This window comes from Salvelinus alpinus, chromosome 9 (genome assembly GCF_045679555.1).
Source record: "Salvelinus alpinus chromosome 9, SLU_Salpinus.1, whole genome shotgun sequence".
Lineage (NCBI taxonomy): Eukaryota > Metazoa > Chordata > Actinopteri > Salmoniformes > Salmonidae > Salvelinus > Salvelinus alpinus.
In genome coordinates, this window is record NC_092094.1 from 6,759,961 (window position 1) to 6,832,049 (window position 72,089).

The following is a 72,089-nucleotide window of genomic DNA, read 5'->3' on the forward strand; positions in this document are numbered from 1 at the left end:
ATGGTAACACGTTATAATATACTGTAACTACATGACAACACGTTATAATATACTGTAACTACATGGTAACATGACAACACGTTATAATATACTGTAACTACATGACAACACGTTATAATATACTGTAACTTCATGACAACACGTTATAATATACTGTAACTACATGACAACACATTATAATATACTGTAACTACATGACAACACATTATAATATACTGTAACTACATGGTAACACATTATAATATACTGTAACTACATGACAACACGTTATAATATACTGTAACTACATGGTAACATGACAACACGTTATAATATACTGTAACTACATGACAACACGTTATATAATACTGTAACTACATGACAACACATTATAATATACTGTAACTACATGACAACACATTATAATATACTGTAACTACATGGTAACACATTATAATATACTGTAACTTCATGACAACACATTATAATATACTGTAACTACATGACAACACATTATAATATACTGTAACTACATGACAACACATTATAATATACTGTAACTACATGACAACACATTATAATATACTGTAACTACATGACAACACATTATAATATACTGTAACTTCATGACAACACATTATAATATACTGTAACTTCATGACAACACGTTATAATATACTGTAACTACATGACAACACATTATAATATACTGTAACTACATGACAACACGTTATAATATACTGTAACTACATGACAACACATTATAATATACTGTAACTACATGACAACACGTTATAATATACTGTAACTACATGGTAACATGACAACACGTTATAATATACTGTAACTACATGACAACACATTATAATATACTGTAACTACATGACAACACGTTATAATATACTGTAACTACATGGTAACATGACAACACGTTATAATATACTGTAACTACATGACAACACGTTATAATATACTGTAACTACATGACAACACGTTATAATATACTGTAACTACATGCCAACACGTTATAATATACTGTAACTACATGACAACACATTATAATATACTGTAACTACATGGTAACACGTTATAATATACTGTAACTACATGACAACACGTTATAATATACTGTAACTACATGACAACACGTTATATTATACTGTAACTACATGACAACACATTATAATATACTGTAACTTCATGACAACACGTTATAATATACTGTAACTACATGGTAACACGTTATAATATACTGTAACTACATGACAACACGTTATAATATACTGTAACTAAATGGTAACATGACAACACGTTATAATATACTGTAACTAAATGGTAACGCAGAAATAGATCTGGCTACCAAGCTATCTGAACTTTGGACAGTCAAACCTGTTGAATGGATATGATCTAGTATACAGGACTGTTATTCACTGGCTGAAGCTTTTGGTGTCTAACAGCAGAACATGGGAAACAAACAGTTAAGGATCTTTGCTAGATGACCTTTTGGGAAGTGGTGTCGCTCATATCTGGCTTCCTGTTTTGTGCTGTTTGGCGTTGAGAGAGAGAGAGCATTATGGAGTTGAAGGCTGTTGGGTGGAATTTCAAGGCAAGTGGAAAATATAATGGGTCGGGGCTATTAAGCGAACAGTAAAACTATTTGTCGTAGATACCAATTGTACCTCTCTGTAATCATATAGTGAACTATCGAGATTAGGTTTAGCTCATTGATCAGCATGAAAGTTGGGGATTTTAGTCGGTCACAACTAGCCTGGCGCCAGATCTGTTTGTGCTCTCTTCCCAACTCCTATGGTCACTGTGTTATAGGAGTTGGCAAGACAGCACAAACAGATCTGGCGCCAGGCTAGGTCACCACATGGACTACGTCCCATACAGAACCTTTTTATTTATTTAACCTTTATTTAACTAGGCAAGTCAGTTAGGAACAAATTCTTAGTTACAATGACGGCCTACCAAAAGGCAAAAGGCCTCCTGCGGTGACGGGGGGCCTGGGATGAACAATAAAGACTACACAACACTACATAAAGAGAGACCTAAGACAACAACATAGCAAGGCAGCAACACATGACAACACAGCATGGTAGCAACACAACATGGTAGCAGCCCAAAACATGGTACAAACACCATTGGGCACAGACAACAGCACAAAGGACAAGAAGGTAGAGACAACAATACATCACACAAAGCAGCCTGTCACGACTTCCACCGAAGTCCTTGTGTGGAATTGTTTGTTTGTAAGTGCTTGTGCACTATGTTACTGGTTATTTTTATTTGCCGTTGGTTTTGAAATTAAACTGCTCCGGCTATGACCTATTTCTGCTCTCCTGCGTCTGACTTCACTGCCACCAGTTCCGCAACCCTTACACAGCCACAACTGTCAGTAAGAGTGTCCATGATTGAGTCTTTGAATGAAGAGATTGAGATAAAACTGTCCAGTTTGAGTGTTTGTTGCAGCTCTTTCCAGTCGCTAGCTGCAGCGAACTGAAAAGAGGAGCGACCCAGGGATGTGTGTGCTTTGGGGACCTTTAACAGAATGTGACTGGCAGAACGGGTGTTGTATGTGGAGGATGAGGGCTGCAGTAGGTATCTCAGATAGGGGGGAGTGAGGCCTAAGAGGGTTTTATAAATAAGCATCAACCAGTGGGTCTTGTGACGGGTATACAGAGATGACCAGTTTACAGAGGAGTATAGAGTGTAGTGATGTGTCCTATAAGGAGCATTGGTGGCAAATCTGATGGCCGAATGGTAAAGAACATCTAGCTGCTCGAGAGCACCCTTACCTGCCGATCTATAAATGACGTCTCTGTAATCTAGCATGGATAGGATGGTCATCTGAATCAGGGTTCGTTTGGCAGCTGGGGTGAAAGAGGAGCGATTACGATAGAGGAAACCAAGTCTAGATTTAATTTTAACCTGCAGCTTTGATATGTGCCGAGAGATGGACAGTGTACCGTCTAGCCATACTCCCAAATACTTGTATGAGGTGACTACCTCAAGCTCTAAACCCTCAGAGGTAGTAATCACAGCTGTGGGAGGAGGGGCATTCTTCTTACCAAACCACATGACCTTTGTTTTGGAAGTGTTCAGAACAAGGTTAAGGGTAGAGAAAGCTAGTTGGACACATGTAGACTCTTTTGTTTTCTTCTAATTAAAGCATCCATCAACTGGCAAGACACCGTGGTCATCCATCACAGACTGTCCAAACACACACACATGCACACACACACAGGCCTATTTCCTGTAACTAGAGAGCGAGTGCTCTGGACACTGTGTTGAAACGGCAAACTCTGGAGCAGCAATAGCCAGGCTACTGCTTCCTGTCTACAATCTGAAGCAAATCCATTATTGTCTTATTTTTGTTAAGTTTAGTTCACTTCTCTTCGATGAAAATCCATCTGATTCATTCTGCCTTATTAGACCATTACCGTGGTGAACTTTGAGAAAATAGACTGGAGAGAGGAGAAAAGAGTTGATGGTTTGACAAGCTCCTGCTGATAAGGTCAGAGGTCAGAGCTTTAGCCAGGGTTGTGTTCATTGTGCATAAAATTGAAGAAAGCATCCTGAAACAGGAGGGGACTACCTGGACTTGTCCAATAAGACATTGTATTTTCTTCTTTATTGCTTATTGAACATTACCCCTGGCCTCTTTACAGTAGTTTAGAAAATGGAGGACAAAACAGGACAGCCCTGCTGTCTAACTGGAACACAGCAGGTTGCCATGGAGAGGAAATGAGTCACTCGTTGAAAGGGAGCTTCGCTTCCCTTAGGGAACTTCCCATAATCAGTATTATCACAAAAAAAAACAGCCTTTCAATGGGCCAGTGCAATCAAAGAGCAGCTCGGCCATGTTAACTGCTTCCTGAATAAGCCAAACAAAACCTCACGAAGGCTGATTCCACATTCTTATGGCCTCTGGTTAGTTTGCTCTGTTGGAGAGTTTGACGTTAAATACATGCTCTAACTTGAAGAAACAACATCCGAATGTATTTCAGAGGGACGTTAATTTTCATGGGAATAGAGAACACCCCATAGACAGTGAGATAGTTTTATTTCCAAAAAAAAATGTCAAAATGGAGGGGAATTGTTTGTGTAGCTAACTGTCATGTTTCCAAATTGTGGAAATGCCAATAATTATGTCTGTTACGGTTGGGTTCTGCTGCCAATGACTGGAACGAATTGCAAAAATCGCTGAAGCTGGAGACTTATATTTCCCTCACTAACTTTAAACATCAGCTATCTGAGCAGCTAACCGTATCACTGCAGTATCACTGCAGCTGTACATATAGCCCATCTGTAAATAGCCCACCCAATCTACCTACCTCATCCCCATATTGTTTTTATTTACTTCTCTGCTCTTTTGCACACCAGTATTTCTACTTGCACATCACCATCTGATCATCTATCACTCCAGTGTTAATTTGCTAAATTGTAATTACTTCGCAACTATGGTCTATTTATTGCCTTACCTCCTCACGCCATTTGCACACACTGTATATAGACTTTCTTTTTTTTATTTTGTGTTATTGACTGTACGCTTGTTTATTCCATGTGTAACTCTGTGTTGTTGTTTGTGTCACACTGCTTTGCTTTATCTTGGCCAGGTCGCAGTTGTAAATGAGAACTTGTTCTCAACTAGCTTACCTGGTTAAATAAAGGTGAAAGAAAAATACAAATAAAATGTAAAAGCCGAGGCATAATGTTCAATTCATCCACCCCTTTAAATCAACAAACCAATAGAAGAAAAGCCTGATAATCCAAATAGGACTTGTGACCAAATAAGCTTGATATCACATTTAGTAAGTGGTGTATGGCCATGATTTTTTATTTTTTTATGTTTTATTTAACTAGACAGTAGTAATAGCAGTAGTAGTATACATAAGGTTCAAGAACTCCACAATACTTTTGAGCTAATATTCTATAATAGGTGCAGGAACTCAAAGAGTAGAACATTTGAGGTGCCGGGTCCTCAGTTCCGATGAACCATGGTGCACAATTTAAAAGCAAAAACAGGTCAGGAATCTTGGTCACCAATCTGACAGTCATAGGCCTACAGTATACAGTACAGTTACTTACCACGGCAAGTGTTGGGGAAGCTACTCTGAAAATATAGTTTACCAAACTACCAATTACTTCACATTGGAATAAGTTAAGTTACACTAAAGCTAACCTTAATAAAAAATATAGTTTACTAAACTAAAGTTACTTTGAAAAAGTAGTTTACTACATCCAAAGTACTTCGTGAAAAAGCATCATATCTAAATCTGAAACGTCATAGAATACAAATTGCAAAAACAGATCTGGAGTCAGATGTTAACATAATGTGTAATTTAGCCTATTTAAACACAAATACTAAGTTTCAAGTGAGAATTAGGCAGGTCTAATGCTGAAAAAGAAAGGAAATTCTTGCCTATTTTCCCCATAATTTCTCTTCTTTTTTTGCAATAAAAGTAGTGTGTAGTTCCAGTAGTTAGCCACCGCGTGGCCAAAAAAATAGTAATTGACTTCTGAAACACTACCAACATTTTTATTTAGTTTGTTCAACTACCACCAAGCTACTGCAAAAAGTCAAATAAATGATATGTTGTTCAGGACTCCCAACACTGCCCATGGCACATTACTGCCCCCTGCTGATCTACAGTAAATACATCGATCTCATCACCAAACATCTTAACATTCCAAACTATCGACTCAACAATGTCACAATGTCATGTAGCTAGCAATAGGCTATATTAATCAGAAAAACTTCAACCTAAATCACTGCATTGATTACAGACAACTATAGCAGCATTGTACAGTGCAAGAGCGCACACACCACTTAGCTTGAACAAATCAATACAAGTTATTTTGCAGATTTGGCTATTTTTTGGGGGTGAAGATGTGCAATACACATTTTTTGGCCGTATTAGAAACTTACAATCTGTTATGTACATTTGAATATTGAATCAACATTGCAATTCAGTCTTTCACAAGCGGTCTCTATATTGTGTTTCATCCCCAGTTGATTTGTTTAGATCAGATCAGTCTGGTTCGTTCAGTCTGGCATATTTTGGGCAGCCGAAAAGGGACCTTCTTTATAATGAGTCCCTGAACCAATCAAACCGTCTCAGTTGTCGGTGAGGCCGGCTGGGCGGATCCTCAGTATTGAAAGAGAAAATAAAGTAACACAATAAAAAAAGGAAATTACCTTGGCTATTGCATTTCTCTCGTGAATAAGTTCCCCCCGTGGATACATAGAGCATAAAGGTAAGCAAATATAAAGCTAGCCAAATGAACCTATGAGACAAGAAGGCATAGCTATTCTAGCTAATGATATGCTAACTTTAGCTAGCTGAGTTATCGCATTGGCCAGTGGCTGCATCACAGCTAAAGTTGGCTAACGGTCCTTGTTACGCGATGATTATAACTAGCTAATGAGCCACAATTGCTAAATCGTTTAGTTAACTAGCTAACGTTACATCTACATTGGATAATCTAATACATTTTCTCCTTTGATCATAAGTGTGATTTTAGCCTAGATTTAGCTAATATCAGTTAGCTGGGCAATCTGCATGGTTGAACATATGCTAGCTACCATCAGGTAGCTAACGGTACGGGCCAGATAGACGATAAGGCTCTTGGTACGGGCTTTATGCGATGAAAGGCTATTTAAAGTTAGCTAGCTAGCTTATCATCTCGGTGACGTTGAGCTGAACGTGTTAGCGAGCTAGGTCAACTAATACTCTTGAAACTGGTTAACAAGTTCATGAGTTATTTTTTTTAATGATCCGGCGGAGCTGGCTGGCTGGCAACACTTGATCTGTTCAATCAAGTGGACTGTGTACGTAACGATCTACTTGTTGCCTTTATATTTATATTCCACCATGACGCCCATTGTGCACCAATCAAACGCTATATTAAAACTTTCATACTTATTCCTCCCTCCTGGGCAAGTGAAATGGCAGAAATTATGTGAACATAGATGGGCTTTCTTATGCCCAACCACAATTGAAAGTTGGCTAAACCGGCAGTTATTTTGTTAGACGAGTGGGGTGGTTTCCTGGACACAGATTGAAGTCTAGACCTAGACTAAAAAGCAAACTCTGAGTGTCTGGGGAAACTTTAAAATCCATCCATTGTTACTCGTCTCCACCTCCATAACTAACTTATTGATGTACCTCTTGCTTTGTCTATTCAGATGCCCTCAGCAATGAATGGTAACAGGACAGTGCAGTCGGCCAGCCCAGATGTGGGATCTGCTCCTGGACAGATCACCCTGGGCGGAGGGCAGTCCTCTGGGGCCCAGACCGAGGCAATGAAGCAAGTCCTGGGCGTCGTCGACAAGAAAGTCCGGAACATGGAGAAGAAAAAGGCAAGTCTCCTTTTATTTTTGGGGAATGAAACTTCCACAATTGTAATGAGGGTGAAAAGTGCCTCTGCCTTTTGATACCTCAATTTTTTTTAAATATTTGATTTAGCTAGGCAAGTCAGTTATGAACAAATTCTTAATTACATTGATAACCCACTGTTCCCCGGTAGGTTAACTGCCTTGTTCAGGGGCAGAAAGACATTTTCACCTTGTCAGCTCGGGGATTCGATCTAGCAACCTTTCGGTTACTGACCCAACGCTCTAACCACTAGGCTACCTCCTGCCATTGAGCAACACACCTAGCTTGGGGTGCAATCATTAGTTCAAAATGTTTTGCAACGGAAATGAGAGTGCAAGCCTTGAATTTTGTGGTCCTAATGCCCCCTAAAAAAAATATATTCCTTGTGGCCGTTGTGCCCTTGGGCTGAATATAATAATTAGTATTCCCTTTAGAGGTCGACCGATTAATTAGGGTAATTTTGGATGCCGATTTTGCCGAATGTTATTATTATTATTTTTTTTACACCTTTATTTAACTAGGCAAGTCAGTTAGGAACACATTCTTATTTTCAATGACGGCCTAGGAACGGTGGGTTAACTGCCTTGTTCAGGGGCAGAACGACAGATTTTTACCTTGTCAGCTCAGGGATTCAATCTTGCAACCTTACGGTTAACTAGTCCAACGCTCTAACCACCTGCCTCACGAGGAGACCGCCTGTTACGCGAATGCAGTAAGAAGCCACGGTAAGTTGCTAGCTAGCATTAAACTTATCTTATAAAAAAAACAATCAATCAATCATAATCACTAGTTATAACTACACATGGTTGATGATATTACTAGTTTATCTAGCGTGTCCTGCGTTGCATATAATCGATGCAGTGCGCATTCGGGAAAAAGGACTGACGTTGCTCCAATGTGTACCTAACCATAAACATCAATGCCTTTCTTAAAATCAATACACAGAAGTATATATTTTTAAACTTGCATATTTAGCTAAAGAAATCCAGGTTAGCAGGCAACATTAATCAGGTGAAATTGTCTCACTTCTCTTGCGTTCATTGCACGCAGAGTCAGGGTATATTCAACAGTTTGGTCCACCTGGCTCATTGCGAACTCATTTGCCAGAATTTTACGTAATTATGACATAACATTGAAGGTTGTGCAATGTAACAGGAATATTTAGACTGGTGGATGCCACCCGTTAGATAAAATACGGAACGGTTCCGTATTTCACTGAAAGAATAAATGTTTTGTTTTCGAGATGATAGTTTCTGGATTCTACCATATTAATGACCTAAGGCTCGTATTTATGTGTGTTATTATGTTATAATTAAGTTTATGATTTGATAGAGCAGTCTGACTAAGCGATGGTAGGCACCAGCAGGCTCGTAAGCATTCATTCAAGCAGCACTTTCGTGCGTTTTGCCAGCAGCTCTGCTGTTTATGAATTCAAGCCTATCAACTACCGAGATTAGGCTGGTGTAACCGATGTGAAATGGCTAGCTAGTTAGCGGGGTGCACGCTAATAGCGTTTCAAATGTCACTCGCTCTGAGACTTGGAGTAGTTGTTCCCCTTGCTCTGCATGGGTAACGCTGCTTCGAGGGTAGCTGTTGTCGATGTGTTCCTGGTTCGAGCCCAGGTAGGGGCGAGGAAAGGGACGGAAGCTATACTGTTACACTGGCAATACTAAAGTGCCAATAAGAACATCCAATAGTCAAAGGTATATGAAATACAAATGGTATAGAGAGAAATAGTCCTATAATTCCTATAATAACTACAACCTAAAACTTCTTACCTGGGAATATTGAAGACTCGTGTTAAAAGGAACCACCAGCTTTCATATGTTCTCATGTTCTGAGCAAGGAACTTAAACGTTAGCTTTCTTACATGGCACATATTGCACTTTTACTTTCTTCTCCAACACTTTGTTTTTGCATTATTTAAACCAAATTGAACATGTTTCTTTATTTATTTGAGGCTAAATTGATTTTAATGATGTATTATATTAAGTTAAAATAAGTGTTCATTCATTATTGTTGTAATTGTCATTATTACAAATTTAAATTAAAAAAAAAAAAATCTGCCAATTAATCGGTATCGGCTTTTTTTTGGTCCTCCAATAATCGGTATCGGCGTTGAAAAATCCTAATCGGTCGATCTCTAATTCCCTTCTCCCGGCTGACGATCGTAGTGTTCTGAAGCACCTCACTCACATGGCTTTCTCAGATATCTCAATTCTTATTGGCTAATGCCATCACGTGATTGGGTTCTCTGATTGGGTGCCATCACGTGATTGGGTTCCATCACGTGATTGGGTTCCATCACGTGATTGGGTTCTTTTCACACCCATTGCAGCTCCGACTTAGGCAACAAGCGAAGATTGGCACGTCGGCCGGGATGCAACTTATCGAATTCCGAGGCGCATATTGAAGATATATGAACTGTCCACATGTACTTTTTGTCAGCCAACAAGATGAGTAACGAACAGCAAAAGCACAAGCCTGTGTCAATCTACTATTCCCCCATAGTACAAAACTTGACCTATTCTGTTGGTCAACTCGTCGTTCTGTGCGAGAAATAAATATTCCAAACAAACTCTGAGACAGTTGTGGGACGATAGATCCCCAATTACGGTAATACAACCCCTATAAAAAATATAACTTTTTAAAGCAATGAGGCTGATGCAACAGATCAGAACGTTTAAACTTAAAATGTTGATAAACTATTAGGCTATTTTTTCACATTAGAAAAGCAGCAAATAATAGGCGATGAGCACAAATGTTCCAAAATGCAGTTGGCTCAAAACACCAGTCTCAAACCGCGCGTTGCAAATGCGAGCGGTTTCATATGACCGATGAAAAATGTCCTTTTTAAGAAAGAAAGATTTTTAAAGATGCAACAACTAGCATGGGTTAATGACTAGGATTGTGTCTTTGGTTGCTGGACAACTAAAGAAAGTTGAGAACATGACATACTGGTTTCAATGGCATATGAGGAAGTGTTTTAAAAATAATAATAATAATCCACTTAACATTCCTATGGTCGGAACACGGTAAGACGAGCCTCAAAATGATAAAGAAATGTCCAGGTTTTAAACAATTACGTTTATGGTTAAATCATTTTCAAAATGTTGACTGCCTCTGCTCAGATTGCAAGGTGAGTGAGTTTGCAGTGCGCAACAGTGACCTTTCTCTCCTATATGAACGATCAGGGTGCAACAGGCAGTGACCTTTCTCTCCTATATGAACGATCAGGGTGCAACAGGCAGTGACCTTTCTCTCCTTTATGAACGATCAGGGTGCAACAGGCAGTGAGTGACCTTTCTCTCCTATATGAACGATCAGGGTGCAACAGGCAGTGACCTTTCTCTCCTATATGAACGATCAGGGTGCAACAGGCAGTGAGTGACCTTTCTCTCCTATATGAACGATCAGGGTGCAACAGGCAGTGAGTGACCTTTCTCTCCTATATGAACGATCAGGGTGCAACAGGCAGTGAGTGACCTTTCTCTCCTATATGAACGATCAGGGTGCAACAGGCACCTTTCTCTCCTATATGAACGATCAAGGTGCAACAGGCACCTTTCTCTCCTATATGAACGATCAGGGTGCAACAGGCACCTTTCTCTCCTATATGAACGATCAAGGTGCAACAGGCACCTTTCTCCTATATGAACGATCAAGGTGCAACAGGCACCTTTCTCTCCTATATGAACGATCAGGGTGCAACAGGCACCTTTCTCTCCTATATGAACGATCAGGGTGCAACAGGCAGTGACCTTTCTCTCCTATATGAACGATCAGGGTGCAACAGGCAGTGACCTTTCTCTCCTATATGAACGATCAGGGTGCAACAGGCAGTGAGTGACCTTTCTCTCCTATATGAACGATCAGGGTGCAACAGGCAGTGAGTGACCTTTCTCTCCTATATGAACGATCAGGGTGCAACAGGCAGTGAGTGACCTTTCTCTCCTATATGAACGATCAGGGTGCAACAGGCAGTGACCTTTCTCTCCTATATGAACGATCAGGGTGCAACAGGCACCTTTCTCTCCTATATGAACGATCAGGGTGCAACAGGCACCTTTCTCTCCTATATGAACGATCAGGGTGCAACAGGCAGTGACCTTTCTCTCCTATATGAACGATCAGGGTGCAACAGGCAGTGACCTTTCTCTCCTATATGAACGATCAGGGTGCAACAGGCAGTGACCTTTCTCTCCTATATGAACGATCAGGGTGCAACAGGCAGTGAGTGACCTTTCTCTCCTATATGAACGATCAGGGTGCAACAGGCAGTGAGTGACCTTTCTCTCCTATATGAACGATCAGGGTGCAACAGGCAGTGAGTGACCTTTCTCTCCTATATGAACGATCAGGGTGCAACAGGCAGTGAGTGACCTTTCTCTCCTATATGAACGATCAGGGTGCAACAGGCAGTGAGTGACCTTTCTCTCCTATATGAACGATCAGGGTGCAACAGGCAGTGAGTGACCTTTCTCTCCTATATGAACGATCAGGGTGCAACAGGCAGTGAGTGACCTTTCTCTCCTATATGAACGATCAGGGTGCAACAGGCAGTGACCTTTCTCTCCTATATGAACGATCAGGGTGCAACAGGCAGTGACCTTTCTCTCCTATATGAACGATCAGGGTGCAACAGGCAGTGACCTTTCTCTCCTATATGAACGATCAGGGTGCAACAGGCAGTGACCTTTCTCTCCTATATGAACGATCAGGGTGCAACAGGCAGTGACCTTTCTCTCCTATATGAACGACCAGGGTGCAACAGGCACCTTTCTCTCCTATATGAACGATCAGGGTGCAACAGGCAGTGAGTGACCTTTCTCTCCTATAGGAATGATTTAGTGCCTTCAGTATGTCCACGGGATCAAGTCTTTAGACGTTAATATTAGTAATGATCCTACATTATATTTGTCAAACATGACAGGTGTTTAGTGGTGTGTGTGTGTGTGTGTGTATTAAGTCACGTTTAAAAGTTAGGCTACATTTTCAGGTGCCTCCATGACAGCCTATCAGCTACACTTTAACATGTTGAATAAAAAAACTAGTCAGTTAAGAACAAAATGATTATTTACAATGACGGCCAAACCCGGATTACGCCGGGCCAATTGTGCGCCGACGTATGGGACTCCCAAAACCGTCCGGTTGTGATACAGCCTGGATTCGAACCAGGGTGTCTGTAGTTACGCCTCAGGCACTGAGATGCAGTGCCTTGGACCGCTGCGCCGGGTGGGGGGGCCTTTTAGGCTATTTATGTACATTTACAAAAACGTACATTCACAGAATAGTGAAGTGGGGGGGGGGGTTTCATTGGATATTTTGGTTGGTGTCCTGGCAGAGATGATGGCTTTGGTGTCCTGGCAGAGTGGACACCTCTTGAAGGCCAAATGGTCTTGCTCCTAAAACCATAAAATTCCAGGCCTGCGAGAGTATCTATTGGACAAATTCAGCTAGGTCCCTTCTCGTTTGGTTCCTAGTGATACACCCCTGCTCTTCGGCTGACCCGGCATTGCTTCCAGCGTCTTGTGTGTAGTGTCTGGGGCCGCCTTGCATGGTTTTTCTATTGACGCATATGCGGTTCAGTGCCAACATCATTGTGCTGATCATGACAGCAGTTTCCTCTCCGACAAAAATCAATCAATGCAAATTGCATTATCCAATTCCTTCCAAATGTGTTTTGGAGGGGAGGAGGGTGCTCTAAAATAGACACAGATGTCCTAGTACGTCATCATTGCTGCAGACACAGCGTCTTGCTTTCTAAGTCTCACTGCTTAGTTGCAACATTACATCGTCTTCTCCGACATTTTACAGTTGCACGATGAAAGTGCAGTCCCTCTCTGCATACTGGCAAGCTGGATCTGGGGTTTTCAAACTTTTCTTGCCATGGGACCCCCGCCCAGGCAAACCGACGACCCAGGGACCCCCATCATATGTTAGAAGTAATACTTTTTTTATTTATTAATTGATACGTTAGGCAGTTTTATTTTTACTTCACCACAGATCATTAGAAGAGGAAGTGTAAACTCTAACAGTCTATTAGCTAGAAGGATATCTGGGCGGCGAAGAACATTTTTTTGCAGTTTTAAAGCTAATTTCCTGCATTTTGGCCGTGGCTAATGCTGTGTTTCTCTGCTCAAACATAACAAAATCAATGGGCATGTGCACTGAATAACACTACTTTTGTCCCTTATTGTCTAGCTTTTATTTGATTGTTAGTTTTCAGACAGTATTATAAAAATAAATAAAAAATCTGCGTGCTATCTATCATTTAAGTTGAGACAAACTGTTTTTTCAAATTACTTTTTATATAAAAAAAAATGTAATTAGCTCCAATTACTGGAATTTCCTCCATTTTGAAGGATGGGATTTTGCCAATGAAGCCACTTATGTACTCCCCCCAGAGTCAGATGAACAGCTACCATGCTAACAAAACTCTCCCAAAATATATCCCCCCCCAGAAAATAATAATTGGGGAGCCCCTGCAGTACCCGTAGAGGGCTGTGGACCCTAGTTTGAGAACCCCTACTGTAGCTAGCTATGTGTTCCCATGTGTAGCAAGCTAGTTAGCAAGCACATTAGGCAGATACAAATAATGCTTCATAATTAATTGTCTGTATGTGTAGAATCATACAGAAGTTTAGCGTCGTATTTAATTTGGCAGATTTTTCGAGCACGTGGAAAACGGCTATGTCGGCCTACATGGCGCCTGTTTGCAGGCAAAATTGTTGGTTGGCATTGATGTCTTGAAATGGCGACGTTACATGATAGTGATCGTTCTCCGAAATTGCACGAATTACCGGTCTAGTTGAAATCAACTTCTCACTGTTAGCTAGGCTTTGTGTTATCAGCTCGCTAGGCAAGCTCAAACATGGCTAGATGAGCGTTTTTGGCCACAGCATTAGTTCAAAATACACTTTTGCAAGATGAAAGTCCATTATTTTTAAGTTAGCAAGTGTTCACCATATAAGTGTTTTATTTATTTAATTTTACATTTTTATTCCTGTTGTCATGCACTGACTAGAGCAGTGTTTCCCAACTCCAGTCCTGCAGTGTCCTCAACAGCATACAACACCAGATTCAACTTGTCATGGGCTTGATGATTAGTGGAGGCAGGTGTGCTGGTCCAGGGAGGCCACAACAATGTGTACTGTTGAGGTGTACTGTTGAGGTGTACTGTTGGGGGGTACTGTTGAGGTGTACTGTTGGGGGGTACTGTTGAGGTGTACTGGAGGATCGCATTTGGGGGGTACTGTTGAGGTGTACTGTTGAGGTGTACTGTTGAGGTGTACTGTTGAGGTGGTACTGTTGAGGTGGTACTGTTGAGGTGGTACTGTTGGAGGGGTACTGTTGGAGGGGTACTGTTGGAGGGGTACTGTTGGGGGGGTACTGTTGAGGGGTACTGGAGGATCGCAGTTGGTGAAAACACTGGACTAGAGTTTACACACGTGGTGTTTGCCAAAGCTGTTCTGAAGAAGCTGTCCATCTCATTTAACTTACTAGCTGTAAAGGTACACGTGTATTGTGTTGCTCAGTGGTCTCCAACAAACCTCTCATTATTGTTAGTGTACCGTTACCATGGGATTAGCGATTGAACCTGGGGATGAGGTTACCATTGTATATCTGTTGCAGGTTTTAGTGTTTTTTTGTTGTTGGCCCTAATCATACACTTTAAACAACAACAAAAAAATCACACTAATCCAGGAATGAGGATCGGGGCATCTGCTTCCCTCTTCAACCAACAACTGAGACATTTCAGCTCTTGTTTTTGTATTTTTTTACCTTTATTTAACTAGGCAAGTCAGTTAAGAACAAATTCTTATTTTCAATGACGGCCTAGGAACAGTGGATTAACTGCCTTGTTCAGGGGCAGAACAACAGATTTTTACTTTGTCAGCTCGGGGGATTCGATCTTGCAACCTTACGGTTACTAGTCCAATGCTCTAACCACTAGGCTACCTGCCGCCCCTCCACTCTAACCACTAGGCTACCTGCCGCCCCTCCACTCTAACCACTAGGCTACCCTGCCGCCCCTCCACTCTAACCACCAGGCTACCTGCCGCCCCTCCACTCTAACCACCAGGCTACCTGCCGCCCCTCCACTCTAACCACTAGGCTACCTGCCGCCCCTCCACTCTAACCACTAGGCTACCTGCCGCCCCTCCACTCTAACCACTAGGCTACCTGCCGCCCCTCCACTCTAACCACTAGGCTACCTGCCGCCCCTCCACTCTAACCACTAGGCTACCTGCCGCCCTACACTCTAACCACTAGGCTACCTGCCGCCCCTCCACTCTAACCACTAGGCTACCTGCCGCCCCTCCACTCTAACCACTAGGCTACCTGCCGCCCCTCCACTCTAACCACTAGGCTACCTGCCGCCCCTCCACTCTAACCACTAGGCTACCTGCCGCCCCTCCACTCTAACCACTAGGCTACCTGCCGCCCCTCCACTCTAACCACTAGGCTACCTGCCGCCCCTCCACTCTAACCACTAGGCTACCTGCCGCCCCTCCACTCTAACCACTAGGCTACCTGCCGCCCCTCCACTCTAACCACTAGGCTACCTGCCGCCCCTCCACTCTAACCACTAGGCTACCTGCCGCCCCTCCACTCTAACCACTAGGCTACCAGCCGCCCCTCCACTCTAACCACTAGGCTACCAGCCGCCCCTCCACTCTAACCACTAGGCTACCTGCCGCCCCTACACTCTAACCACTAGGCTACCTGCCGCCCCTACACTGTAACCACTAGGCTACCTGCCGCCCCTACACTCTAACCACTAGGCTACCAGCCGCCCCTCCACTCTAACCACTAGGCTACCTGCCGCCCCTCCACTCTAACCACTAGGCTACCTGCCGCCCCTCCACTCTAACCACTAGGCTACCTGCCGCCTACTATGTAGATATTTTGTCTTTGATTTGTATTATACCATCAGATCAAACCCCCTGTTCGGTTCAATTACATCATGCTGTAATGGTTCTAATCCTTTCTGTCTTACAGGGCAAGCTGGACGATTATCAATCTAAGAAGAATAAAGGGGAACGTCTCAACCAGGACCAACTGGTGGGTCAATTAACCAATAAGGCCCGAGGGGGGGGGGGGGGGGGATGGCTCAATATACCACGGCTAAGGGCTGTTCTTGGGCACGACGCAACGCAGTCCTTAGCCGTGGTATATTGCTATTATAAACTGGTTACCGATGTAATTACAGCATGGAAATAAATGTTTTGTCATACACGTGGTACGTGGTCTGATATACCACGGCTGTTAGCCAATCAGCATTCAGGGCTCGAACCACCCAGTTTATAACGTTCAACAACATACCGTAGGAGTCATCTGTTAGTCACTCAACTAACGTTACTGGATTGGTGTCTGCAAGCGTTCCACTGCATTGCTTTCACCAATTAGCCTATGTCTTCAGTTCAGCGCTTTGCTTCAAGGAAGCAGGAAGAAAGGATGCAATGCATTTTAAGACTTTGAACAGTATATGTTAGGCTTTCTGTGTTAACCACTTTCCTCTCTCTCTCTCTTTCTCTCGTCTCTGAAGGATGCCCTGACCAAGTATCAGGAAGTGACTAATAACCTGGAGTTTGCCAGGGAGTTACAGAAGAGCTTCCTGTCACTGGGACAAGATGTAAGCAAGACGCTTGACCACTAAACTGCTCCAGGATGCACTGCTCTGGCTGACCCTAGAGAGTCAAAGGGAGTCTGTGGTCCTGGGGATCTGTGGTGCTGGGAGTCTCTGGTGTTATCCCCATGTCTGTTTGCATTGCTATGGCTAACACCAAAGCTCCTGTACGCTAGAGGTACCAGGAGACTGGTTTCTATATTTTCATAACATTGTGGTCTGACTCCCTGCCTGCCTAGCTGTCTGGCAAACGGTACTGGAGAGTTGGCTCTCGGACCAACAGGCTCCCCAAGCCATAAGACTGATTAAATAGTCAATGAGTGGTACCCAAACTATCTGCACGGACTCTATGCATGAACCATAACACACTCACTAGACTATATATACACACCATAACACACTCACTAGACTATATATACACACCATAACACACTCACTAGACTATATATACACACCATAACACACTCACTAGACTATATATACACACCATAACACACTCACTAGACTATATATACACACCATAACACACTCACTAGACTATATATACACACCATAACACACTCACTAGACTATATATACACACCATAACACACTCACTAGACTATATATACACACCATAACACACTCACTAGACTATATATACACACCATAACACACTCACTAGACTATATATACACACCATAACACACTCACTAGACTATATATACACACCATAACACACTCACTAGACTATATATACACACCATAACACACTCACTAGACTATATATACACACCATAACACACTCACTAGACTATATATACACACCATAACACACTCACTAGACTATATATACACACCATAACACACTCACTAGACTATACAGTGCATTCAGAAAGTATTCAGACCCCTTGACTTATTAACTTTGTGTTGTTGGGGGAAGGGCTCGTAAGCAAGAATTTCACGGTAAAGTCTGTACCAGTCGTATTCGGCCCATGTGACCAATGAATTGTGATTTATTTGATTTGATTCTCTCCAGATCCAGAAGGCGGTGAAGAAGGCAGCGAGACGGGAACAGCTCCAGAGAGAAGAGGCTGAGCAGAAGAGGCTGAAGACTGTCCTGGAGCTCCAGTTTCTCCTGGACAGACTTGGAGAGGACAGTGTGAGGCAGGAGCTGAGACGGGGAGCTACCAGTGTAGACACACCCTCACTCCTCACCGACACGGAGCTCGCTGCCCTGGATGAGCTCTATAAACTAGTGAGACCAGAACCAGACCAAAACACCAGGTTAGACAGTGGGAGAAAAGATATATGTGGAAGTTTTTCTTTTCTTTTTTCTATAACATGTTCAGGTTTCAGGAGAGGGCTTCTCAGCTCTCTGTCAAATACATACCATGAACAAGATGGTCAACTTGGATGTTTAGAAGCTGGGGTTTCACCTTTTTTTGTTGTTGACAATCTCGATTTGAGAGGGAGTTGCAACTCAAGGCTGACCAAGACATTTGTGTCAATGTTGCGCTCAATAAAACTGCAGGAGCATTGAACAGTGTGTGTGTGTGTGGGGGGGATTTATCTTACCTTCCCAAGTTCCAACTTTACCACTCCCATTGCAGGTTTACTGACCAGTACGAGGAGGCTTCTCAACACCTCATGGATCTGTTGGAGGCGAAGGACAAAGCTGTGGCAGGAACTACGTGTAAGTCTAACCAACAACTGCCTGGGTGTGTTCAGTGATGTTGCTGAGAGGATTCTATATTCTAGCTTACAAGCATTTCTGTTCTACAGCAATATTTAAAAATATATATATTTTTATGTTCTTTAACTTTAGTTACATCATTAACAGGCCCCTCTGCAGTTGTCTCTGTATCGATGGAAGCTACTGAAAAACATTTTATTTTCATAAAATAAAAATCGAAATGCCAGTAGCATTGCTAGGGGGGGGGGGACAAGTCATAGCTTGTTCCCCCAGATCGAATATATCTGGCACCAGGCTAGTTTGGCCAATGACTTTGTCTAATATTTGTTCTCTAGACAGGAAAGACATTAATTATTCAGGAAGACACGCAGTCTTCTTGTAGTTACACAGTAGGTGGAAGGATATTGTGGCGAGTGGATTTATAACTCGGGAAAAGACTGAAACGATTTTGTGAGTGTGTTTGGACTTACTGCCAGCCGCTCAACAGCCAGTGGTAACTATCCACTTGTCTGTCACATAACTATTTGATAACAAGATTTCTCCTTCATATCCTGAGGTGTCTTGTCTTCAGGGAGATATCTTGGAGTTCCTGTCTGTTCTGTGATTTCCATGGCCCTGTACAGTAGTTGATGAGGGTGCATTCTATATGAGTAATCATGGCCTAGGGGCGTAGGCTATATGAGTAATCATGGCCTAGGGGCGTAGGCTATATGAGTAATCATGGCCTAGGGGCGTAGGCTATAGGAGTAATCATGGCCTAGGGGCGTAGGCTATAGGAGTAATCATGGCCTAGGGGCGTAGGCTATAGGAGTAATCATGGCCTAGGGGCGTAGGCTATAGGAGTAATCATGGCCTAGGGGCGTAGGCTATAGGAGTAATCATGGCCTAGGGGCGTAGGCTATAGGAGTAATCATGGCCTAGGGGCGTAGGCTATAGGAGTAATCATGGCCTAGGGGCGTAGGCTATAGGAGTAATCATGGCCTAGGGGCGTAGGCTATATGAGTAATCATGGCCTAGGGGCGTAGGCTATATGAGTAATCATGGCCTAGGGGCGTAGGCTATAGGAGTAATCATGGCCTAGGGGCGTAGGCTATAGGAGTAATCATGGCCTAGGGGCGTAGGCTATAGGAGTAATCATGGCCTAGGGGCGTAGGCTATAGGAGTAATCGTGGCCTAGGGGCGTAGGCTATAGGAGTAATCGTGGCCTAGGGGCGTAGGCTATAGGAGTAATCGTGGCCTAGGGGCGTAGGCTATAGGAGTAATCGTGGCCTAGGGGCGTAGGCTATAGGAGTAATCGTGGCCTAGGGGCGTAGGCTATAGGAGTAATCGTGGCCTAGGGGCGTAGGCTATAGGAGTAATCGTGGCCTAGGGGCGTAGGCTATAGGAGTAATCGTGGCCTAGGGGCGTAGGCTATAGGAGTAATCGTGGCCTAGGGGCGTAGGCTATAGGAGTAATCGTGGCCTAGGGGCGTAGGCTATAGGAGTAATCGTGGCCTAGGGGCGTAGGCTATAGGAGTAATCGTGGCCTAGGGGCGTAGGCTATATGAGTAATCGTGGCCTAGGGGCGTAGGCTATAGGAGTAATCGTGGCCTAGGGGCGTAGGCTATAGGAGTAATCATGGCCTAGGGGCGTAGGCTATAGGAGTAATCATGGCCTAGGGGCGTAGGCTATAGGAGTAATCATGGCCTAGGGGCGTAGGCTATAGGAGTAATCATGGCCTAGGGGCGTAGGCTATAGGAGTAATCATGGCCTAGGGGCGTAGGCTATAGGAGTAATCATGGCCTAGGGGCGTAGGCTATAGGAGTAATCATGGCCTAGGGGCGTAGGCTATAGGAGTAATCATGGCCTAGGGGCGTAGGCTATAGGAGTAATCATGGCCTAGGGGCGTAGGCTATAGGAGTAATCATGGCCTAGGGGCGTAGGCTATAGGAGTAATCATGGCCTAGGGGCGTAGGCTATATGAGTAATCATGGCCTAGGGGCGTAGGCTATATGAGTGGTGGTTTGAGATTGCTGAGGTGGGGGGTGGGGGGGGGGGGGGCACACAATGATTCTGGAACTAACATATCCTGATTTTAGATAAGTATTCAACTCCCTGAGTCGATGCATGTTAGAATCAGGTTTGTAAGTGGTTACAGCTGTGAGTCTTTCTGGATAAGTCTCTTAAGAGCTTTGCTCACCTCTAGAGGTCGACCGATATTTAATCGGAATGGCTGATTTTTTTTAAATTAGAGCCAATTTCAAGTTTTCATAACAATCGGTAATCAGCATTTTCGGACACTGACTAGATTGCACTCCACGAGGAGACTGCGTGGCAGGTTTACCACCTGTTACGTGAGTGCAGACAGCAAGGTGCCATGGTAAGTTGTTAGCTAGCGTTAAACTTATCTTATAAAAAAAACAATCAATCTTAACATAATCACTAGTTAACTACACATAGTTGATGATATTACTAGTTTAACTAGCTTGTCCTGCGTTGCATATCATCAATGCGGTGCCTGACATTGTCACTTCTCTTGCGTTCAGTGTAAGCAGAGTCGGGGTATATGCAACGAGCCAGGGGACCCAAACTGTGTGAAGACCATTTCTTCCTAACAAAGACCGTAATTAATTTGCCAGAATTTTACATAATTATGACATAACATTGAAGGTTGTGCAATGTAACAGCAATATTTAGACTTAGGGTTGCCAGCCGTTCGATAAAATACGAAACAGTCCCGTATTTCACTGAAAGAATAAACATTTTGTTTTCAAAATGATCGTTTCCAGATTTGACCATATTAATGACCAAAGGCTCGTATTTCTGTGTGTTTGTTATATTATAATTAAGTCTATGATTTGATAGAGCAGTCTGAGTGGCGGTAGGCAGCAGCAGGCTCGTAAGCATTCATTCAAACAGCACTTTCCTGCGTTTTTCCAGCAGCTCTTAGCAATGCTTGAAGCACAGCGCTGTTTATGACTTCAAGCCTATCAACTCCCGAGATTAGGCTGGCAATACTATAGTGCCTATAAGAACATCCAATAGTCAAAGGTCTATGACATACAAATGGTAGAGAGAGAAATAGTCCTATAATACCTACAACCTAAAACTTCTTACCTGGGAATATTGAAGACTCATGTTAAAAGGAACCACCAGCTTTCATATGTTCTCATGTTCTGAGCAAGGAACTTAAACGTTAGCTTTTTTACATGGCACATATTGCACTTTTACTTTCTTCTCCAACGCTGTTTTTGCATTATTTAAACCAAATTGAACATGTTTCATTATTTATTGAAATATATTTTATATTTTATTGATGTATTATATTAAGTTAAAATAAGTGTTCATTCAGTATTGTTGTTATTGTCATTATTACAAATATATATATATAAAAATCTGCCGATTTTTTATTTTTTTTATATATATATTTTTTAAATCGGTATCAGTTTTTTTTGGTTCTCCAATAATCGGTATCGGCGTTGAAAAATCCTAATTGGTCGACCTGTACTGTACAATATTTGCTCATTTATTTTTTGAGATTCTTCAAGCTGGTTCAAGTTGGTTGTTGATCATTGCTAGACAGCCATTTTTCATGTCTTGACACAGATTTTCAAGTCAACTATAATTAGGCCACTTGGAAACATTCAATGTCGTCTTGGTAAGCAACTCGAGTGTAGATTTGGCCTTGTGTTTTAGGGTTATTGTCCTGCTGAAAGGTGATTTCTGTCTGTCTGCAAAACAGATTGGACTTGTGATTAGCTCGATTCCGTTTCTTGTTAACTTCACTGGTTAGATTTGTCCACCATGATATTGTATATGTCAACAGTGTAGTGTGTTTTTAAATTGAGTTTCTATTGTGACTGATGGCTCCATCACAGTTTGTGTTGGCATGATGGTTTGAAAAGGGTATCAGATGGTCCCTTTTGGCATCAGCAGTCACTGCCTAGCCTAGTTGAAAACATTCTTCTCAAATGTAGATGTACATTGACATGTTTGTTTAATGGTGTTTCTGATGGGTTTTCTCAATTCCTCTCCCTACCCAGACAAAGCTCTGAAGGACAGCCTGGACCGAGTGCTGCTAAGCGGGTGCTTTGACCAAGCCCAGTCTCACCAGAATGGAGTGTGTGAGGAGAACGTGGAGAAGACCGTCGCTCTAGTGGAGGAGACCGAGGAGAAGGCCGTCGACCCAGGTCAAAATCTTTGACGTTGGCGTTTAGAAATGTGCACAGAGTTATAAATTGACCAAAGTTATACATTATGTTAGCTAAACAAGTCTCTTTCCTTGGCCATCCTTACAATGTGTGCACTTATTCCCCACATTTTTATTTTTAAATGACGAAGCAATACCAATGTTAGCGAAAGTACACTTTAGTTGGTTAATTTGTAATCAAGTTGTAAGCAATACAAAATGTAGTTAGCTTAAGTACACTTTTTAAAGTTAATTTGTTATTAAGCAAGTTGTAAGCAATACAAAATGTAGCTGTTAGCTTCATTTTTAAGTTTGTTGTATTGTTTTTATTTTATTTTACCACCACTACAAATTTCCCAATTGGGACAATAAAGATGTTGATTGAACGTCTTTCGTCCTGCGTTCTGAAAGTTATTTTCTCTTTCCAGAGGGCGAAATAGTTGAAGAGCCCATTGAGGTGGAAGCGACAGAGGTGAGAGGCTTTCCTACCCTGGGTCGTGTTGATTAGAGCTTCATTTTGGCCAAACTTAAAAACGATTTAAATAATGGACAAGCATTTTGTGACGGAAAACTAAAAATGAGTGCTTCTTATTGGACAAATTTAATTCAGATAGTACCTCTCAAGTTCACTGATTTCGGGACGTTTTCTTCCGTTTAGTGTCTACTGAACACGACCCTTCTATTTCAGTTCTTATGACTCGGGTGGTTTGTGACGGCGGCCATCTTGTTTCTGTCTTTCAGTTCGTTAACAGACAATTCATTCTAGACACCACATACAGCGACAAGGAGCAAGGAGATGAGTGGACCACTGAAACAGAGGTATTTAATGCTGCTCGCCTGTTCCTGACTACCACATCGTTCGTCCTCCATTTTGTATCGACTCTAATATGGCCTCTTCACTGACAGTCCACTGGTTCTCTCCCTACCATCACACAACACTGATGGGTATCTTTTTTTTGTTGATATAGAAACATTCATAATTAATAAAAATGTATCTCAGTTCATTAACAGACAGCATCTGTTAAAGATCCATTGCACATGCCTCACACAAACCAGGTAGGTTGTAGACAGGTTCGGGGAGTAAAGGGTTACATGTATCTGATTACCAAAAAAACAACATCCGTTACATTACCAGCTAACATATTGTAATCAGAGTAGATACTTTTTTTTAAACTAGATTACGTCTAGGATTACTTTTTAAATTCATAAAGGATGTTTGCGAAATTTGACACCTTTCTGTTTTCACAATGACATTCAAATCCGCATTGGAAAAAAAGGTGCAAGTTTGTTTGTTCCACCTGAGCGATTCTGACAAGCTAGCGGAAAACTGACACCAAATACATTTTGTATGGATCGAGGGGAAAATGGCAGGAATGTGCTTTTGTAAACTACAGTCCAAGCTATGTCTCGCACCAACTTGAATATACCGCTTGGATGTTAGGATGACCGCAGCAGGGATGCAAATTAGTCACGTTTCGGCGAAATTCGCCGTTTTGAATCCAAAATAGGTGACCTACGTGATTGGTGTAGATCCGATGAGAAAAGTTTTTTTTGTGTGGGGGGGGGGGGGGGGGTTAGATCACTACTGGCTGTAGGCGAACGAGTGGTGCGCGTTTGGCGCAATACTGGCTGCTGTATCCAACGCTCAGTCAGTCGTTTACACAACAGAATGCAGCGCAGCGCGTCGCCTGAATGAAAACGAAACGTTAGGTGAGAAGCCTGACCACGGAGGTGATGAAGCGTACTTCATGAGCTGTGACTGGGAAAAACTACTGGCACTTGGAAAGTTTGAGATGAGGGAGAAAGTGTGGTGGAACAACAATTCATTTTTTCACACACAAATAGCACTTTTCGGTATTGCACAAAGCATGCCATTCCACGAGAGCAGCATTTATTTCTCAACTCGAAGCAGTGAGTCCAATCAGTCCTCCATGACAACCAAATCATAATCGACAGATTAGGCTAATGATTTCTTAGTTTGTGGGTTATGCTCCGGTCGAACAATGTTTTCCCTAATCTAATTACAAGTCCAATTTTTTTGAAGACCCAAGGAGTATTAAATTAAATGACTGAATCTGACAGACTTATTTTTTTTTAAATATAAAGATATAGCCTAATGGTATTACATGTAGGATAAATAAATTAGTTAGAAGAAGTCTACATGACCAACACAAAGTAAAATGAAACATTGATTTATGGCCAGCTATGTAAACATTGATTTATCCTGCAAAAAAACGGGTAATATTGTTTGTCTTCTAATGCCTTTTTTTTAAAGGGGAAAGTCATCTAAAAGTAAACTATTCAGATTACTTTAGTTTGTGTAATCCAAACGTTTTTGTAACTGATTACAACTAATGGATTACATTTAGAAAGTAACCAACTCTGGTTGTAGAGCGCCAGCTTAGGGTTGCAACATTCTATAATTAAAGAAAATTCCCATAATGCCTTTTTTTTTTTTTTTTTTTTTAAGAGATCTTGTTTATAGATCGGGAAAGTATCCGGAGATTTTCAACCCCAGGTTCCTCCCGGGTTTCCATGACAACTACTGACCATACTTTTTGCCCCTTTTTTTCAGGCGGTGAGTACCATCCTGCAACAGCCTGTACAGTTGGCCCCTCCCCCTATCACCACAGAGGCCCAACCCCTGAACGGGGCCACGCCCCCAGGCACACCCCCTGCAGACCCGGTGGTCAGGAAGCAGGAGGTCCAGAACCTCTTGTCACAGATGCAGGGGCCTTACAACTTCATGCAGGTGAGGATTTAAACAACAACTCTCTTTAAGACTGTTTTCCCACAGCGCTAAAGCCTAGGCATTATCTCTGACTGGTGACAGATGCAGGGGCCTTACAACTCCGTGCAAGTAAAGAAGCTGAGCTTCCTTCAAGACTTTTCAGATTGAGAACTTTCATGTCCTCGAGGCAATTTATTTTGCAGCAAAGGGCATACAGACTATCGCATATTAAACTGTAAAACACAACAGAAAAACTGATGTTTACTAACAGACTGCAGGATAGTGCAAAGATCTTTTAAAATTAGGGCCATGACAATATCACGATACTCGTTAGTGTTGGGGCAAGGAAGCAAAACGTAAAGCAGATTTTTAACTTATATTTTATGAAAAACAGCCTTAATGTTTCAATCAAAAAGCATTGTTGTCGCCCAGAGTCACTTGTATTTTAGGGACGAACGATATATCGGTGAACATATCGGAATCGGACGTTATTAGCTAAAAATGGCAGCATCTGCATCGGCCCGATGTCTAGTTTTAACGCTGATGTGCAAAACCGATGTCAAAGCTGACGTACATACCTGTAGATGAGGTACATACCTATATATAACGTAGGTAGATGAGGTACATACCTATATAACGTAGGTAGATGAGGTACATACCTATATAACGTAGGTAGATGAGGTACATACCTATATAACGTAGGTAGATGAGGTGCATACCTATATAACGTAGGTAGATGAGGTGCATACCTATATAACGTAGGTAGATGAGGTGCATACCTATATAACGTAGGTAGATGAGGTGCATACCTATATAAACGTAGGCAGATGAGGTGCATACCTATATATAACGTAGGTAGATGAGGTGCATACCTATATATAACGTAGGTAGATGAGGTGCATACCTATATATAACGTAGGTAGATGAGGTGCATACCTATATAACGTAGGTAGATGAGGTGCATACCTATATAACGTAGGTAGATGAGGTGCATGCCTATATAACGTAGGTAGATGAGGTACATGCCTATATAACGTAGGTAGATGAGGTACATGCCTATATAACGTAGGTAGATGAGGTGCATGCCTATATAACGTAGGTAGATGAGGTACATGCCTATATAACGTAGGTAGATGAGGTGCATGCCTATATAACGTAGGTAGATGAGGTGCATGCCTATATAACGTAGGTAGATGAGGTGCATGCCTATATATAACGTAGGTAGATGAGGTGCATGCCTATATATAACGTAGGTAGATGTGGTGCATGCCTATATATAACGTAGGTAGATGAGGTGCATGCCTATATATAACGTAGGTAGATGTGGTGCATGCCTATATACAGTGGGGAGAACAAGTATTTGATACACTGCCGATTTTGCAGGTTTTCCTACTTACAAAGCATGTAGAGGTCTGTAATTTTTATCATAGGTACACTTAAACTGTGAGAGACGGAATCTAAAACAAAAATCCAGAAAATCACATTGTATGATTTTTAAGTAATTAATTAGCATTTTATTGCATGACATAAGTATTTGATCACCTACCAACCAGTAAGAATTCCGGCTCTCACAGACCTGTTAGTTTTTCTTTAAGACGCCCTCCTGTTCTCCACTCATTACCTGTATTAACTGCACCTGTTTGAGACTCGTTACCTGTATAAAATACACCTGTCCACACACTCAATCAAACAGACTCCAACCTCTCCACAATGGCCAAGACCAGAGAGCTGTGTAAGGACATCAGGGATAAAATTGTAGACCTGCACAAGGCTGGGATGGGCTACAGGACAGTAGGCAAGCAGCTTGGTGAGAAGTGCATACAACTGTATGGCGCAATTACGTAGGTAAATGGAAGAAGTTCAAGATGCCGGTCATATCACGCTAGGTCGATGGGGCTCCATGCCTAGATAACGTCACCTCGATGAGGTGCATGCCAATGATCATGTAGGAAGGTGAGGGATCATGCCCAGAACTACATGGCAGGACCTGGTCAATGACCTGAAGAGAGCTGGGACCACAGTCTCAAAGAAAACCATTAGTAACACACTACGCCGTCATGGATTAAAATCCTGCAGCGCACATAAGGTCCCCCTGCTCAAGCCAGCGCATGTCCAGGCCCGTCTGAAGTTTGCCAATGACCATCTGGATGATCCAGAGGAGGAATGGGAGAAGGTCATGTGGTCTGATGAGACAAAAATAGAGCTTTTTGGTCTAAACTCCACTCGCCGTGTTTGGAGGAAGAAGAAGGATGAGTACAACCCCAAGAACACCATCCCAACCGTGAAGCACGGAGGTGGAAACATCATTCTTTGGGGATGCTTTTCTGCAAAGGGGACAGGACGACTGCACCGTATTGAGGGGAGGATGGATGGGGCCATGTATCGTGAGATCTTGGCCAACAACCTCCTTCCCTCAGTAAGAGCATTGAAGATGGGTCGTGGCTGGGTCTTCCAGCATGACAACGACCTGAAACACACAGCCATGGTAACTAAGGAGTGGCTCCGTAAGAAGCATCTCAAGGTCCTGGAGTGGCCTAGCCAGTCTCCAGACCTGAACCCAATAGAACATTTTTGAAGGGAGCTGAAAGTCCGTATTGCCCAGCGACAGCCCCGAAACGTGAAGGATCTGGAGAAGGTCTGTATGGAGGAGTGGGCCAAAATCCCTGCTGCAGTGCGTGCAAACCTGGTCAAGAACTACAGGAAATGTATGATCTCTGTAATTGCAAACAAAAGTTTCTGTACTAAATATTAAGTTCTGCTTTTCTGATGTATCAAATACTTATGTCATGCAATAAAATGCTAATTAATTACTTAAAAATCATACAATGTGATTTTCAGGATTTTTGTTTTAGATTCCGTCTCTCACAGTTGAAGTGTACCTATGATAAAAATTACAGACCTCTACATGCTTTGTAAGTAGGAAAACCTGCAAAATCGGCAGTGTATCAAATACTTGTTCTCCCCACTGTATAACGTAGGTAGATGTGGTGCATGCCTATATATAACGTAGGTAGACGTGGTGCATGCCTATATATAACGTAGGTAGACGAGGTGCATGCCTATATATAACGTAGGTAGACGAGGTGCATGCCTATATAACGTAGGTAGACGAGGTGCATGCCTATATAACGTAGGTAGACGAGGTGCATGCCTATATAACGTAGGTAGACGAGGTACATGCCTATATAACGTAGGTAGATGAGGTACATACCTATATATAACGTAGGTAGATGAGGTGCATACCTATATATTACGTAGGTAGATGAGGTGCATACCTATATATAACGTAGGTAGATGAGGTAATGTCAAAGCTGATGTGCATACCTACAGTTGAAGTCGGAAGTTTACATACACCTTAGCCATTTAAACTCAGTTTTTCACAATTCCTGACATTTAATCTTGGTAAAAATTCAGTCTTATTAGGATCACCACTTTTATTTTAAGAATGTGAAATGTCAGAATAATAGTAGAGAGAATGATTTATTTCAGCTTTTATTTCTTTCATCACATTCCCAGTGAGTCAGAAGTTTACATACACTCAATTAGTATTTGGTAGCGTTGCCTTTAAATTGTTTGACTTGGGTTAAACGTTTCGGGTAGCCTTCCACAAGCTTCCCACAAAAAGTTGGGTAAATTTTGGCCCGTTCCTCCTGACAGAGCTGGTGTAACTGAGTCAGGTTTGTAGGCCTCCTTGCTCGCACACGCTTTTTCAGTTCTGCCCACAAATGTTCTATAGGATTGAGGTCAGGGCTTTGTGATGGCCACTCCAATACCTTGACTTTGTTGTCCTTAGCCTCTTAGTGCGGAAATCCCGTTAACGGGATCAAATTCGACAACATCCGGTGAAATCGGTACGCGCCAAATACAAAATCGTAATATTAAACATTCATGAAAATACAAGTGTCTTACATCGTTTAAAAGCTTAACTTCTTGTTGATCCAGCTGCTTTGTCAGATTTCAAAAAGGCTTTACGGCGAAAGCATACCATGCGATTATCTGAGGACAGCGCCCCACGTACAAAAGCATTAAACATTTTCCAAACAAGCAGAGGTGTCACGAAAGTCAGAAATAGCGATAAAATAAATCACTTACCTTTGAAGATCTTCCTCTGTTTCCCAAAGGTCCCAGCTACACATCAAATGGTCGTTTTGTTCGATAAAGTCCTTCTTTATATCCCAAAAAAGTCAGTTTAGTTGGCGCGCTTGATTCAGTAATCCACCGGTTTCCCTCGTTCAAAATGCTTACAAAATGAATCCCGTTACCATTAAACTTCATCCTAACAAGTCAAACAACGTTTCTAATCAATCCTCAGGTACCCTAATATGGAAATAAACGATACAATTTAAGACGGAGAATAGTATGTTCATTACCGGAGATAAATAACGAAGTGAGCGCCCTCCTCCATGCGCGCCACAATACTACAGTCAAAATGGGGGCGCCACCTAGAAAAACTACAAATTCTAGCTAATTTATCAAAAAACAAGCCTGAAATTCTTTCTAAAGATTGACATGTAGTGGAAGCCCTAGGAACTGCAATCTGGGAGGTATTCCTTAGATTTTCACTATAACAAGGATTTGAATGGGCTGTGAATGGGCTGAATACACCTCAAAAAATTTTAAAAATCTGGATGGATTCTCCTCGGGTTTTCACCTGCCATATCAGTTCTGTTTTACTCACAGCCATTATTTAAACAATTTTAGAAACTTCAGTGTTTTCTATCCAATACTACCAATTATATGCATATCCTAGCTTCTGGGCCTGAGTAACAGGCAGTTTACTTTGGGCACGTCAGTCATCCGAATTTCCGAATACTGCCCCCGGCCCTCAAGAAGTTAAGCTATTTTGCCACAACTATGGAAGTATGCTTGGGGTCTTTGTCCATTTGGAAGACCCATTTGCGACCAAGCTTTAACGTCCTGACTGATGTCTTGAGATGTTGCTTCAATATATCCACATAATTTTCCGTCTCATGATGCCATCTATTTTGTGAAGTGCACCAGTCCCTCCTGCAGAAAAGCACCCCCACAACATGATGCTGCCATCCCCGTGCTTCACGGTTGGGAGGGTGTTCTTCGGTTTGCAAGCGTCCCCCTTTTTCCTCCAAACATAACGATGGTCATTATGGCCAAACAGTTCTATTTTTGTTTCATCAGACCAGAGGACATTCCTTCAAAAAGTATGATCTTTGACCCCATGTGCAGTTGCAAACTCTAGTTTGGCTTTTTTTATTGCGGTTTTGGAGCAGTGTCTTCTTCCTTGCTGAGCGGCCTTTCAGGTTATGTCGATATAGGACTCATTTTACTGTGGATATAGATACTTTTTTACCTGTTTCCTCCAGCATCTTCACAAGGTCCTTTGCTGTTGTTCTGCGATTGATTTGCACTTTTTGCACAAAAGTGCGTTCATCTCTAGGAGACAAAGCGCATCTCCTTCCTGAGCGGTAGGACGGCTGCGTGGTCCCATGGTGTTTATACTTGCGTACTATTGTTTGTACAGATGAACGTGGTACCTTCAGGCGTTTGGGAATTGCTCCCAAGGATGAACCAGAATTGTGGAGGTCTACAATTTTTTTTTTCTGGGGTCTTGGCTGATTTATTTTGATTTTCCCATGATGTTAAGCAGAGGCACTGAGTTTGAAGGTAGGCCTTGAAATACATCCACAGGTACACCTCCAATTGACTCAAATGATGTCAATTAGCCTATCAGAAGCTTCTAAAGCCATGACATCATTTTCTGGAATTTTCCAAGCTGTTTAAAGGCACAGTCAACTTAGTGTATGTGAACTTCTGACCCACTGGAATTGTGATACAGTGAATTATAAGTGAAATAATCTGCCTGTAAACAATTGTTGGAAAAATTACATGTCACGCACAAAGTAGATGTCCTAACCGACTTGCCAAAACTATAGTTTGTTAACAAGAAATTTGTGGAGTGGTTGAAAAACGAGTTTTAATGACTCCAACCTAAGTGTATGTAAACTTCCAACTTCAACGGTATATAACGTAGGTAGATGACGTAATGTCAAAGCTGACGTGCATACCTGCAGTTGAAGGCAATGTTAGCCTTCGACAATGTTAGCCTTCGGCAATGTTAGCCTTCGGCAATGTTAGCCTTCGGCAATGTTAGCCTTCGACAATGTTAGCCTTCGACAATGTTAGCCTTCGACAATGTTAGCCTTCGACAATGTTAGCCTTCGACAAATGTTAGCCTTCGACAAATGTTAGCCTTCGACAAATGTTAGCCTTCGACAATGTTAGCCTTCGACAAATATTAGCCTTCGACAACATTTTTCTAGCCTTCGACAATGTTAGCCTTCGACAAATGTTAGCCTTCGACAAATGTTAGCCTTCGACAAATGTTAGCCTTCGACAAATGTTAGCCTTCGACAATGTTAGCCTTCGACAATGTTAGCCTTCGACAATGTTAGCCTTCGACAATGTTAGCCTTCGACAATGTTAGCCTTCGACAATGTTAGCCTTTGACAATGTTAGCCTTTGACAATGTTAGCCTTCGACAATGTTAGCTTGCTGAGCTGAGCCTAGGCATTCTCTCCGTTAACCGCACCAGCGAAAGATTTGGTTTTCGCCATGATAGAACAGATTCTATTTTGCAGTGAACTGTGTTTCGGTTATTGTGGAGACTCTTGTTAGGTGAGCGCCTGTAATTGGTATTTGTAGTGGGGGGGGATAACACCCCGACGTCAGGGCAGTCTGGTGGGCGAAATGTCCTGCAGTAGCTCAACGCACAGTTAGAAAAACTACATTCAAAAGTTTTTTGTTTTTATTAAATTGAGAATTTCAAATGTCATGGCATATCCTTGTAGGTAAAAATGTCACCCAGGATAATTTATACTTTTTTTTTTTAAACGGCCTTTTTAACAAAGAAAAAAAAATGTCTCAAGAAATCAATACTAATGTCCATTCCAATATCCAGATATTTGATTTAACCGTCCCGAGTACACATAAGGAGCGTTGTGCTCCTAGCTGGTTGACTGTGGTACACATGAGGAGCGTTGTGCTCCTAGCTGGTTGACTGTGGTACACATGAGGAGCGTTGTGCTCCTAGCTGGTTGACTGTGGTACACATAAGGAGCGTTGTGCTCCTAGCTGGTTGACTGTGGTACACATGAGGAGCGTTGTGCTCCTAGCTGGTTGACTGTGGTACACATGAGGAGCGTTGTGCTCCTAGCTGGTTGACTGTGGTACACATGAGGAGCGTTGTGCTCCTAGCTGGTTGACTGTGGTACACATAAGGAGCGTTGTGCTCCTAGCTGGTTGACTGTGGTTACACATGAGGAGCGTTGTGCTCCTAGCTGGTTGACTGTGGTACACATAAGGAGCGTTGTGCTCCTAGCTGGTTGACTGTGGTACACATGAGGAGCGTTGTGCTCCTAGCTGGTTGACTGTGGTACACATAAGGAGCATTGTGCTCCTAGCTGGTTGACTGTGGTACACATAAGGAGCGTTGTGCTCCTAGCTGGTTGACTGTGGTACACATGAGGAGCGTTGTGCTCCTAGCTGGTTGACTGTGGTACACATAAGGAGCGTTGTGCTCCTAGCTGGTTGACTGTGGTTACACATGAGGAGCGTTGTGCTCCTAGCTGGTTGACTGTGGTACACATAAGGAGCGTTGTGCTCCTAGCTGGTTGACTGTGGTACACATGAGGAGCGTTGTGCTCCTAGCTGGTTGACTGTGGTACACATAAGGAGCATTGTGCTCCTAGCTGGTTGACTGTGGTACACATAAGGAGCGTTGTGCTCCTAGCTGGTTGACTGTGGTACACATGAGGAGCGTTGTGCTCCTAGCTGGTTGACTGTGGTACACATGAGGAGCGTTGTGCTCCTAGCTGGTTGACTGTGGTACACATAAGGAGCGTTGTGCTCCTAGCTGGTTGACTGTGGTACACATGAGGAGCGTTGTGCTCCTAGCTGGTTGACTGTGGTACACATGAGGAGCGTTGTGCTCCTAGCTGGTTGACTGTGGTACACATGAGGAGCGTTGTGCTCCTAGCTGGTTGACTGTGGTACACATGAGGAGCGTTGTGCTCCTAGCTGGTTGACTGTGGTACACATGAGGAGCGTTGTGCTCCTAGCTGGTTGACTGTGGTACACATGAGGAGCGTTGTGCTCCTAGCTGGTTGACTGTGGTACACATGAGGAGCGTTGGGCTCCTAAAAATGGTTTCTCTATTTGGACCTCGGACATGATGATCAAGGAAAAAAAATTGATATTGAGCCGTAACTGTTTTATGCTTCCTGTCTCAGGACTCAATGCTGGAGTTTGATGGGCAGCCCATCGACCCAGCCATCGTATCGGCCCAGCCCATCGGCCCAGCCATCGTATCGGCCCAGCCCATCGACCCAGCCATCGTATTGGTCCAGCCCATCGACCCAGCCATCATATCGGCCCAGTCCATGAAGCCTCCAACACAGAACATAGACCTGCCTCAGATGGACTGTCCACCAGTCCACCCAGATTCCTGCCTCTCACCACACACTGTTCCTGTACAGCCTGAGCCCACACAAGTGAGTACAGGGGTTAGCATAACATCATGAGAAATCCCACCTGGCCAGATATGACTTCATCCTCTCTGCCTCTCCTACTGTGATCTTGTTTATTATTACATATCTCTGTCTGTACTCTGTTGTCGACCGCTCGCTTGTGGTGATTCATCCATTTCCCTTCTTGGGATTGTTGGAAGTTCTACTGTCTGAGGGTGTGGTAGAAGTGTAATGTCTCAGTCCTCTGTTCTCCCTAGGTCCCCGTGGTACCCGCCACGCTTGAGGTCTACTCCACGCCGCCTCCCATGTACCACTCATCACACACGGTAGAATCCCGACCACAGACGGACTCCATCGACATCATCCAGGTAAATAAAGGAAGGCCTGGAAAATTGTTAAGACTCCAGTCACCCAAGCCATAGGATATTCTCTTTGCTTCAGCATGGCAAGTGGTACCGGTGCATCAAGTATAGCACCAACAGGCTCCTGAACAGTGGAAAAACAACCTTAAACAAAAACAGGGGAATCAAGTGCTCGACTGAGGGACTTGAAAATCCAAAAATCATTCCTTAACCCCAGGAGAATTCCACTGGTGACTGTCATTCCTTACCCCCAGGAGAATTCAACTGGTGACTGTCATTCCTTACCCCCAGGAGAATTCCACTGGTGACTGTCATTCCTTACCCCCAGGAGAATTCAACTGGTGACTGTCATTCCTTACCCCCAGGAGAATTCAACTGGTGACTGTCATTCCTTACCCCCAGGAGAATTCAACTGGTGACTGTCATTCCTTACCCCCAGGAGAATTCAACTGGTGACTGTCATTCCTTACCCCCAGGAGAATTCAACTGGTGACTGTCATTCCTTACCCCTAGGAGAATTCAACTGGTGACTGTCATTCCTTACCCCCAGGAGAATTCCACTGGTGACTCTCATTCCTTACCCCAAGGAGAATTCCACTGGTGACTCTCATTCCTTACCCCCAGGAGAATTCAACTGGTGACTGTCATTCCTTACCCCCAGGAGAATTCCACTGGTGACTGTCATTCCTTACCCCCAGGAGAATTCAACTGGTGACTGTCATTCCTTACCCCCAGGAGAATTCAACTGGTGACTGTCATTCCTTACCCCCAGGAGAATTCCACTGGTGACTGTCATTCCTTACCCCCAGGAGAATTCAACTGGTGACTGTCATTCCTTACCCCCAGGAGAATTCAACTGGTGACTGTCATTCCTTACCCCCAGGAGAATTCAACTGGCGACTGTCATTCCTTACCCCCAGGAGAATTCAACTGGCGACTGTCATTCCTTACCCCCAGGAGAATTCAACTGGCCACTATCATTCCTTACCCCCAGGAGAATTCAACTGGCCACTATCATTCCTTACCCCCAGGAGAATTCAACTGGCCACTATCATTCCTTACCCCCAGGAGAATTCAACTGGCCACTATCATTCCTTACCCCCAGGAGAATTCAACTGGTGACTGTCATTCCTTACCCCCAGGAGAATTCAACTGGTGACTGTCCGTGAGAATAACAAAAACAGTCGCACTCTGTTTCTGAGTAAATCTAATTTATTGAAAACAAACAATAGGCTTACGTTTCACCATGAATCGCCTTCATCAGAGCCTTGAGAGAGAGAGCCTTCATCAGAGCCGTGCTTCTACACCTGCATTGCTTGCTGTTTGGGGTTTTAGGCTGGGTTGCTGTACAGCACTTCGAGATATTAGCTGATGTACGAAGGGCTATATAAAATAAACTTGATTGATTGATTGATTGAGTAGGGGAAAGGTGGGTGGCACGTACACACCCTCACAGGGGGGGGGGGGTGTCCCGCTCATCAGGTCAACAGAGTAGAAACTAGATGGGCTTGTCAAATGAGTATGATCATCATTGAAGATTCCTACATACACACACACACACACACTCCACCTGAATAACAAGAGACAAAACATATGAGAGAGACAGCTGTTCATTCAGAGCCTTTGTCTCGAGGCGATCTAAGCAGCTGATCCAAAGTGCCCCCCCTCTCTGTAACAATTTCCACACGATATTATAATACCAGGCCTTTTTTCTGCCCTGCAGACTGGTTCTATTCATTGTGGAGACATAACTGTAGCCGTGTTCCAGGAACACGATTCCAGATTTCAGCTTTAGTCTCAATCATTCGCCTTAGTCTAAGGCAGTGGTCACCAACCTTTTCTGAAAAATCACTTTTTGCAGTCAAAAAGCAAGCCGAGATCTACAGCTCAGATGTAAAATAAATAAATAAATAATAATAATAAATAACATTTACTTAAAGGAAAGGCTTTAAGATTCCAAAAACTGTTTTGTAGGATTGAGGTTTGTGCAGTAAGTTAAAAAAAAATATCACAGCATATTGGCTATATGCCTGGACTGCCAATGTTGTTCTCGGACCACACTATATTTCAAAACCCGAGCTTTGATAACAAAATAGATCAGTTGTATCACTTGCGAGGCATAGCTGAGCATAAATTGAAATAATTAGCTTTTTAATTTATTTTACTGGGTCTGATAGTACCTGTATCTGATGTTCAGTCACGTTGGCAGAAGACAGCAGCAGAGGACCTCTCACGGTCCTCTTTCTTCTGGTGAGACTGGGCTGTGTTCATTCCTCCAAACAGTTGCACAACGTTTTGCAACTTAAACAAGTGTTTCTATTGGACAAGTTCGGCTAGGTCCCTCTCCGTTTTCATTCCATTTTGCTTCCATTTTAAGAAACCTTTTGCAACAGAATCGGTGGAATGAACACACCTCTGACCAGAGAGGGGGGACACAGTCTTCCTACTGATGCCGACACTCCAGGCGCATTGCATTATTTTTTGCTTCTTGCACAAATGAATGTTGTTCCTATGACCCAGAGGAAATAGACAATACGCAGGCCTATCGATACACTTGGCTACTCATTCACTGCAGCTGCGGCGCGAGTTGTAGTAGGGAGAAGCACTGTTGACAGTGCTGAATAAAGCTATCCTGGTCGGCTGGGTAGGCAGAGTTTGTCCCTTAAGACAAATTAAATGGTTCAAAATGGGAACACTTTGGCTACCTGGCGTGCAGGGCTTCTGAATCAAGTGCACCCACCTCCCGCCAACAGGGCTTCTGAATCAAGTGCACCCACCTCTCGCCAACAGGGGTTATGAATCAAGTGCACCCACCTCTCGCCAACAGGGCTTCTGAATCAAGTGCACCCACCTCTCGCCAACAGGGGTTATGAATCAAGTGCACCCACCTCTCGCCAACAGGGCTTCTGAATCAAGTGCACCCACCTCTCGCCAACAGGGCTTCTGAATCAAGTGCACCCACCTCTCGCCAACAGGGCTTCTGAATCAAGTGCACCCACCTCTCGCCAACAGGGCTTCTGAATCAAGTGCACCCACCTCTCGCCAACGGGGCTTCTGAATCAAATGCACCCACCTCCCGCCAACAGGGGTTATGAATCAAGTGCACCCACTTTTCGCCAACAGGGGTTCTGAATCAAGTGCACCCACCTCCAACAACGTGAGACTAATAAAACAAAAAATAGGAGCGAAAGCCTTTCGTTGGCATTTCTACAGAAATGTTTGGTGATCTGCTAGGAATGCCTTGAAGATCGACTAGTCTATAGCGCTCAACCGGTTGGTGACCACTGGTCTAAGGAATTGACCAGTAGGGATATTGCATTTTTAGAGGTTTAGGATGTTTACTATCATAGGAGCGTGTTCTTACAGAGAAGTTAGCGAAAAATAGTCGTTTCAAGCGTATCGCCGTCGCCTTTAAAAAATATATATATATATATATATATATGTAAAAAAAAATTGCTGAGGTCTAGGGAAGTGTAATGCTCTTCTGTACATGATTAATGGAGATTAGTGGAGTTGGTACACAACACATCTACTCAAGTTGTCCTCTGCGCCCCTCCAGACTACCAGAATCTCATCACTCTATCGGAGCCACAGGGCCATAATTAGTGGCGATGGAACAGCTTCTATCCCCAAGTCAAAACACTGCTAAATAGATAACAACCTGGCTACACAGACGGAGTTGACCCTTGTATTTTATTTGTCTCTACACACTCATGCACAATGACACTCCAACACACACACACACTTGCTTTCATTCAGCCACGAGCATTATTGTGGTCGGGCACCGATGTTGAGCGATTAGGCCTGGCTCTGTCGGCATTCCAATTTATTCCCAAAGGTGTTCGATGGGGTTGAGGTCAGGGCTCTGTGCAGGCCAGTCAAGTTCTTCCACACATGGGTTTCCATGGCAGCTCGGCCATGGAAACCCATTTTCATGAAGCTCCCGACGAACAGTTCTTGTGCTGACGTTGCTTCCAGAGGCAGTTTGGAACCAAGGACAACCAAGGACACGATTTTTACTGAGCTCTAAAGTAAAGCCATTATGCGAGCCAGGCCTAATCGCCGAACATCAGTGCCCAACCACACTAATGCTCTTGTGGCTGAATGGAAGCAAGTCCCAGCAGCAATGTTCCAACATCTAGTGGAAAGCCTTCCCAGAAGAGTGGAGGCTGTTATAGCAGCAAAGGAGGGGCCAACTCCATATTAATGCCTTCCCAGAAGAGTGGAGGCTGTTATAGCAGCAAAGGAGGGACCAACTCCATATGAATGCCTTCCCAGAAGAGTGGAGGCTGTTATAGCAGCAAAGGAGGGACCAACTCCATATTAATGCCTTCCCAGAAGAGTGGAGGCTGTTATAGCAGCAAAGGAGGGACCAACTCCATATTAATGATTTTGGAGTGAGATGTTCGACGAGCAGGTGTCCACATACGGTTGGTCATGTAGTGTAGCTAGGTGGGGACAACCACATCTCTCACCCTGGTGAAATAAATGTTAAAGCCATCATTCCTTCCCATCCAGGTGTCCCTGTCGTCAGAGCAGCCCCCTGCCTCCTCTCAGACCCAGCAGGTCTTCCAGCCTGTCAACGGCCCCAAACCCCCACACAGCTCTGGCATCAATGTCAACGCACCACCATTCCAGTCCATGCAAACAGTAAGGTCACACACTTTCCTATACTTGTAGGGTAACTTGGAGACACTCACACACAATGGCTTTTCTGAGACCAGGACGCTACTTTTTTGTTAGTCTTTTTTTTTGGGGGGGGGGGATTTTACACCCAAAACCATTCTGTGATGATATTAGGAAAAGAAGCTAGGTCTGACACCCTATGTTAACATTACTGAACTAAGAAGAGAAGAGCATTGGTTTGATTTGAGCCGTGCATACGCAATACACCACTGAGGCGAAGCTTCCTGCCATCCAGGACCTACAGTTGAAGTCGGAAGTTTACATACACTTAGGTTGGAGTCATTAAAACTCGTTTTTCAACCACTCCACACATTTCTTGTTAACAAACTATAGTTCTGGCAAGTCGGTTAGGACATCTACTTTGTGCATGACACAAGTAATTTTCCAACAATTGTTTACAGACAGATTGTTTCACACAATTTCACTGTATCACAATTCCAGTGGGTCAGCATGGATAATTCCAGAAAATGATGTCATGGCTTTAGACGCTTCTGATAGGCTAATTGACATCATTTGAGGTGTACCTGTGGATGTATTTCAAGGCCTACCTTCAAACTCAGTGCCTCTTTGATTGACATCATGGGAAAATCAAAAGAAATCAGCCAAGACCTCAGAAAAAAAATTGTAGACCTCCAAGTCTGGTTCATCCTTGGGAGCAATTTCCAAACGCCTGAAGGTACCACATTCATCTGTACAAACAATAATACACAAGTATAAACATCATGGGACCACACAGCTGTCATACCGCTCAGGATGGAGACGCGTTCTGTCTCCTAGAGATGAATGTACTTTGGTGCGAAAAGTGCGAATCAATCCCAGAACAACAGCAAAGGACCTTGTGAAGATGCTGGAAGAAACAGGTACAAAAGTATATATCCACAGTAAAAGGAGTCCTATATCGACATAACCTGAAAGGCCGCTCAGCAAGGAAGAAGCCACTGCTCCAAAACCGCCATAAAAAAGCCAGACTGCGGTTTGCAACTGCACATGGGGTCAAAGATCATACTTTTTGGAGAAATGTCCTCTGGTCTGATGAAACAAAAATAGAACTGTTTGGCCATAATGACCATCGTTATGTTAGAAGGAAAAAGGGCGAGGTTTGCAAGCCGAAGAATACTATCCCAACCGTGAAGCACGGGGGTGGCAGCATCATGTTGTGGGGGTGCTTTGCTGCAGGAGGGACCGGAGCACTTCACAAAATAGATTGGATCATGAGGTAGGAAAATGATGTGGATATATTGAAGCAACATCTCAAGACATCAGTCAGGAAGTTAAAGCTTGGTCACATATGGACAATGACCCCAAGCATACTTCAAAAGTTGTGGCAAAATGGCTTAAGGACAACAAAGTCAAGGTATTGGAGTGGCCATCACAAAGCCCTGACCCCAATCCTATAGAAAATTTGTGGGCAGAACTGAAAAAGCGTGTGTGAGCAAGGAGGCCTACAAACCTGACTCAGTTACACCAGCTCTGTCAGGAGGAATGAGCCAAAATTCACCCTTGTGGAAGGCTACCTGAAAAATTTGACCCAAGTTAAACAATTTAAAGGTGATGCTACCAAATACTAATTGAGTGATGTAAACTACTGACCCACTGGGAATGTGATGAAATAAATGAAAGCTGAAATAAATAATTCTCTCTACTATTATTCCGACAATTCACATTCCTAAAATAAAGTGGTGATCCTAACTGACCTCAGACAGGGAATTTTTACTAGGATTAAATGTCAGGAATTGTGAAACTGAGTTTAAATGTATTTGGCTAAGGTATATTTAAACTTCTGACTTCAACTGTATATAATAGGTGGTGTCAGAGGAAAGCCCATAAAATTGTCAGAGACTCCAGTCACCCAAGTCATAGACTGTTCTCTCTGCTACCGCCCGGCAAGAGGTACCGGAGCACCAAGTCTAGGACCAAAAGGCTCCTTAACAGCTTCTACCCCCAAACCATAAGACTGCTGAACAATTAATCAAATGGCCACCCGGACAATTTACATTGACCCCCTCCCACCCCATTTGTTTTGTACACTGCTGCTACTCGCTGTTTATTATCTATGCATAGTCAGTTCACCCCTATCTACATGTACAAATTACCTCAACTAACCTGTACTCCCGCACACTGACTAGGTACCGGTGCCCCCTGTATATAGCCTTGTTATTGTTATTTTGTTACTTTTTATTATTTTTTTTAAACTTTAGTTTATTTGGTAAATGTTTTCTTAACCAACAGTGCAGTTAAAGAAGAGTTAAGGACTTGTAAGTAAGAATTTCACGGTTTACTTGTATTCGGCGCATGTGACAAAGTTTGATTTGACTAGCTACACTTGGACAAGGTTGAGTAGTAACAGATTACGTTCCTTAGTTTAAGTGGCAGGGATACTATTGGCCTGAAACATGTCGGGATTGTAGCTTTAACTCTTGACTGAGTCTGACCTTTTCTCAGATTCTCTTCAGGAAGTACCTATTGTTCCTGGTTGAACCACAGTACTCACCAGGCTGCCTTATTCCCCTCAGGTATTCAACCTCAACGCCCCTGTCCCGCCAGCCAATGAGACGGAAGCCTTGACCCAGGCCAGCCAATACCAGAACAGCTACAGCCAACAGGGCTTCAGCAGCCAATCACAGCAGCTCCCAGTGGAGCAGACGGAGATGCAGACGGAGCAGCTGCAGTCTGGTGAGTTAGCAGGGTTGGAGCAGTTTTTGGCTCTTTTCCCACTACCGAGCAAAACCAAGTGGACCATACCTCACTGGCCTGGTTATACATACACCATTGTGCTACTGTAACCATCCTGGAAGGACAATGTGAACAGGTTGAACAGCACGATCAATGATATTTCATGGCTGGTCTTAAAATTGCCATTTTCTTCCCTGTAGTGGTTGGTGCCTTCCACTCCCAGGACCTATCCCTGCCCAGCCAGGACTTGTCCCTGCCCAGCCAGGACTTATCCCAGGGGCAGCAGCTCAGCCAGCAGGGTCCAGGGTTTGGCCCTGGGGTCAGTCGCCAGGCCCAGTCCTTCTACAACAGCAGAGGCATGACCCGCGGAGGACCACGTAATGCCCGTGGCCTGGCCAACGGATACAGAGGTTCAGTATCTGTCCTTTACTGTCACTGTTAACTACAGCATCTTCAATATACTACAGCTTTCTGTTCGCTTATAGGTCTTGAATAGAGTTGATGGTATTGTGTTTGAGAAGTGAGAGACTTTTTAAAATATCTATATTTTTTAAATTCATTTAAATGGCAGTGCATCTAACTTGAGTGTAACCATCCATTCCAGGTTATGACAGTTACCGGCCTCCCTTCACCAACACTCCTAACTCTGGATACCAACAGGCCCAGTTCAACACACCTCGGGACTACTCCAACGGTGGCAACTACCAACGGGGGGTAAATAACTTTTGACTTTATCACTCACACGGGTTTGGCGGAAGGCTTGGGATGGATGTTGAGCTAACGTTCTCAGGACCAGTTTCCCAGACACAGATTAAGCTCTGGACTAAAAAGCACTTTCAATTGGGGGAGCATTATTTTTTTTGTTGTAGTCCAAGACTAGACTTAATCTGTGTCTGGGAAGTTGGCCCTCAAAGTTGTCCTTCCCTTTGCCATAAGGCATCTTGGATGGTCGCGTATGTTCTGTTTGGCATCTATAAGAGCAGGGGGTGGCAGGTTGCCTAGCATTTACGAGCGGTGGGCCGGTTTACGAGCGGTGGGCCGGTATCCCAGAGCGGACTGGTTTTGTGTTCCTTCTCCTTGCCATATTACTGAACAGTCTCATTGTATTTGTTAGGAATCTATATAGGAGTACTCTCTAAGAACTGTCAATAATGTTTTGTCCCTCTCCCCCCCCGCCCCGCCAGGAAGGATATAATCAGAACTACAAACGTGGAGCGGGTCAGGGACCCAGAGGTGTGTCTCGAGGAGGCAATGCCCAGGCCATGAAGTCCTGATTGGGCCTGTTTGACTGACTCTGACTGCTGGTTCCAATTAACTCCTTGTCCTTGGCCCTAACATTTCAATGTTTTCAGATCTAAGGGACCACACACACACACACACACACACACACACACACACACACACACACCGTACTGAATGTTGATCTGCTGTTTGTTCAGCGACCACCTGGACGTGACATTTTGGTGCGATTCTACGTGTAAAATCTGTTTGCAGTCGGCACTCTGTTCAGAGGTGTTAAGACCTCTCAGCTGGAAAAAGCTACTGGTCTGAGCCTTAAAACGTCAAACAGGTGTAGTGGTAGACTGAGGTCTCTTTTCTTTGTCCTGAGTGGGACTAGGATGCAACAATCGCATGTGGAGTTTCCACCATGTTGCGTTTTACAGATCTGTAAAAAAATGTAAGGGTCCAAGGTGGTGGTGGGGGGGGGGTGTAAGGAGCGAATTGGGACAGGTTTTGACTGAGCGACAACATGCCACACTTATTCAAGATATCCAGGATGCAGTTTGCCCCCACCTCACTTTTTATTTGACCATGTGGTGTTACTCATCAGTTTTTTTTCTTCTGGCTTTTGGATCAAAGTCATGCCTGCTTTGACATTTAATTAAAAAAAGATTTGTTTAAAAATGAGTCTGAATATACAAGCTGTAAATCAGGGTTGAAGCAAACCTGTTTTGAAACAAATATTCCTGTAAACTTGAAAGATTTCATTTTTATGAAATAACACACATACTCTATCACTCTTGTTCCGAGTCCCCAGGAGTACTTTTCTGTTCTCTTGCCCAGTCCCCCTCCCCTTTTTCTTTCCCCCTCATAATGTGATTTTGGATTCTAAAAAAAAAAGCCTTTTTTAAATTGTTTTTAAAAGAATCTCTCTGTTTGTGAATTGATTGTTGCATCAGAGTTTCAATAAAGATGATGTTACCTTGTCCTTGGTCTGTGGTCGTTGCTCATCACTGTCAAACGTCCAGTATCTTCTATTGCTGAGGGATTCAGGAGCAGCAAGGATCGAACGAGATGGTTTCCTTGTTGAACTGTCTCCATAGAAAACTGATTGCAGCAGATGGATGACTTGGGAGTTAAACAGCAGATGTCTTTATGGAGGATGTGGATTACTAGAACATGTCATTGTAGGTTTGTCTCCAATACACACGATTTTACTATCAATACAAATTCTGTCGTGTGTGTAAATATATATTTCACATTGATGTTGGGTGACATGTAACAATGTGAAATATATGTACACACACACATTCATTTATATATATATATATATATATATATATATACACACACACACAGAGCGAGCTCTGGAAACACTGGGTAAAATGAACATTTTTGTTTTATTCTATAAACTACTGGCAACATTTCTCCCAAAATCCAAATATAAATAGTCATTTAGAGCATTTATTTTCAGAAAATGACAACTGGTCAAAATAACAAAAAATATGTAGTTCAGAAATCAACATTTGGTGGAATAACCCTATTTGTTCAATCATAGCTTTTATGCATCTTGGCATGCTCTCCCAACAGTTTTTCACATTGATGTTGGGGGACTTTATGCCACTCCTGGCGCAAAAATTCAAGCAGCTCGGCTTTGTTTGATGGCTTGTGACCATCCATCTTCCTCTTGATCACATTCCAGAGGTTTTTCAATGGGGTTCAGGGCTGGAGACTGGGAATCTGACAGATACCAGCCTTGCTGAAGCACCCCTGGATCATCACCGATCCTCCACCAAATTTCACAGTGGGTGCGAGACCTGGAGAGGCCTACAAGCCACAGTGACCTGGAGAGGCCTACAAGCCACAGAGACCTGGAGAGGCCTTCAAGCCACAGAGACCTGGAGAGGCTTACAAGCCACAGTGTCTCGCACCCACTGTGAAATTTGGTGGAGGATCGGTGATGATCTGGGGGTGCTTCAGCAAGGCTGGAATCGGGCAGATTTGTCTTTATGAAGGACGCATGAATCAAGCCACGTACGAGGTTGTCCTGGAAGAAAACTTGCTTCCTTCTTCTCTGACAACATTCCCCAACTCTGAGGATTGGTTTTCCCAGCAGGACAATGCTCCATGCCACACAGCCAGGTTAATCAAGGTGTGGATGAAGGACCACCAGATCAAGACTCTGTCATGGCCAGCCCAATCTCCAGACCTGAACCCCATTGAAAACCTCTGGAATGTGATCAGCTAGCTCAGAGGAGATGTCATCCTGCACCACATGCTGTCCAAAGTGTTTACGGACATATTCAATCTGTCGCCACATGCTTCAAAATGTCCACCATTGTTCCTGAACCCAAGAAAGCAAAGGTAACTGAACGAAATGACTATCGCCCCGTAGCACTCACTTCTGGCATCATGAAGTGATCAGCCCTCTCCTGTACTTCCTGTTCAACCATGACTGTGTGGCCAAGCATGCTTCCAACTCAATCATCAAGATTGCAGACAACCGTAGTAGGGCTGATTACCAACAATTAATGAGAGGGCCCTGGGATTGTGGTGCCAGGAAAATAACCGCTCACCCAATATCGACAATGTCGACTTCAGGAAACACCCCCCTATCCACATCGACGGGACCGCAGTGGAGAAGGTGGAAAGCTTCAAGTTCCTCGGCGTACACATCACTGACCAGCTGAAATGGTCCAGCCACACATAGTGTAGTGAAGAAGGCACAACAGCGCCTCTTCAACCTCAGGAGGCTGAAGAAATTTAGCTTGCCACCTAAAACCCTTAAACTTTTACAGATGCACAATTGAGAGCATCCTGTCGGGCTGTATCACCGTCTGAAAGCCACAGTTGGAGCCAGACCATCTGTCCTCTGGTGTTATTAAAAATAAAATGTAAAAGCTCGGCTTCAGCAGTAAATAATACCCAACAAGACACTTTTCCCAGATCTGTTTATACTGTATAGCCAACTGATGGTCGTTGTCATGGCAAGATGGCACAAACAGATCTGGGCTAGAGAGCGATGTCTTTCAGTAGGAAACCACATGCGTCAGCTCCAGAAGATCGAGACAGTCACTCTGAACATTAAGCGGGACCTTGGAGCTGCTCGTTGCTGCCACCAACACCTGTTTACTCTTACGAGACACACAAGATCCCGAGGAACACCTTGAAAAGGACTGGCCACCCCTCATAGCCTGGTTCCTCTCTAGGTTTCTTCCTAGGTTCTGGCCTTTCTAGGGAGTTTATCCTAGCCACCGTGCTTCTACACCTGCATTGCTTGCTGTTTGGGGTTTTAGGCTGGGTTTCTGTACAGCACTTTGAGATATCAGCTGATGTACGAAGGGCTATATAAATACATTTGATTTGAAATATGTATCCTGCAGGTGAGACGTCATTGTTCTTTTTCCTCTTGTACTTCCTCCTCCTAAGTATGACAGATGTAACTTGTCACTCATTATGTTCAACTCTCCAGATTGTTTTTTCCCCCACCATAGTTCTGTTTCACTCACCCAGGAGTTTAAGGCCATCACTCCCAGCGGCCTGGTTTGAACCGTTGACTGTAGGGGGTGGTATCGTGGTCCTTCTGCTCAGGACATCCAGCTCACTAAAGCAGCTGTACCACTGACTTTGGTCAGCCTGTTCTATCCCGTCCTCTGTACAGATGTTTTCAGTGAACATATACTTGTAACTCTTGCTGGGTTGGAGCCAGTTCAAGGTTGTTTGTGTTCCTGTCAAGATGTCCATTCTTAAAAAATCTTAATTCCATCAGCTGCAAACTCCCTGATGACATCTTTGGTAACCTAAACAGTTAGTCACCAACGCTCTGGATAACATGAAAAAAGCCTTACCAGATCATGCTAGGGCGAGTAAAATGGTCAGAGTGAGGTGTTCTCTCATTTGTGTCTGGAAATAGCTAGCAAGCAGCTAGCAAACACGCCAACGTTTGCCAGTTATCTTGAGTGCTTGACTGCCGTTGTGAATTCAGAACGCTCGGATCAAGTCTACTCCTCCGCCAGAGCGTCCAGTGTCCAGTCTGAATTTATGAACGCCCTGAGCGCACTCTGGCACTCCGGATTGAATTTACGAAAACCCCCATTACATTACATCACAGAAGACTGAAATATAACAACCGTTTGACATAAACACCCGATTTTCAGCTGAAAGAGTAAGAATCACAATTATAACATTTGATAGTTAAGAGACAGACAACCAATATCTCCTTCTTTCCCATAATAATGTTGCTCTTCTGTATCTACTAAATGATGGATGACTGTGAAGCCCTGCAGAGACCAGACAAGAGACCGGTTGTTGTGACAGATGAGTGTTTTTATACACAGTAAGGTGAACAGTATTATTTGCTGTCCGATTATCATGTATCATGTACTGTAGACGTTCAATCAATGGAGTAACAATCTGTCTAAGCTTCGTACTCGTCCAGTGTCCTTTTCGGACCACTGCGGATCGCAGTCATTCTGTGTTAAAATAGATATTCGTTTCTCGACGGTTGAGATGGGAACTCCGGAGTAGATGAGAGGATAACAAGGTAGCGGTTGGCGTACCAATCTGTTGGCGTGAAATGTCTGTCAGCCTCGGCTTCTCGAACTGGCTGGCTAGCTATTTATTTTCACTTCTCAAAAATAACTTAATCTTCAGCCAGGTCAAAAACAAATATATTGTAGACTTGGTTACTTAGCACTGTTGGCAGCTGTAGTTGGATGAAGCTGATGTATTCTAATGCAACTTTTATTGGGAAATCAATTTACTCAAGGATCTTTGAAACTGTGCGATCGCTTTTTGTTTTCAGTGCTCATTTCCCTGTTGCACCACTACGTTGCAACCGTGAAACAAGTCACCCATGCCACAGGAAGCTAAATAATAGTTCCCCAACTATATTCACAAACGCACATCACCAAAGAACAAAATAAGACAAGTTTCAAAACATTTAAGTGGAATGATTTAATCATCTCAGCAAAGTAAAAATAACATTATAAATCAGGGCTTTTCATCCCACATGCACAGTTCCCTTGAGTTCTTAACTTTATTTATTTTACTCTGAATATTCCAAGACCCTTACACTTGCCCTTAAATGTATCTGTTACAAAAAAATGTTTTGTTTTTTTCCTTCTCCAGAATGTATTTTCCCTCTGGTACCCATGCTCTTTGTCATGTTACAGGTCATCAAATACTTTTTCCTGGAGGACTTGTCCTGCTTTCCAGTTTGGTAAATGTGAGATGAACACTTGTCCATAAGAGAGAAGGATGTGGAATGAAAATAGACAATGTATAAAACATACAAAAATAGAAAGAAAGAAAGGCAAGCGTGTAGAGGCGTGATGTGTCTGTGGGGATAGTCCTGCGTTCGTTCTGGAGGCACTTTGGCACAGATTAATACCCCAGTTAAATACTCTCTTAACCCGTATGGGTAGAGCGCAGGGACATGGGAAGTGTATTACCTGGCTCGGGGTGGAGTCACACTACTGAGCCAAGCTCTACCTACTGCACTGGCCTGGTTATACATCTAATGTAAAAAAAAATAACATATTTGAGCCAGCACGGTGCGAGAGTGGAAAAGGAGTATAGTAACTCACAACAGGGCAGGATTGGTTTGTTTGACACCGGGTAAACACTGTAGTCAGCCAGACAGACACACCCACTACTGTACTGTAGTACAGGCAACCCTGAGGTGGGGGGGGGGGGGGGAACAACATGTGGCAAAAACATTTCAACAGAATGAGAAATGATAAAACATCAAGTCAGAAAAGCAGTGAACTTCTGGTGGGAATCTTTCATTTATGGAGAAAAATAAAGGGAGGAAGGAAGATCTCTGATTGAGGTCTTGATAAAGGCAGGTCCCATCACAAAAGAAGAGCAATCCTTGTCTGTCCTCTCTCTAGTCATTTCTCTACCTCCCCCTCAATGAAAGGAGAGCCACCCTTGTCCTCTCTCCCCTTCCTCCTATTCCTATCCTCTCAAAGGTAGAGCTCCTTGTCTAGGATATGATGCAGTTTCTCCCGGAGGACTCTGAAGCGAGGTCGCACAAGGGGGTCCAGGGTCCAGCACTGCTTCATGACTTCATACACCACCTCGGGACAGCCGTCCGGGGCGTCCATCTTGTAGCCCTTCTCTACGCGTGGTACCACCTCCTTCAGAGGCTGAGGGAGGAGAAGGTTGGGATGAGGAAATTGGAAAATAATTTTTAAAAAGGTGAAGAGGGGAGTGGACACGGGAGTCATTTACAGAGGATCAGAGTGGACACGGGAGTCATTTACAGAGGATCAGAGTGGACACGGGAGTCATTTACAGAGGATCAGAGTGGACACGGGAGTCATTTACAGAGGATCAGAGTGGACACGGGAGTCATTTACAGAGGATCAGAGTGGACACGGGAGTCATTTACAGAGGATCAGAGTGGACACGGGAGTCATTTACAGAGGATCAGAGTGGACACGGGAGTCATTTACAGAGGATCAGAGTGGACACGGGAGTCATTTACAGAGGATCAGAGTGGACACGGGAGTCATTTACAGAGGATCAGAGTGGACACGGGAGTCATTTACAGAGGATCAGAGTGGACACGGGAGTCATTTACAGAGGATCAGAGTGGACACGGGAGTCATTTACAGAGGATCAGAGTGGACACGGGAGTCATTTACAGAGGATCAGAGTGGACACGGGAGTCATTTACAGAGGATCAGAGTGGACACGGGAGTCATTTACAGAGGATCAGAGTGGACACGGGAGTCATTTACAGAGGATCAGAGTGGACACGGGAGTCATTTACAGAGGATCAGAGTGGACACGGGAGTCATTTACAGAGGATCAGAGTGGACACGGGAGTCATTTACAGAGGATCAGAGTGGACACGGGAGTCATTCATAGAGGATCAGAGTGGACACGGGAGTCATTTATAGAGGATCAGAGTGGACACGGGAGTCATTCATAGAGGATCAGAGTGGACACGGGAGTCATTTACAGAGGATCAGAGTGGACACGGGAGTCATTCATAGAGGATCAGAGTGGACACGGGAGTCATTCATAGAGGATCAGAGTGGACACGGGAGTCATTCATAGAGGATCAGAGTGGACACGGGAGTCATTTATAGAAATAGAATGACTTTTTATCTGTCTAGTAATTCTATTAGTATGTTATCATTGTCACTAAAGAACATAGCCTGTCAGAATGTTGACAACATATTAAGGAATATTATTATACTGGCCTATAACAGCAGTGTCCACATTTCAGATTTACTACATCAACTCTTTACTGCTTAAATTCATATATACTCTATAGCTGTCACACACCTGCCCAATCAGTGCTTATTCATAATCTGTCCAGGCAAAAAAGATACTTACAATTCTGGGGTAAGGCACTCGGCCAAAGGAGTAGATCTCCCACAGCAAGATCCCATAGCTCCACACATCTGACTTGGTGGAGAATTTCTGTTGATCAAGACAGCATTTCAGCTCATGTGTAACACATACAGTACATCATTAAAATGGTGCCAATCAGCAGTACAATACTATTGATATATTCTAAAATCTCAAGTCGACCTCTAACCCCTACTCCCTGTAGATCTCAGAGGATTAGATAAGTGTAAGCAATATGGTGGTAGCTCCATTTTGCCCTCTGATAGGCTAGATGGAATTGCTACCATATTGCTTTACACCTATCCAATCCCCTCCGATCAAAACAAGTTTCCAAGAGCAGGGGTTGGCAAACCTTTTGGCTCAAAGGCCACATACTATATGCGTGACGAAACGTGTAGCCTTTATTCATCTTCACATTGACACGCACCAACTAGTCTACTGTAGGTGTACATATGCCTGCAGAACGATTCTACCCTTGTACCATACCTACCCTTGTTTTGTTTTGTGAACACATTTTTCACAAAATTGATATCATTTATAACATCACATACACAGATCCTGCATCTCTACCCTTGTAAAGTACAAACAAAGTCACAATATGCAAACTTAAAAATAGATATATATTATATGACTGGAGACATGCAAAATGTAAAAAGCAGATGTGTAAAAAAAAAAAAAAAAAAATCTAAAATTTGAGTGAAACATGTTAAGAGCATTTCATTTGGATTGGTCGGTTTCTGAAAGCATATTAAGGAACAATTCTCATCTCCATTGTGAGCCATATGTACAATTATCCAATCACCTCAGCCCAAATCTGACTGATTAGTTATTACCTGTATCCAAGTGCATTGCTGGATAATTCTCACTGCATAACCATCACCATGGAAAAGCATCATCCTTGCCTACCCCAGTCATGGTTATTCGAGTCTTAAAATGTGAACAATGGGTCTGGTCACCTATCTTGGCAAGATAATCAAAAAGTCTGTGGTCATCTTTGATGTTGAGATTCTCATAAACAGCTGACAAGTGGTCATTTGTTAAATTTCACCTGTGATGGGATTTGTTGTAATTCATGACTGAGAACGTTTGTTCACACACATATCTGGACCTGAATAAAACAAGCGCCATTTGTTTTTTTTAAATGTTTGGGAACTTAGTTACATTCAGGGAGCCATAGAACTGTTCTATTGTAGCTGTTTTGTACTTCTCCTTCAAAAGCACTGTCACATTGGATGTCCATGAGCGCCAATTGTGTGTCTGGTGGTGCTTTCTCACTGTCGAAAGACAGGGGGCATGATAGAAGCTCCAGCTCAGTCTCTATCTTGGTGAAGTCTGAGAAGCGGCGGGAAAACTCAGCATGTAACTGTATGTCCCGATGTGGGCGCGTTCAGTGCAGCCAGTGTCGAAACGTGAGCGAAAGACCTGCTGCTCATTTGTCTGGAGAACATCGTAAGTTTGGCCTTGAATGCTTTCACGTTGGAATACAGTCCCAATGCACAAAAAAACACAATTTCCCAGCAGTTTCACATTTACATCGTTCAGATGGCCCAATGTGTCCACACCGAAAGCAAAGTTGCCCAGCAAGTCTTTCAACTCGGAAAAGTCGTCAGGTATGTTCCTTGATACGTTTGGTAAAGCCATGTCCCCTCTCCGTTCCCACACACGTCGAAATACTTTCACACATTTTAACGGTAAAAGTCCTGGTGCTCTGCCTATGTCACTGAGCAGCTGAATGAACTGATGATGGTTAAGATCCCTTGCCCGTATAAAGTTGACAAGTTTCACAGCTTTAACACACTTTTACACAGGGCTTCCTGACGAATAATACAGTGAATAAATATTCATTTCGAGTTAGGGCTTTCTTTTCCTTTGTCTTGTCATCTTTTTAGTCGGCCAATGTTTTGACCGGTTAGATTTGTTGATACGTTTGTCAGTTGGCTCCACGATAGATTCATTTTTTCCAAAGCAGTCAGAGCCCCTGTTTGTTCCCATCATTGATTCCATCGCAATAAGTTCCTCTGTTATTTCAAAGTTCTCATTTATTCCTGACAAAAATGTAAAGTTGAGCGCTGTCTGATGTCAGTAGTCTCATCCAGTGCTATTGAAAAAAAGAAGGACGCCATCTGTTTTTTCCCTTCAACCTCAGAGATTAGCTTCTCCCCTATCACTTCCACACGCCTGGTGGTGGTTCTGCGTGATAAACTAATGGTCTCGAAATGTTTTTTTACTCTCAGTACAAAGTATACCAGCAGTCGCCCCCATACACTCTTTCTCAAACTCCCTTTCAGCAAAAGGTTTGCTTTGCGATTTTATGTGCCACTATGTAGCTTGCCTTAGTTACGGAGTCTTGAGTAGAGCACCGTTTTAGTAAACGTATTTTGTTGGGCTTTTAAAATTTGTGGCAAGTTGAGGCCTTCCTTGCCTTTTCCTGAGAGGGCAGGTAGCTAGCGTAGTTAGCATGCTTGCTTGAAAAATGACAATTCAGATTATATTCCTTAAAAACGGCAACACTTTCTTGGCATATACAGTGGGGAGAACAAGTATTTGATACACTGCCGATTTTGCAGGTTTTCCTACTTACAAAGCATGTAGAGGTCTGTCATTTTTATCATAGGTACACTTCAACTGTGAGAGACGGAATCTAAAACAAAAATCCAGAAAATCACATTGTATGATTTTTAAGTAATTAATTTGCATTTTATTGCATGACATAAGTATTTGATCACCTACCAACCAGTAAGAATTCCGGCTCTCACAGACCTGTTAGTTTTTCTTTAAGAAGCCCTCCTGTTCTCCACTCATTACCTGTATTAACTGCACCTGTTTGAACTCGTTACCTGTATAAAAGACACCTGTCCACACACTCAATCAAACAGACTCCAACCTCTCCACAATGGCCAAGACCAGAGAGCTGTGTAAGGACATCAGGGATAAATTGTAGACCTGTACAAGGCTGGGATGGGCTACAGGACAATAGCCAAGCAGCTTGGTGAGAAGGCAACAACTGTTGGCACAATTATTAGAAAATGGAAGAAGTTCAAGATGACGGTCAATCACCCTCGGTCTGGGGCTCCATGCAAGATCTCACCTCGTGGGGCATCAATGATCATGAGGAATGTGAGGGATCAGCCCAGAACTACACGGCAGGACCTGGTCAATGACCTGAAGAGAGCTGGGACCACAGTCTCAAAGAAAACCATTAGTAACACACTACGCCGTCATGGATTAAAATCCTGCAGCGCACGCAAGGTCCCCCTGCTCAAGCCAGCGCATGTCCAGGCCCGTCTGAAGTTTGCCAATGACCATCTGGATGATCCAGAGGAGGAATGGGAGAAGGTCATGTGGTCTGATGAGACAAAAATAGAGCTTTTTGCTCTAAACTCCACTCGCCGTGTTTGGAGGAATAGAAGGATGAGTACAACCCCAAGAACACCATCCCAACCGTGAAGCATGGAGGTGGAAACATCATTCTTTGGGGATGCTTTTCTGCAAAGGGGACAGGACGACTGTACCGTATTGAAGGGAGGATGGATGGGGCCATGTATCGCGAGATCTTGACCAACAACCTCCTTCCCTCAGTAAGAGCATTGAAGATGGGTCGTGGCTGGGTCTTCCAGCATGACAACGACCCGAAACACACAGCCAGGGCAACTAAGGAGTGGCTCCGTAAGAAGCATCTCAAGGTCCTGGAGTGGCCTAGCCAGTCTCCAGACCTGAACCCAATAGAAAATCTTTGGAGGGAGCCGAAAGTCCGTATTGCCCAGCGACAGCCCCGAAACCTGAAGGATCTGGAGAAGGTCTGTATGGAGGAGTGGGCCAAAATCCCTGCTGCAGTGTGTGCAAACCTGGTCAAGAACTACAGGAAACGTATGATCTCTGTAATTGCAAACTAAGGTTTCTGTACCAAATATTCAGTTCTGCTTTTCTGATGTATCAAATACTTATGTCATGCAATAAAATGCAAATTAATTAATTAAATATCATACAATGTGATTTTCTGGATTTTTGTTTTAGATTCCTTCTCTCACAGTTGAAGTGTACCTATGATAAAAATTACAGACCTCTACATGCTTTGTAAGTAGGAAAACCTGCAAAATTGTCAGTGTATCAAATACTTGTTCTCCCCACTGTATGTTCAATATTAGTAAAAAAGTATTTTGCTGTCCATTCTTCTTTAAACAACATTCAGTGTCCACTTCTCATTTTCGCAGCACTCATTTTTCACATCAGAAGTCGTCAAGGAATGAACTGGCTGTGACGATGGAGCGCAGCGCCAGGCTACAGCGCCATCTATTGGAAACACAGAGCGCACCGCCAGGCTGGAGCGCCATCTATTGGAGGTTGTTTGTATATCATGGAATAAGTCATTTTAGGCCAAAAATCATAACTCAACATAATATTTAATACATTTTAAAAAATGTCTCTCGGGCCACAATGAAGTGCAGGCCATAGTTTGCCCCCCTTTGTCCTAGAGGGTTGATTTGAGATCCAGGCTCCTAAAGACAACAAGGAGAGTGACGAGTGAAACTGACGTCAATGTGCTAGCTAAGGAGTATAGATTCTTCCCTATCTGAATACAACCGCAGGGTAAACTTTCCATACCAGGGCTCAAACACGGGGCACTCTGCCTCGCTAACACGTGGCCCGCCCTCCGCCTCGCTAACACGTGGCCCGCCCTCCGCCTCGCTAACACGTGACCACCCTCCGCCTCGCTAACACGAGACCCGCCCTCCGCCTCGCTAACACGAGACCCGCCCTCCGCCTCGCTAACACGAGACCCGCCCTCCGCCTCGCTAACACGTGACCCGCCCGCCGCCTCGCTAACACGTGACCCGCCCTCCGCCTCGCTAACACGTGACCCGCCCTCCGCCTCGCTAACACGTGACCCGCCCTCCGCCTCGCTAACACGTGACCCGCCCTCCGCCTCGCTAACACGTGACCCGCCCTCCGCCTCGCTAACACGTGACCCGCCCTCCGCCTCGCTAACACGTGACCCGCCCTCCGCCTCGCTAACACGTGACCGCCCTCCTTGACAAAATACAAACCAGTTGAGCTATAGAAAACGATCAAATTCGAAAGCGACATTGAGGACATTTCAAGCTAGCTCTAGCACATTCTAATCTCCGTTACACTAGCCTACCTTTTCCCTCAGAGCCTCTGGGGAGGTCCACTTGATGGGCAGTTTGGCCGTGTCCTGATTGGATGAGGCCTCTTTGGTCAGGCCAAAGTCGCTGACCTTCGCGATGTTTTCGTCAGACACCAGAACGTTACGTGCCGCCAGGTCTCTGTGGACAAAGTTATTGGCCTCCAGATACTCCATGGCCTCACACACGTCACTACGGAGGAGGAGGGACACAGGCAACATTTAGTTGAATTATTTAATGTAAAGTTTACATTGGCAGTGAGGTCTCTGTTCAAGTTGTTGGCATCGAGATACTCCATCGCCTCAGACGCACGTCACAACGGGGAGGGGGGGGGGGGTCGACATGTAAAGAGTCTGACAATGCTGACCAAAATTGACAATGTTACAATTCCAACTGGCTGCTATGAGCCACTGTCAACAGACTTCTGGTAATATTATTGAAGATGTACAGATCAATCATCATCATACTCACAGTGAGAACTTGAGTAGACAATCCCCGAAGATCACCGTCCGGCCTCTGGAGCGCAGGTAGTCCACTAGACTGCCCTATAAAAGAGAGGTCTTCAGTGCTATCTGGTTCTTTATTTATATAACTATGTATTTATGTACTACCTTTAACTTAACTGAATCATAAAGAGCCTCCTACCTTGGCCATGTACTCGCTGACAATAAACAGGCTTCCCGTCTCCTCAACGATGACACCTATCAACTGAACCAGGTTATTGTGTCTCAGCTGCCTGCAGAAGAGGACCAACACACATTAGCAAGAGTTCAACATTTTAGAAAAGCTGTTTAAATAGCTGCACAGTAAACCAACACGTATTATTCAACCAAAGCCTCACAGATCATACAAACACTGATCTAGGAATACAATAAGGATGTTAAACACTTGACCAGAGGTGTGGTCCTCTCCCAAAGCCCTGAAACTGACCAGAGGTGTGGTCCTCTCTCAAAGCTCTGAAACTGACCAGAGGTGTGGTCCTCTCCCAAAGCTCTGAAACTGACCAGAGTTGTGGTCCTCTCCCAAAGCCCTGAAACTGACCAGAGTTGTGGTCCTCTCTCAAAGCCCTGAAACTGACCAGAGGTGTGGTCCTCTCCCAAAGCCCTGAAACTGACCAGAGGTGTGGTCCTCTCCCAAAGCCCTGAAACTGACCAGAGGTGTGGTCCTCTCCCAAAGCCCTGAAACTGACCAGAGGTGTGGTCCTCTCCCAAAGCCCTGAAACTGACCAGAGGTGTGGTCCTCTCCCAAAGCTCTGAAACTGACCAGAGGTGTGGTCCTCTCCTAAAGCCCTGAAACTGACCAGAGGTGTGGTCCTCTCCCAAAGCTCTGAAACTGACCAGAGGTGTGGTCCTCTCCCAAAGCCCTGAAACTAACCAGAGTTGTGGTCCTCTCCCAAAGCCCTGAAACTGACCAAACTGACCTCTCCCAAAGCTCTGAAACTGACCAGAGGTGTGGTCCTCTCTCAAAGCCCTGAAACTAACCAGAGTTGTGGTCCTCTCCCAAAGCTCTGAAACTGACCAGAGGTGTGGTCCTCTCCCAAAGCTCTGAAACTGACCAGAGGTGTGGTCCTCTCCCAAAGCCCTGAAACTGACCAGAGGTGTGGTCCTCTCCCAAAGCTCTGAAACTGACCAGAGGTGTGGTCCTCTCCCAAAGCTCTGAAACTGACCAGAGGTGTGGTCCTCTCCCAAAGCTCTGAAACTGACCAGAGGTGTGGTCCTCTCCCAAAGCTCTGAAACTGACCAGAGGTGTGGTCCTCTCCCAAAGCTCTGAAACTGACCAGAGGTGTGGTCCTCTCCCAAAGCTCTGAAACTGACCAGAGGTGTGGTCCTCTCCCAAAGCTCTGAAACTGACCAGAGGTGTGGTCCTCTCCCAAAGCTCTGAAACTGACCAGAGGTGTGGTCCTCTCCCAAAGCCCTGAAACTGACCAGAGTTGTGGTCCTCTCCCAAAGCCCTGAAACTTACGTCATAACTGAGGCCTCTGCGATGAAGGCCTGAGCCGTGGCATCATGCTTGATGCACTTCACAGCTACTTTGGTCCCTCTGTAGTCTCCCACCTTCACATCTGTAGGGAGAGATAGCCCATCCTGAGTCTGTCTGTTTAAACCTTCTACATCCTGGAAATACCTTGGCTCAATAGTCAGGGGTGGCAGTGAGCGGCACACTCTGTGTAAACGGTTTAAAACACCCCATCCTGCGTCAGTGAGAATGAGAGCATCCATTTCAGACCATTTCACACACACTCCAACAGAACAGGTATTGGGTGCAGTGGACTGAAGAGAGTACAGTGGACATCCCAGAACAGGGTTTTGATGCAGAGGAGTGATTGATAAGAACATATCGTTCCCCCAGAGGGCCTAACGTCCCCATACAACCGCAGACATACATCGACAGGCACATACATACTTGCCTCCAAACTCTCCCTTGCCTATGGACTGCTGAATGTTAAGCTCCTTCCTGTTCAGAGCCCAGCCGCTCCTAGAGAACTCATCCTGGGCTGCTACAGTTCCCTCCTCCAGCTTCGGCTTGATCAGTTTGGTGCAGAGACCATCTGCATCTTTGGTATAGTGCTGAGGACAGGGAGAGGACAGGGAGAGGAGAGAGAGAGGACAGGGAGAGGACAGGGAGAGGACAGGGAGAGGAGAGAGAGAGAGGAGAGGGAGAGGAGAGAGAGAGGACAGGGAGAGGAGAGAGAGAGGACAGGGAGAGGACAGAGAGAAGGCGTAGGTCAATAACATGACCCAGGAAGGGTTAAAGGTTATGAATAGTGGTGATGGTTGATAGGTTAGATTTGAACCCAGGGTTGAGGTCAATTCCATGTCAATTCAGTAAGTAGAAATAGAGTTGATCCCAACCCTGATAGGAACCTTAGGATTTATTCAGCAGGACCTAGCAGTAACCAACAGAGGGCAGCATTGTTAAAAATAGCAGAGCATTGGTTGGGGTTAAAAATATATATATACGCATGTCATCAACATGTGCTTTAGGTCAACAACTCAGTCCATGTACAGGGAAGAGAGAGAGAGGGGGGGGTTTAGAAGAAAGGAAGAGAGAGAGGGGGGGGTTTAGAAGGAAGGAAGAGAGAGAGGGGGGGGGTTTAGAAGGAAGGAAGAGAGAGAGGGGGGGGGGTTTAGAAGGAAGGAAGAGAGAGAGGGGGGGGGGTTTAGAAGGAAGGAAGAGAGAGAGAGGGGGGGTTAGAAGGAAGAGAGAGAGAGAGAGAGGGGGGGTTAGAAGGAAGGAAGAGAGAGAGAGAGAGAGGGGGGGTTAGAAGGAAGGAAGAGAGAGAGAGAGAGGGGGGGTTAGAAGGAAGGAAGAGAGAGAGAGAGGGGGGGGTTAGAAGGAAGGAAGAGAGAGAGAGGGGGGGTTTAGAAGGAAGGAAGAGAGAGAGAGAGGGGGGGGTTTAGAAGGAAGGAAGAGAGAGAGGGGGGGGGTTTAGAAGGAAGGAAGAGAGAGAGAGGGGGGGGTTTAGAAGGAAGGAAGAGAGAGAGAGGGGGGGGGTTTAGAAGGAAGGAAGAGAGAGAGAGAGGGGGGGGTTTAGAAGGAAGGAAGAGAGAGAGGGGGGGGGGTTTAGAAGGAAGGAAGAGAGAGAGAGGGGGGGGGGTTTAGAAGGAAGGAAGAGAGAGAGAGGGGGGGGTTTAGAAGGAAGGAAGAGAGAGAGGGGGGGGGTTTAGAAGGAAGGAAGAGAGAGAGAGGGGGGGTTTAGAAGGAAGGAAGAGAGAGAGAGGGGGGGGTTTAGAAGGAAGAGAGAGAGGGGGGGGTTTAGAAGGAGGAAGAGAGAGAGGGGGGGTTAAGAAGGAAGGAGAGAGAGAGAGGGGGGGTTAGAGGAAGGAAGAGAGAGAGGGGGGTTAAGAAGGAAGGAAGAGAGAGAGGGGGGGGTTAAGAAGGAAGGAAGAGAGAGAGGGGGGGGGGTTAAGAAGGAAGGAAGAGAGAGAGGGGGGGGTTAAGAAGGAAGGAAGAGAGAGAGAGAGGGGGGTTAAGAAGGAAGGAAGAGAGAGAGAGAGGGGGGTTAAGAAGGAAGGAGAGAGAGAGAGAGAGAGAGGGGGGTTAAGAAGGAAGGAAGAGAGAGAGAGAGAGAGGGGGGTTAAGAAGGAAGGAAGAGAGAGAGAGAGGGGGGTTAAGAAGGAAGGAAGAGAGAGAGAGAGGGGGGTTAAGAAGGAAGGAAGAGAGAGAGAGAGGGGGGTTAAGAAGGAAGGAAGAGAGAGAGAGAGGGGGGGTTAAGAAGGAAGGAAGAGAGAGAGAGAGGGGGGTTTAGAAGGAAGGAAGAAAGAGAGAGGGGGGTTAAGAAGGAAGGAAGAGAGCGAGGGGGGGGTTTAGAAGGAAGGAAGAGAGAGGGGTTTAGAAGGAAGGAAGAGAGGGGGGGTTTAGAAGGAAGGAAGAGAGGGAGAGGGGGGTTAAGGAAGGAAGAGAGAGAGGGGGGGTTTAGAAGGAAGGAAGAGAGAGAGGGGGGGTTTAGAAGGAAGAGAGAGAGAGGGGGGGTTAAGGAAGGAAGAGAGAGAGGAGGGGGGGTTTAGAATGAAGGAAGAAAGAGAGGGGGGGGTTAGAAGGAAGGAAGAGAGAGAGGGGGGGTTTAGAAGGAAGGAAGAGAGGGAGAGAGGGGGGGTTAAGAAGGAAGGAAGAGAGAGGGGGGGGGGTTTAGAAGGAAGGAAGAGAGGGAGAGAGGGGGTGGTTAAGAAGGAAGGAAGAGAGAGAGAGGGGGGGTTTAGAAGGAAGGAAGAGAGAGAGGGGGGTTTAGAAGGAAGGATGAGAGAGAGAGGGGGGGGGTTAAGAAGGAAGGATGAGAGAGAGAGAGAGAGAGGGGGGGGTTAAGAAGGAAGGAAGGAAGAGAGAGAGAGAGGGGGGGGATTAAGAAGGAAGGAAGAGAGAAAAGAGAGAGAGAGGGGGGTTAAGAAGGAAGGATGAGAGGGTGGTTTTGAAAGTGAAAGCCGAATCAGGTGTCTTCAGGTGAAATGATCTAGAACCTACTGCTAACAAACCGTCTGCGGCCAGAACACCTCGCTAACAGCGAAACCATGTCTGTACAGTCAACAACGGTGCTCAGTGCTCTCACACTCTGCTTGCAAAATAATAGACATCTTTTTTGTCCAGGTGGAAAGCTCCTTGGTACCAGTTCGCTTTAGGAGCCGGTCCCAATTCCTTCCCTACATTTTCCCCTTGGCCCTAGCCCTTTGATGTTTGCAGACCTGTAAAGGTGGACGCAATATGGTGGAATCTCCACAACTACACTGTTTAAACCTATCTAGACTATTCAGATCTACCACAGTCAAAATGGTAAGGGCCAAGGGGTCAGGGGTCAGGTTTAGGGGGTAGGGAGCGATTGGGTGGCTTATATATAGGTCTTCCCCTGTACCTCCACCAGCTGCATGAGGTTCTCGAAGAACTCATCCTCGTCGATGCTGAGCTGACCCTCCTTGTAGACGATACGGTAGTGTTCCACCTTGCCGTCACAGCTGACACACAGAGTGTAGTCACCGGGGTAGTTGGTGCTCTCTCTGACCAGGAACAGGCCCGTCTCTGGGGGGATCAGGAGACTCTCTGCCTGCTCCCTGGTGATCTTACCATGGAACCATCTGGAAATGGGGGACGGGGGGGGAAATCAAAATTGTTGTCAACAGTTGTCACAAAACACACACTCACACACACACACACACTTCTCAGAACTGAAGCATGTGGGAGATTGAAAGAAACCAACAGGAAACCTTGCAGACAGACAGGCAGATAGACAGGCAGACAGACAGGCAGATAGACAGCACAGAGTACACAGCGGTGCTGGAAACAGACAGTGAACTACAGTTACAGGGCAGAGTTGACAGAGGCAGGACTCAGCCCAGCACGGCCCAACTGGGGGTTTAGATTCACATAACAGGAGCTGCACTGCCACGACAAACAGCCGATCTGCACTGTACAATCACACTGATACACCCAGATACACCCAGAAACACACTGAAACACCCAGAAACACCCTGAAACACCCTGAAACACACTGAAACACACTGAAACACACTGAAACACACTGAAACACACAGATACACACACAGATACACACACAGATACACACACAGATACACACACTGAAACACACACTGAAACACACACTGAAACACACTGAAACACACTGAAACACACTGAAACACACAGATACACACAGATACACACTGAAAAACAGAAACCGTTCAACCTGAGTATTAGTCACTGAGCGGTGAACTACAACTGAAAGTCGTAAATGTTTCATAGTTTGATTTCACTTTGTCATACTTTACACTGAATGTGTTTGTTCTTTAATTGATGAGAGCTCTTACAACAACAAAAACACATTCCTATGTATGTATTGCAATACATACAAAATGGCACAATAAAACTTAAAATCTACCCTTATTAACCGACTGTTGACCCTAAATGGTACTCCTGACAGCCATCTTTACTGTTACACCGCCACTGGCCAGTCCTGCAGCAACACCGCGCCACTGGCCAGTCCTGCAGCAACACCGCGCCACTGGCCAGTCCTGCAGCAACACCGCGCCACTGGCCAGTCCTGCAGCAACACCGCGCCACTGGCCAGTCCTGCAGCAACACCGCGCCACTGGCCAGTCCTGCAGCAACACCGCGCCACTGGCCAGTCCTGCAGCAACACCGCGCCACTGGCCAGTCCTGCAGCAACACCGCGCCACTGGCCAGTCCTGCAGCAACACCGCGCCACTGGCCAGTCCTGCAGCAACACCGCGCCACTGGCCAGTCCTGCAGCAACACCGCGCCACTGGCCAGTCCTGCAGCAACACCGCGCCACTGGCCAGTCCTGCAGCAACACCGCGCCACTGGCCAGTCCTGCAGCAACACCGCGCCACTGGCCAGTCCTGCAGCAACACCGCGCCACTGGCCAGTCCTGCAGCAACACCGCCACTGGCCAGTCCTGCAGCAACACCGCCACTGGCCAGTCCTGCAGCAACACCGCCACTGGCCAGTCCTGCAGCAACACCGCCACTGGCCAGTCCTGCAGCAACACCGCGCCACTGGCCAGTCCTGCAGCAACACCGCGCCACTGGCCAGTCCTGTAGCAACACCGCCACTGGCCAGTCCTGTAGCAACACCGCCACTGGCCAGTCCTGCAGCAACACCGCCACTGGCCAGTCCTGCAGCAACACCGCCACTGGCAGTGTATTGATGGGAAGTCATTTCAGTACAACATGGAGTGATGACTGTACTGTACTTCCAGCAACCTTTTAAATGATTCAGACTGGTTTAACCAGGCTATGGAGACTGTACTGTACTTCCAGCAACCTTTTAAATGATTCAGACTGGTTTAAACCAGGCTATGGAGACTGTACTTCCAGCAACGTTTTAAATGATTCAGACTGGTTTAACCAGGCTATGGAGACTGTACTTCCAGCAACCTTTTAAATGATTCAGACTGGTTTAAACCAGGCTATGGAGACTGTACTTCCAGCAACGTTTTAAATGATTCAGACTGGTTTAACCAGGCTATGGAGACTGTACTTCCAGCAACCTTTTAAATGATTCAGACTGGTTTAAACCAGGCTATGGAGACTGTACTTCCAGCAACGTTTTAAATGATTCAGACTGGTTTAACCAGGCTATGGAGACTGTACTTCCAGCAACGTTTTAAATGATTCAGACTGGTTTAAACCAGGCTATGGAGACTGTACTTCCAGCAACCTTTTAAATGATTCAGACTGGTTTAACCAGGCTATGGAGACTGTACTTCCAGCAACCTTTTAAATGATTCAGACTGGTTTAACCAGGCTATGGAGACTGTACTGTACTTCCAGCAACGTTTTAAATGATTCAGACTGGTTTAACCAGGCTATGGAGACTGTACTTCCAGCAACGTTTTAAATGATTCAGACTGGTTTAACCAGGCTATGGAGACTGTACTTACGGCATTAGACTCAGCTTGCCCCCTTGCTTCACCCCTTCCCTCTTCTGGACGTAGTTAGCTGGGATGGTACCTTCTCGACCTGCTGTGTTCTTGGCTTTGTACCAGTTGGGGTCCTGGGACAAAACATGTCACCGTTACTCTGATTAGAAGATCAGGGTTGACTGAGTAAATAACGTAGAGAGATGGACAACATTACTGAAACCCTCTGGAGGACTTGGTCCTACATGATGCGTTCTGTCACCTGGGGCCGCGTGGCAAATACCCAGAAAACACAAAAGGACAGTGATATACAGCCCACCTCCTCAGACCATCAACGCATAGATGTGACCTCTTTCCTAGAGGATGTTGGCTGCTTCCGTCTGATTGGATGTCTTATAACCTTTTGGATTGGTCAACAATTGATTTTTGAAGTCAGATCTGGTATAAATGGAATGAAGGTATTTTCTTCTCCCTGGGACTTGCCTAGTTAGATTTTAAAAAAGGCTAAATAAAAATAAAAACATGTTTTAAAATTGTCCTTGTTCAGCCCGCCATGGAAAGGTTGTATGATCAAGTCTCATGTCCTAGGCGTCCAGGCCCAATGGCCCAGCAGGCATCTCTATGGTCATGCTTGGTCTTGTAACCCCATTAGATATGGAACCCTAGACTGGGAATGTTCATTGGTAAAAATGTCAGTATTGTCTTGTAACTAAAGATTTATGTATTTTTTTAAATTATTATTTATTTAATTAAAGATTTATGTCTTACATTTGATTTCGTTCATTTTTACAATGATATTTAATAACACTTGTGTTTTTTGCATTTTGCTTCTCATGAACATTTGTTGATAATAGTGATCTGAATTAATGGTTTAACTATATTCAAAATGGAGGCAGATGGTAAATGTATAATCCAGGTGGTAAATTTATAATCCGTGGTGGTAAATTTATAATCCAGGTGGTAAATTTATAATCCGTGGTGGTAAATTTATAATCCGTGGTGGTAAATTTATAATCCAGATGGTAAATTTATAATCCAGGTGGTAAATTTATAATCCGTGGTGGTAAATTTATAATCCAGATGGTAAATTTATAATCCAGATGGTAAATTTATAATCCGTGGTGGTAAATTTATAATCCAGATGGTAAATTTATAATCCGTGGTGGTAAATTTATAATCCAGGTGGTAAATTTATAATCCGTGGTGGTAAATTTATAATCCGTGGTGGTAAATTTATAATCCGTGGTGGTAAATTTATAATCCAGATGGTAAATTTATAATCCAGGCTGTATCACATCCGACAGTGAGTGGGAGTCCCGTAGGGTGGTGAACATTTGGCCCAGCGTCGTCCGGGTTTGGCCGTCATTGTAAATAAGAATTTGTTCTTAACTGACTTGACTAGTTAAATAAAAAGGTTACATAATAAAATCTAGATTGTTAAATATTATTTAGTACTACGCCTCCTTTAAAAAAAACTTTCTAAACTATTTTTTTTCCCTTCTTTACAATTTCAAGAAACACGACAATAATGTGAAAGATTAAGCCTTCGTTTCTCCTTAAAAGATAAACCATTTGGTCTGTTTTCTAGTCTCGCTTGCCAGAGAGACAATGGCAGCTGTGGTAAAAGACAACCTGCTTCCTAAACATGGAGAGTTAGGTACTTTACCTTAGTGACAACGATGATAGTTAAGACATCTCCTTTGTTGAAGGGCAAATCCTGCTCTGTGGTGCCCTTGAAGTTGTACTTGGCCATACACTCCGTGCCCCGTGGCCATGTTGGGGTCTGAGGGACAGGAGGAGTGAGGAAAAGGTTATCACAAAAAAAGCAAAAGTGGAATTAATTGATTTAATCTGGCTGGAAAGTGAAGTGACCTCAACCCTGCAATAAACCAGTTCAATGACAATAGTTGGTGTAGTGCAGGGGTTCTGAAACGTCTCATCGGGGACCACCAGACGTTCCGTGGATCTTAACTACTCCAGGGGCCAGCACACCTGATTCAACTTGTCGACTGACCATCAAGCTCCCTGAATAGGTGAATCAGGTGAGCTGGTTCGGGGCTACAACTAAAATCAATGACATGTTGTATAATACTGTGCTATTCTATTCAACATGAAGCCATCTTTGTTTGTGATCTCCAGGTCTCACCTGGGATTCAGACATGCTGAAAAAGGCAGTGGGGTCTCCTGACGCAGGCCTCACACACCAGACGCTACCATAACACACTAACACACACACACACACCTGTGGAGAGACAAGAAGCGAACGTTACAGACAATACAGTGGACAACCTAAGTAGACAGCCACCACCTAAACTCAACAATTCAAAATGTGGCAGTCAGTAGCCCCATCTGAAAGTAAAGCATGTGAAGAACACAGAGGAGTATATAAATAACAGCCGGCAGTAGAAAGCAGAAGTAAGCAGATCTTTTTGAGAAAAAAAAATGGAAAAAAAATCCCATCTCACTTTCGCAACTGTGTGTAAGCAAGTTTCCATTACGATCCAACGGTGTCACCGTTGGGGGGGGGGGGGGGGGGGGTAATCTTCGGTTCAAATCAATAATAATTCTCGAGTTCTCAGCAACATTTCAGTTTGGCCCAGCCCACAATCTTATACGGGAGGTAAAACTGCAGGTTAATGTGGCGTACGTAAAAGACGATTTATGGTCATTCCCGGAATCTGCATTGGCCGTACAATGTTTAGTGCGATGCGGCCTTCGCAGAAGTCAAGGCATTCCTACTTCTTGCGCTCCTGCAGAGCTGTTGTGAAGGAAGCTGTCAAAAGAAGTGAGTTTATACAGGACGTACCGCCCCCCACCCCCTACCGTCAACCAATCATGTCAATGCAGAGCCCTCCACATTGTTACAGAATTTGGGAGGCACACGGCGATGCGATACGGAGCTCGATTTGGCCTCGGCAAGCCTCTAGAGGTACCGCGATTGCGTCACACCCTCCGTACGGAGCCTCTGGACCAAAGCTTAAAGACGATGAAGAGATCCTCACTAGTAATGACCAGTTTAACATACCTACACATGGTTGTGTGACAAATAAAATGTTATTTTATTTATTTTTCGGGGGCCTGTTCAAATAGATTCTTCACAGGAATATGTGGTAAACATAGAGAAAGACAGAGATATCATCTTTATATGTCCCATTGTGGCCGTCTATGAGCGCACGGGCAGCCCCACTGAGGGTTCCATCTCCATTTTGAAGTAGTGCATTTTTTCTTTTTAAAATGACTTCTATGAGTTGACAAACTGAAAGGGTTTATACCGCCACATAGTGTGTTTGAACAGGAATAAAAAGGTACTGACTTATTTACTGCCATCTACAGTACAGTTATGGAATATTTGCTTTCAACTATAATTCATTGGCTTCTGATGACCCGGATAGAATCATGTGATCCTTCCTTCACCCATAGGAAGGCCCACCCAGTTGACTATTTTAAAATGGTGAAGCTCTCAATGGAAATGTCCATGCCAAAACAGTTTATATCCACCTAGAGTCCTCTATCTAACTCTATGGTGGTAAATTCCCACTTGGTTTCGAACGCAGTATATATCCTCCTACTCAGTTTTAAAACTAGCCTGGTCCCAGATCTGTATAAACAACTCAATGACCATAAGAGTTGGCAAGAAAATACAAACAGATCTGGAACCAGGCTAATTAAAAGCAACTATGAAACAAAAATATATTTTTTAATTTGTTTCATTCCATAATGGAGAAGACATCCGATTCCTTTTCCCACCAAAACAGTTGAAAGTTGATACTTTCAGCCCCAGTGAATATACTGTAGGGTTAATATAGTTCTCCTCAACACTGGAATGGAAACTAGTGGTTGGACCATTAATCCTCATTCTTGATTTTCTAGGTTGGCAGACACTAACCATAGGGAGGGAAGCGTTTTTAAAACATATTTTATTCTAAAATCGGCCACAGTAAATTACATATGGATGTACTGACATAGTATTTATACACAAAACAGAGCAGCATGTAGAAGCATAGATGATGTCATTAACAGAACAGACAAACCCATTCTAGTAATTCTGTTTCTATGCACATGCACGGCCCATGAGTGATGTCATCATCCCGGGACAAACCACTTCCCAGCCAGGGTCAGTTCCCATGGACGAGTCCTAGGCCGTGTTCATTAGGGACCAAATGAAAAGACTGAACACAGGGAGCGACTACCTGGACCTGTTCCAATGTGAAATGCACATGTTCCCTATTCCACTGTTTTATAAAAGGTTTTCTGTTGCATGCCCTAATGAACAGGACCCTGGCTGAGTAACGACGTGAGATCATTTCCTCTCAGGGACATATCACAGAGAGAACCCATTACAGCTAGAGAGGCCTGCCAATGGTGAACTTCCTGTACGACAGAGAGCCAAGACTGATTAATCCACACTAGGGTAGGTTCACTGAAAAACACACTTAGAGACAGAGAGACAGAGAGAGAGAGAGAGGCAGAGAGAGAGAGAGACAGAGAGAGAGAGACACAGAGAGAGAGAGACAGAGACACAGAGAGAGAGAGACAGAGACACAGAGAGAGAGAGACAGAGACACAGAGAGAGAGAGAGACACAGAGAGAGAGAGAGACACAGAGAGAGAGAGAGAGAGAGAGAGACACAGAGAGAGAGAGAGAGACACAGAGAGAGAGAGAGACAGACTAACACACTGAATCCTCAGGACCAGAACATCCAATCTATCTGAATAAAACAAATTACGACACAATCAAAACAAAACTACATTGCTTATTGGGAAACACAAGCACAAACACAAAGCAAAATGCAGTGCTATCTGGCCCTAAATCAGCAGTACACCATGGCAAACTATTAGACCGTGGTTACTGATCACAACCTTAGAAAAACCTTGACAAAGTACAGGCTCAGTGAGCACAGCCTTGCCAATGAGAACGGTAGACACAGGAAACCTGGCTCCCTGTAGAGGAAAGGCTATGCAACCACTGCACAACAGCAGAACCTGAGACAGAGCTGCATTTCCTGACAAAATATAAAAAATATGAAACAATTAGTGTCATTTCCCCAAATTTTAAACCCTGATTCAAGGTTTCAATTCAAAGACTTCTCTGATGAGAGTAGACTACCCGTCCTGTTGGGGGAGGACGCAGAGAGCTGTGGGTTGGCAGCGTACTGCATTGCTGCCTTCCATAAAATGAGGCACAGTGTCTGACAGACCAATCAACCTGCACATGTCCTCTACTGTATGCTTATTGTTATTGTTGAATGTATGGTTATTTTGACCCTTGGTTATTGTTGTTACTGTTGTCCCGTTGACAATTTTGATTCTTATTATCTTCATATTGTAAATATCCAAAGTAAGCTTTTGGAAATATGTACATTGTTACATCATGCCAATAAAGCAAATTGAATTGAGAAAGACAGACGGAGAGACACAATTCCCATACTTTAATGATGACAGCTTCGCCATCCTGGTGGGGTAAATCAATCATTTCCAGGCCCAGGGACATGTACTAGTCTGTGGCGACCTAAATGCCAGAACTGGACAAGAACCTGACACCCTCAGCACACAGGGGGACAAACACCTACCAGGAAGTGACAGCATTCCTTCTCCAATATGCCCCCCTAGACACAACTATGACAATATAACCAACAAAAACGGGTCACAACTCCTGCAGCTCAGTCAACCGCTGGGTATGTACATAGTCAATGGTAGGCTTCGAGGGGACGGTAGGTACACCTATAGCTCATCTCTTGGCAGTAGTACTGTAGACTACTTTATTACTGACCTCAACCCAGAGTCTCTTAGAGCGTTCACAGTCAGTCCACTGACACCCCTATCAGATCACAGCAAAACCACAGTCTACTTGAACAGAGCAATACTCAAATCATGAGGATTCAAAGCCAAAGGAACTGAAAAATATTAAGAAATGCTATATATGGAAGGAAAGTAGTGTGGAAACCTACCAAAAAACAATTAGGCAACAAATTCAATCACTTCTAGACAACTTCCTGGACAAAATGTTTCACTGTAATAGTGACGGTGTAAACTTCGCAGTAGAAAACCTAAACAGTATTGGACCTCTCAGCTTCTCTATCAAATCAAAAAATTTCAAGCAGACAACTTAAGAAAATGAACAACGACAAATGTTTTGATGAAGAACGTAAAAACCTAAGAAAGACCCAGAAAACCCGAGCCTACGCCTTCACTAGGGTGAATCACTAAAGCAATACAGAAATACACTACGGAAAAAGAAGGAACAGCAAGTCATAAATCAGCTCAATGTAATTGAAGAATACATAGACTCTAACTACTTCTGGGAAAATTGGAAAAAGCTAAACAAACAACACGAAGAGTTATCTATCCAAAACAGAGATGTATGAGAAACCACTTCTCCAATCTTTTTGGCTCTATAACAAAGAACAAAGAGCAAAAGCATATACATGATCAAATACAAATCTTAGAACCAACTATTAAAGACTACCAGAACCCACTGGATTCTCCAATTACATTGAATGAACTACAGGACAAAATACAAACCATCCAACCCAAAAAGGCCTGTGGGGTTGATGGTATCCTAAATGAAATGATAAAATATGCAGACAACAAATTCCAATTGGCTAAACTTAAACTCTTTAACATCATCCTTAGCTCTGGCATATTCCCCAATATTTGGAACCAAGGACTGATCACCCCAATCCACTAAAGTGGAGACAAATTTGACCCCAATAACTACCGGGGGATATGCGTCAACAGCAACATTGGGAAAATCCTCTGCATTATCATTAACAGCAGACTTGTACATTTCCTCAGTGAAAACAATGTACTGAGCAAATGTCAAATTGGCTTTTTACCAAATTATCGTACGACAGACCACGTATTCACCCTGCACACCCTAATTGACAAACAAACCAAAACAAAGGCAAAGTCTTCTCATGCTTTGTTGATTTCAAAAAAGCCTTCGACTCAATTTGGCATGAGGGTCTGCTATACAAATTGATGGAAAGTGGTGTTGGTGGAAAAACATACGACATTATAAAATCCATCTACACAAACAAGTCTGCGGTTAAAATGAGCAAAAACATTTTTTTCCCCCCACAGAGCCGTGGGGTGAGACAGGGATGCAGCTTCAGCCCCAACCTCTTCAACATATATATCAACGAATTGGCGCAGGCACTAGAACAGTCTGCAGCATCCGGCCTCACCCTACTAGAATCTGAAGTCAAATGTCTACTGTTTGCTGATGATATGGTGCTTCTGTCACCAACCAAGGAGGACCTACAGCAGCACCAAGATCTTCTGCACAGATTCTGTCAGACCTGGGCCCTGACAATAAATCTCAGTAAGATAAAAAATAATGGTGTTCCAAAAAATGTCCAGTTGTCAGGACCAAGAATACAAATTCCATCTAGTCGCCATAGAGCACACAAAAAAAACTATACATAACTTGGCCTAAACATCAGCGCCACAGGTAAAATCCACAAAGCTGTCAAGGATCTGAGAGACAAGGCAAGAAGGGCCTTCTATGCCATCAAAAGAAACATACCAGGATCTGGCTAAAAATACTTGAATCAGTTATAGAACCCATTGCCTTTATGGTTGTGAGGTCTGGGTTCCAACCAACCAACAAAGAAATAACAAAATGGAACAAACATCAAATTGAGACTCAATTAGAATTCTGCAAAAATATCCTCTGTGTACCATGTAAAACACCAAATAATGCATGCAGAGCAGAATTAGGCCGTTACCCGCTAATTATTCAAATCCAGAAAAGAGGCGTTAAATTCTACAACCACCTAAAAGGAAGCGATTCCCAAACCTTCCATAACAAAGCCATCACCTACAGAGAGATGAACCTGGAGAAGAGCCCCCTAAGCAAGCTGGTCCTGGGGCTCTGTTCACAAACACAAACAGACCCCACAGAGCCCCAGGACAGCAACACAAATAGACCCAACTAAATCATGAAAAAAATATATATAATTACTTGACACATTGGAAAGAATTGACAAAAAAAAAAAAACGGAGCAAACTAGAATGCTATTTGGCCCTAAACAGAGCAGAATACCTGACCACTGTGACAGACCCAAAATTTTGGAAATATTTGACTATGTACAGACTCAGTGAGCATAGCCTTGCTATTGAGAAAGGTTTCCATAGGCAGACCTGGCTCTCAAGAGAAGAGCCACTGCCCACAAAATGAGGTGGAAACTGAGCTGCACTTCCTAACCTCCTGCCCAATTTATGACCATATTAGAGACACATATTTCCCTCAGATTACACAGATCCACAAAGAATTCAAAAAACAAACCCGATTTTGATAACCTAACATATCTACTGGGTGATATACCACAGCAAGATTTGTGACCTGTTGCCACAAAGAAAAAGGGCAACCAGTGAAGAACAAACACCATTGTAAATACAACCCATTATTTATGTTTATTTCTTTTCCCTTTTGTACTTTTGAAATGTCTTTATTCACTTGGAACTTCTGTGAGTGTAATGTTTACTGTAAATGTCTTCTTGTTTATTTCACTTTTTACTGCTGGCTGCACAGTGACTGGTAGTAAGGACCTAACACACTTCCCTTTGAAAACACCTTTCATCCATGGTTACTACGCTACAGCTACGGTGTGTGTGGAGCAGCAGGAGAAGTCAGGTCGACACAGCTACGGTGTGTGTGGAGCAGCAGGAGAAGTCAGGTCGACACAGCTACGGTGT

General features: G+C 44.1%; 2 protein-coding genes across 5 annotated transcripts in view; one reads left to right on the forward strand and one right to left on the reverse strand.

The window, feature by feature from the left end:
* The first annotated feature begins 1,441 nt into the window (after positions 1–1,441).
* LOC139584218 (caprin-1-like) lies at positions 1,442–43,999 on the forward strand. 3 transcript variants are annotated; one of them, XM_071415814.1, is made up of 17 exons: positions 1,442–1,585; positions 7,172–7,345; positions 16,368–16,430; positions 16,915–17,001; positions 18,014–18,261; positions 18,588–18,670; positions 22,692–22,838; positions 23,266–23,309; positions 23,579–23,656; positions 25,413–25,589; positions 33,833–34,093; positions 34,327–34,437; positions 38,950–39,081; positions 41,631–41,790; positions 41,991–42,200; positions 42,395–42,504; positions 42,975–43,999. In XM_071415814.1, exons 1-17 carry the CDS (start codon positions 1,553–1,555, stop codon positions 43,062–43,064), a joined length of 2,208 nt encoding a protein of 735 aa, XP_071271915.1. In that variant the 5' UTR covers positions 1,442–1,552; the 3' UTR covers positions 43,065–43,999. The 3 variants fall into 3 exon arrangements, with proteins under 3 accessions (XP_071271915.1, XP_071271917.1, XP_071271916.1); XM_071415815.1 differs by lacking the exon at positions 1,442–1,585 and adding an exon at positions 6,085–6,240; XM_071415816.1 differs by lacking the exon at positions 38,950–39,081.
* Positions 44,000–47,948: 3,949 nt separating this feature from the next.
* LOC139584222 (tyrosine-protein kinase CSK-like) overlaps positions 47,949–72,089 on the reverse strand; it is a 35,161-nt gene continuing 11,020 nt past the window's right edge. The window contains exons 2-12 of one of the 2 annotated variants that reach the window (XM_071415824.1): positions 65,537–65,632; positions 65,057–65,173; positions 63,412–63,524; positions 60,868–61,087; positions 57,931–58,090; positions 57,486–57,585; positions 56,169–56,259; positions 55,995–56,068; positions 55,520–55,715; positions 50,365–50,451; positions 47,949–49,163 (exon numbers count right to left, since the gene is read on the reverse strand). In XM_071415824.1, coding sequence (XP_071271925.1) covers positions 48,981–49,163; positions 50,365–50,451; positions 55,520–55,715; positions 55,995–56,068; positions 56,169–56,259; positions 57,486–57,585; positions 57,931–58,090; positions 60,868–61,087; positions 63,412–63,524; positions 65,057–65,173; positions 65,537–65,551 — 1,356 coding nt within the window. In that variant the 5' untranslated portion in view covers positions 65,552–65,632 and the 3' untranslated portion in view covers positions 47,949–48,980. The remainder of the gene's footprint in view (positions 49,164–50,364; positions 50,452–55,519; positions 55,716–55,994; positions 56,069–56,168; positions 56,260–57,485; positions 57,586–57,930; positions 58,091–60,867; positions 61,088–63,411; positions 63,525–65,056; positions 65,174–65,536; positions 65,633–72,089) is intronic. The other variant, XM_071415825.1, reaches the window with a different exon arrangement.

Coding starts and splice junctions, on each gene's coding strand:
- LOC139584218 (XM_071415814.1), top strand. CDS start 1,553: ATGGAGTTGAAGGCTGTTGGGTGGAATTTCAAG. Junction 18,262..18,587: donor GAACCAGACCAAAACACCAG/GTTAGACAGTGG, acceptor CTCCCATTGCAG/GTTTACTGACCAGTACGAGG. Junction 23,657..25,412: donor AGTGGACCACTGAAACAGAG/GTATTTAATGCT, acceptor CCTTTTTTTCAG/GCGGTGAGTACCATCCTGCA.